This window comes from Prorops nasuta, unplaced genomic scaffold (assembly GCF_024137725.1).
Source record: "Prorops nasuta isolate Cenicafe-Biocafe unplaced genomic scaffold, Cenicafe_Pnas_1.2 PNAS00014, whole genome shotgun sequence".
In the NCBI taxonomy this organism is placed as follows: domain Eukaryota; kingdom Metazoa; phylum Arthropoda; class Insecta; order Hymenoptera; family Bethylidae; genus Prorops; species Prorops nasuta.
The window spans coordinates 6,518,351-6,590,439 of record NW_027116811.1 but is presented as its reverse complement, the minus strand read 5'-3'; the positions used below and the strand labels follow the sequence as shown (position 1 = coordinate 6,590,439).

The 72,089-nt window shown below is 38.8% G+C and overlaps 3 protein-coding genes across 8 annotated transcripts; 2 read left to right on the top strand and 1 right to left on the bottom strand.

Moving 5' to 3' along the window:
- The first annotated feature begins 1,190 nt into the window (after positions 1 to 1,190).
- Positions 1,191 to 11,989, top strand: krz (beta-arrestin protein kurtz). 3 transcript variants are annotated; one of them, XM_066735600.1, is made up of 8 exons: positions 1,191 to 1,430; positions 2,079 to 2,298; positions 3,023 to 3,392; positions 3,494 to 3,783; positions 4,887 to 5,019; positions 8,127 to 8,213; positions 8,298 to 8,441; positions 8,514 to 11,989. In XM_066735600.1, the coding sequence occupies exons 1-8, from the start codon at positions 1,422 to 1,424 to the stop codon at positions 8,584 to 8,586; spliced, it is 1,326 nt and encodes a 441-aa protein (XP_066591697.1). In that variant the 5' UTR covers positions 1,191 to 1,421; the 3' UTR covers positions 8,587 to 11,989. The 3 variants fall into 3 exon arrangements, with proteins under 3 accessions (XP_066591697.1, XP_066591696.1, XP_066591695.1); XM_066735599.1 differs by having other exon boundaries at positions 1,194 to 1,430; positions 3,494 to 3,787; positions 4,882 to 5,019; XM_066735598.1 differs by lacking the exon at positions 4,887 to 5,019 and adding an exon at positions 6,239 to 6,382 and having other exon boundaries at positions 1,202 to 1,430; positions 3,494 to 3,787.
- A 5,775-nt stretch (positions 11,990 to 17,764) lies between these two features.
- On the top strand, positions 17,765 to 63,055 carry 5-HT2A (5-hydroxytryptamine receptor 2A). 2 transcript variants are annotated; one of them, XM_066735294.1, is made up of 8 exons: positions 17,765 to 18,105; positions 33,699 to 35,368; positions 36,757 to 37,051; positions 55,340 to 55,564; positions 58,927 to 59,263; positions 60,034 to 60,261; positions 62,429 to 62,725; positions 62,813 to 63,055. In XM_066735294.1, exons 2-8 carry the CDS (start codon positions 34,970 to 34,972, stop codon positions 63,051 to 63,053), a joined length of 2,022 nt encoding a protein of 673 aa, XP_066591391.1. In that variant the 5' UTR covers positions 17,765 to 18,105; positions 33,699 to 34,969; the 3' UTR covers positions 63,054 to 63,055. The 2 variants fall into 2 exon arrangements, with proteins under 2 accessions (XP_066591391.1, XP_066591392.1); XM_066735295.1 differs by lacking the exon at positions 55,340 to 55,564.
- Positions 59,227 to 68,432, bottom strand: LOC136778456 (origin recognition complex subunit 1-like). Of its 3 annotated transcripts, none has more exons than XM_066735292.1 (6): positions 68,215 to 68,432; positions 67,703 to 67,860; positions 65,283 to 67,494; positions 64,906 to 65,214; positions 64,658 to 64,842; positions 59,227 to 59,281 (listed from the first exon to the last, which is right to left on the bottom strand). In XM_066735292.1, coding segments are annotated over exons 2-5 (2,670 nt in total). In that variant the 5' UTR covers positions 67,705 to 67,860; positions 68,215 to 68,432; the 3' UTR covers positions 59,227 to 59,281; positions 64,658 to 64,695. The 3 variants fall into 3 exon arrangements, with proteins under 3 accessions (XP_066591389.1, XP_066591388.1, XP_066591390.1); XM_066735291.1 differs by lacking the exon at positions 59,227 to 59,281 and adding an exon at positions 64,380 to 64,516; XM_066735293.1 differs by lacking the exon at positions 59,227 to 59,281 and having other exon boundaries at positions 64,692 to 64,787.
- Positions 68,433 to 72,089: the final 3,657 nt, after the last annotated feature.

Below are 72,089 nucleotides of genomic sequence, written 5' to 3'. Positions count from 1 at the left end.
TTATTTGCCACTATTGAAAAATTGGTCATTCTATTGTCAGTTGTTACACTGTTTCACTAAGTTCCTCGTGTGTTTTAAAACGTGTGCGTGGAGTATGAGTCAGAGATGGAATTTTCTAGGGATTCGTGCGAGCTTTCGTCGAACGTGTTTTTTTTTCTCAGGTGCACGAGCGAGATGAGTCGAGATAAGATTTGCGAATGACGCGAGAGAGTCGTTGTGGCTTTACGGGTCGTCAGGAGCAACAAAGTTCCGAGGTGGAACGTCGTTAATTCGACTGATCGAGAAACAGTTTGAAGGATCCGCGTGGAGTTTTTCTCAGGTGTGCACGAAACGAGCTGAGAATGACGCGAGAACGTCATTGTGGCTTTACGAGTCGTCAGGAGCAACAAAGTTACGAGGTAGAACCGTCATTAAATTCGACCGATCGAGAGACGTTTTGAAGGATTCGAGCAGAGTTTTTAGTCGAGAGTGTTTTCTCAGGTGTGCTACGTGCGTACGAGTTGAGATAAGATTCGCGAATGACGCGAAAAGTTTTCTTGTTTCTTGCTTAACGATTCCACAGGATCGCAACAAAGTTTCAATGGAGAATTCTTTGATTCGATTGATCAAGAAACGGTTCGAAGGACTCGTGTGCGGTATTTTCGTTGAATATTTTCTCGGGTGTGCACGCAACGAGTTAAAATAAGATTCGCGAATAACGCGATAAGTTTTCTCGTTTGTTGCTTGACGGTTCGTCAGGAGCAACAAAGTTTTTGAGCAACTAAATCTTGATTGGAGCGACGAAAAAACATTTCGAAGGACTCTCGCTGGATTTCGGTGCATTCAGTTTTTTTTCAGGTGCGCAACAAAGTTGAGTCTCGCGAATTAGGAGAAAATTATGTTGCTATACAATTAAAACGGTTCTTCGGGAACTCGCGGAGTGAGAGAGTCTCAAAGGAGCGGAGAACGTTTCTGATTGATCCGATCAAGAAACGTTTTGACCTGGCCTATCGCACACTCTTGCACTTCGTGCCTACCAACACAGTTGCGCATAAGATAACGCGCACGCACTCGACAAATTATTAAAGACACGCAGCATTATCGTGTTAAGAAATGTTGGAACGCTCGGAATTGACGTCCACTTGTCAGCCTCCGTTCGGTCCACATGAGAGACGTGCTTTCCAAACTTTCTTTCGCTTTCGCGGAGTTTCACCGCAGTTTTATCAGCTTGGAAAAACTTTTTCCTCGCACGCGCTCCGGCTTCCCGCGCTCTGCTCCGAAACACAATCATTGTGAACTCTTCAAAAGTGTATTTAACCTGAGGAAGACTCTATATATACTTCCTAATAGCATACAGTGTTACGATTCATTAATTTATGCGTTTTTTCAATCAAGCTTGATTATTATTCGAGTTCGCACCGAGCAGGAGCTTCAGTATAATTATGATCGAGGTTCTCATTTGTATATTCTTGTTGGAACATCGAGGAAAATCATGATCGAGACGTCGGGTCTCTAATGGAGGAGCGATATTTAAATATAACAAGGATAAAGTGCTTGATTTTGTTACGAAATCGTGAGCGGATTTTGAGAGCAGCAAATTAACCTTTCTTACATAAATATAGATAGAAAGATCCACGCAAAGATGATTTGGATCGACGAGAATCTATACGGATCGTGTTTCAAATCCCATTTTTTCACTATGGGAATCCTACAGCTTGCGATACGAGATTTTTACACTCGGATTTTATTGGAAATTTTTAATTCAAGAAACGCGTCTATCAGCAGCAAAGTGAATCGATGGAAATTGCAGAAATGTCTCTTTACCCCTTTAATATTCGCGACGCGTACTTAATTCCATGAATATGTTTATAAATATACATATATATATATATATATATATATACTGGGTTCGTCTCGAGAAACTTATTTGGTTATACGCAACTTATTATCAAACTTATTGTCTGTGACGTAAACTTTACGTCAATCCTTCAATGGTTGCGCAATGACGATCTATCAATAACAATCCGATAGGAATAATTTTTAATTCTTCGACATTCGTAATAAATTCAGAGACTAATGCTGTGCTTGATTTATTGCAGTGGGAAAGCTCGGAATCAGAATTTTCGGACACTGAGGACTCAAACGGATCGGGGGCCGTTTTAGGTCCCGAGATACCAACGATGGACAATACTGCTGTGGACAACAACAGTAAACGACAAGCAACGAGAGTCTTCAAGAAGTCCAGCGTCAATGGCAAAATTACGGTTTATATTGGAAAAAGGGACTTTGTCGATCACATAACGCACGTGGATCCCATAGGTAGGTTATTCGAGTGACGGAAATAAATATAGTCCAAAAGGTTGGATCTCCTGTAAATCAAGTGTGTAAAACGTCACAGAGATAGAGTCTCAAATTTTATTTGTCCCTTTCACTGCGAAAGGTATCAACGTTTTGCTCGTGAACATTTTGGATGAAAGCAACAAAGTTTCGGAAAAGGTCCTGTGCAAAAACTCGACTCTTCTCGTAGTTAACGAGATGAACATTTTCTTACGTCCAAGCTTCTATGTTCTGGAAGGTTTTAAGTGGTTCGTTCTGTGCAGCGACCTTTAAGTACGATCGAAACTTTACCGCAGGGTTTCAAAGATTTACTAAAGTGGTAGTCGATCATTCCAACATCGTTATTGGGTAATGGAGCCCAAGAACTCGAGCTAAGAATTCATTTGTCCGAGTAACTGTACGTTTACTTTTTAATGCTGATGGAAAAGGTGAGCTTTGGATAATAGTACCGTGCAAAAAATGAATATCTTTTATGGTTGAGAAGATTAACATATTCTTATATCCACATCTTCGCACTTTACGACGTTACGAGTACATAAACCTATATATGCACAGCGACCTTTAGGTGTACGACAGAAACATTAACACAGGGTTAGAAAGATTTACTCGAGCGATGGTCAATTACTCCACTCTCATAATTGGGCAACGAGGTCCCAAGGTCATTGAAGAGTGTGTTTTAACGATGACTTTTTTCTGTCCATTATAGATGGGGTCGTTCTGATTGACCCGGATTACATGAAGGAGCGAAAGGTCTTCGGTCATGTCCTAGCGGCGTTCAAATATGGCCGGGAGGACCTTGACGTTCTCGGGCTGACCTTTCGGAAGGACCTCTACCTCGCAGCGGAGCAAATCTATCCGGTGGAGCCGGGGAATCAAAAGGAATTGACGCGGTTGCAGGAAAGGCTGATTAGGAAATTGGGAAGCAACGCGTATCCCTTTTACTTCGAACTTCCGCCTCACTGTCCCGCTTCCGTAACGTTGCAGCCAGCACCTGGGGACACTGGCAAACCCTGTGGAGTCGACTACGAGCTCAAAGCGTTCGTCGCGGACACCCAGGACGAAAAACCACATAAACGGTACATCTCTGAAACGTCACAGAGAGAAAACCTTGAAATTTAGGCAAAACTTTGTTGCGAGGATTTAATATTTATATCATAAACAATGTTGCTATGTACAGAAACTCAGTGAGACTAGCCATACGAAAAATAATGTACGCTCCGTCGAAGCAAGGAGAACAGCCGTCCATAGAAGTCAGCAAAGACTTCATGATGTCGCCTAACAAGTTGTACTTGGAAGCCTCCCTCGACAAGGAGCTCTACCACCACGGTGAGAATATCGCCGTGAACGTCCACATAGCGAACAATAGTAAGCGAACCGTGAAAAAGATCAAAGTGTCCGTGAGGCAGTTCGCGGACATATGTCTCTTTTCGACGGCGCAGTACAAGTGTACCGTCGCAGAGGCTGAAAGTGAGTGAGTATCTTTCGATCATTTATCCTTATCACTATACTAATATGGTGCGATAGGATAGATCCGACGAGACACCGATTCATTATTCCGATCCGACGCGAGACGGTCGATTGGTCAGGCTCGCCGCAAACTCCCTCCATTTCCCGAAGAAAAAAAAGTCTGTAACGCGTTACACTCGCAGTGGAGAACGCCGTCGTTACGTCGTAACGAAGAAGCCTCGCTACTTTGTAGATCAATAACGATCATTGAGGAGAACGGCTGTATTTTGTGCAATTAACGCTGGAATAAATTATTATCGCTCCGGTAGTTTCAAAATATATATGAACGGATGTTTGATCGAGCTCGTGAAATATTCATGCATTTACGTGGATCGATTTCCCGTAGAAGATCAATGACTCTATTGAGATGTACGTGTATTTCATACACATATAGCCTTCCGGGAGGAAAATAGACCGCGCTTTCATACGGCTGTCGAACGTGTGGGCGTATCGTGAATATTCTTGTAGGTTGTGACTTATTAAACGATTCCCATTGCTTTTCCTGTAATAGTACCTCGAAAATAGCGTGTCCAGTCGCGCGCGTTTAACCCACTTTGATTGTAATCAGTAATTTTTTTGTATTCCCTTAACTATGTTGCTACCATTGCAAATCGGACTACAGCATTTTTTCATCGTATCTGAAAGTAGCCTTACGTTTTATCTCGGGTTGATGAGAATAGTGCGTAACTCTTGTCTGTGTGGAATTCGCAAAGTTGTGTCAACCGAGTGACTGCAATTGCGAGCAGAAAGGAGTATATATATATATATATATATATAGATAGAGGGGCCTGAGGCTCCTTCGAAGCGGATAGATTCATTGGGTTTGTCAATTTTCCCTCTTGATAATAACGATAATGGTAACGACGATGTAACACCGTAGAATCGTTTAGCATACGAGATGCTTTGCCTGGAGAGTAGCATGGAGTTAAAGGAAACGTACAAGACAAAATTACATGATTGTCCCGATTAGTATAACGCTAGGTGTACGCGATAGAATGCATAAATGCTGAAAGGAATTCTTACTTGACGAAAAGGAAAATAAGATGATTGCACTGGCAGTATAGGGGTAGCGCCAGGATTCACATTGAGCAAGGTCTTTTCTCTAAGGCCAACGCTTGCTGACAACAAAGACAAGCGAGGTCTTGCTCTAGATGGTCAACTTAAACACGAGGACACCAATCTCGCATCTAGCACCATGTGAGTGCTCCATTATTGCAGGGCACATGATTTTTTTGCAGTACCGCCAAAATAATGGAAACTGGAAACAAATTGCCTCTTCTTGAGATCCCATCGATGGATCATCGTTTGTCAGGGAGTGGTATTCAATCTTACGAGTACGATCATCGAGTCATCGCGATAAAGGAAGACTTTGCAATTGAATGGAACGAAGATTCAGCGTGGCGTTTCCAGTTTCTATTTTGCGATTATTCTTCACAAGAGTCTTAAGCCCGAAAGTGCCTTTTGAAACAATGGAATGTCAGTTATCTCTTTTGGTGGTTTTGCTCTGGAGAGGAATACAAGGGTGGCGTAGTCTTGTACTAAATCTAATTATGGATCTCAGTCGGTGATGGTTCCCATACACGAAAACTCATCTCCCCACCCCCTATTACTGACCAAACACTCCTTGGTTCAATCTCGATCATATCTCCCATGTCACACTATTTCTCCACTTGTACGTATAAAGCGATAAGAAAAAGCTTTACAAGCTCGTGTCTCGTTTCCTTCGTGTATTTTGTATCCGTAGTCTGTATTGCAATGTAAACAAACGCACAAAAACTCCTTATATACTTTTGTTACGTTACTGCGTGGACACACTAGATTGCCACAAAATTGATGTTTATGTAGCTACATATACCTGTGTTAAACCTCGTACTCTGTAGATAAATAAGTGTGTTACCTTTCTCTCTCTCTCTTTCTCTCTCTCTCTCTCTCTCTCTCTCTCTCTCTCTCTCTCTCTCACTCTCTCACTCTGGTAATTTGTATAAAACCGAAGTGAACTAATGGAAAGTAATGGAAGCTTCGACAAAAGTCAATAAAGTCGGCTCTAAATCTTTAATGACGCTTCGACGAAGACCTGCGACCTTAACCAGACGAGAATAGTATGCAAAAGCGTCGTTAAATAAAATACTCGATGGAAAGATAAAGGTTTGCATGGAAGAGTAAGAGGAAGAAAGAGCGTGGATGATGTCCCTTGACGAGGATGTCGATGGATTCGCATGGACCATGACGAGGACCGTTGATCTCCACGCGAGATACGCGTTGTTGGCGCGCGTGGACGTAAAACGAGGGCTCGGACCGAGTAGAATAATTAGTTTAGAGCGGTTCTGATCTATTTGGACTGCACACGCGCACCGCATAGTACGTTATTGTGCCTATATAGTTATAGCTTCACACGTTTCTGGTAAATGTTTGTTAGGGAAGGATGCCCGGTCGGGCCTGGTTGTACGCTGAGCAAAGTGTTCTTTGTGACACCTCTCCTCGCCAACAACAAAGATAAATGGGGGCTTGCCCTCGACGGCCAGCTCAAACACGAGGACACCAATCTGGCGTCCAGCACCCTGTAAGAATACCGCTCTACTGCTGCTGCTGCTGCTGCTTGTCGATTGACTCAGATACATATTGCATATAGATCTCTTGTACATTATACTCTATATATACATTATAAATTGTAATGCGCGGCACGCTCGATGGCTCATGGCATTTCGATTACGTTTCAACTTCTCTCTTTCCTTTTCATCTCACGTCTCTAGCGACTCAACAAGCTATTTTTCTTTCTGCGGCTCTCATACATTTATATATTTCTTGCATTGTCATTAGCGAGCGTCGAGAGATGGGTAGAATGATGTAATTGCAATTAAAAATAATCGGCTCAAATGTTTTTCCAGACGCACGCTATTGCTGGCAAATGGTACTGTGATATATGTGTACGCGCGCGTATTACAGTCCTTCAAATTTATGCCTTCTTCTTGTAAACTTTAACGCGTTTTACCCAACTCTGTTTATACGAGAGGATATTTCTAGAATTATGGTTAATCACAGTTTTCTCAAATTTTCCATGTTGTTGCACTGTGATAAACTTTGTTGCGAAATTACTATAATTCTGAAACATCTTAGACTATGAATATTTTCGACGCGCATCAACGTCGCTCGTTTGGTCATAGCGCTCTTCCGTTTTATTTGGTTATTTATTGGCTGGCAGTGTTCGCATAACAATACACAGCACTTGATATATCCAAAGGTGTTGTAGAGTAGGCTATGTACGTGTAGCAGTAGTTGCTAAAAGAGTCAGTGTTCGCTTCTAAGTTAGAGTACAATGCGATACTACTATAGAAAATAGTGAATCGCTCCTCTTCTTTGACCCACATTCGGAAACAGACTCGCGCTGATGCTCTTGAGACGAACGTTGCCAAACATTAAAATCTCTTTTACTCTATCGCGTTCTTCTTGCGTTTGCAAAATAATGACCACCGCTGTGATGCTGCTTTTCTCAACGGAGCAACGTTGACGAATGACTCAGTGCGAAAGAAGCAAAAGATTGATTAAAGTCAAACAGTGTCTTATTTGTCTATAGATTCCGAAATAGTGAAATATTGTTTGAAATCTTGCATTTGTCAGACGTAAATTATTTGCACGGAAATGTTAAAAGAAAAAATCTTTTTAGACGCGTCACGATACACGAAACCATTTCCTCGAATTTGTTTCCCTAGTAGTATTGAAGCTTAACATTATTTTCCTGCATGGCACTTTATATATACGTTTTTAACGAAATGCTTGCTAATTATGCTTTCGAAGTGAAAAAAGTTCACGGGATGTACGTGATTAACTTTTAAAGGGCTCGTGGGTCTAATCGCGCAGAGATGCAAATGAAAAGAGGACTTTATTGATATAAAGTATATCTGTAATTTATTCAATTGTTCTTTTTTTTTTTATCACATTTTGAACAGTCCTGCCAGCCCTGAAAAGGTTGAGAAATATTTATGTTTTTTCCATCCGGTAAAAGTTCAGATAGAAAATTTATTTAAATGATAGAATCGTTCGAACAAGCTCGTTTATACATTCAATAAAAATTACATACACCTTATCGGATTGGGCAGAATTGTATAAGGTTCGTTTAAATATTCTTTTCTATCGACCTTTGTACCAACGGCTTGATGCGACACATTTTTTTCCATGCTGTTCCGTTTGTATATCAAACAGTCTTACTGCATTTTTTGTGAGTATGTTGCAACTTTAACTGCATGTTTGGCTTTCATGGTTAAACTTTAGGCTTTGGGTTAAACAATAATGAGTTTATTATTATGCAGAGTGGTGGATCCATCGCAGCGTGAGAACCTTGGGATTATCGTTCAGTATAAAGTCAAAGTTAAGCTTTGTCTGGGTCCTCTTGGTGGGTGAGTATGAATAAGCATACGCATCAGTTTCGAAGCTAAATTTTAATGCTAAGCGATGTACAAATATTACTTTCAATTATGCAGAGAATTAGTAGCTGAACTGCCATTCATTTTAATGCATCCAAAGCCAGAGGAAGAGGAGTCGCAACCGTCTACGGTGCGGGCTAGTCCAACTCACAACAATGATGGCGAGTTACCGAATGACGGCAACCTAATACAATTAGACACGTAAGCTGATTAAATATTTTCTTGGCTCGATCGTATACCGTTGTACCTAACATTTCTTCATTTCTTTTACAGAGAGGCTGACGAGGACGACATTATATTCGAAGACTTTGCTCGTCTGAGGTTGAAAGGGGAATCAGATGCCTGACCGTGTCTCCTTGCCATCTCTACAAAGAGAAAAAAAAAAGTTTCATTTAATAAATATTGATGCGAATACGTCCATTAAGATATTTTTTCGTCTTAATGAATATTTATTTCATTTTCTTGAGTTTAATTCAATGGATTAAATTTCATTTGATTCCAATAAAGTTTTTGTTGATTCGCCATCGGTTACTTTTGCATTAAAGTCAAGTAGACACCACGATGGACCTACTCACAGCAATATTTATTTGCATCAAATAACTTTTTTCTCAGAATATACAAAATTTAGAAATTCAAAAGTATGCTAAATTAAACAATTACTCAGACAATGTGCGATTGGCTGGAAGGGTTGTAATCTGGTCACAAATCCATAAAGAATTGTTCGAACAACATTTTTCATGACTATATAAAAACTTGTCCAGCTCAAACCAAACTGAAATACTTGCAACTCGTCTCAAACAACAAACGTCCAAAGATCTGATGTATTACATAGTTTTCGAGTTATGTAACTAAGTAAACGAAGCCTAAAGTTGTACAAAATAGAAGAAGCTTACGAGTTATTCCCAAAAAGTTGATCGAATCGCTTAAAGCATTAAATTTTTTAAAGGTGCAAAATACTCTTCTCTATGCTGAAAGTAAACGGGTATTTTTTTGTCGTTGTAATTTTAACGTCTATACGAAGCCAGTCGGCTGTTCGGTAACGATGGTTGGCAACGAGTAAACTATGTTCAACAGTGATTATTATCCAAGCATTGTGTAAATTGTTGTTTGAATATTGCTGAAAAATGCTTTCCACTCTGTTCTTCGTAACACTGTGTTTTTTTATCTTTCTTTCAACCCATCACTTTTTTCAATAGCTACTTCTAACTATTCATATAAGTATATTTATTATTGTACATTGAAATATAAACTCAGTAAGAAATACGAAAGTTCAAGTCATTACGACTATAAAAAGAGACAATTTTTGAATAAAACTTTCCATACGAAATAATAGTTTTACACGGGATTTCTCTTTCAATTTTTTCTACACTTGTATTAAAAGATTTAAACCTTTGAAAAAAATATTGGTGCTACTAGCAAACAGGTAATATTTAAATTATCAAATTAAAAGTGAATGTACCATTGCTAAATGATGCAGCGTGGCTGTATAATTCGCATTGAAATGAATTTAACGAAACTCGACCTGTAATGATCAGAGAATTCAGAATCTAGACACGTAGCTAAGTTTTCTTTTACATTGTACGATAATTACGTCTTCATAATAATAATTTAATACTCACACCGAAAGTCAAGATTACAATGAAATACTCTACTATTATTTATATAATTGTAATACGAAATTCCTTTATTCCACTTACAAAGTATATAATGTCGAGCAATTTCTACTTTTTATACTTTTGCTAAAATACACAATTTTACGTTGACGAATGCTTTTATACAAATTAATTCTTCTTGGCACGCTATACAAAGCTTGTCCCTACCGATATTAATTTCCATTTATCTCGACGCTATTTCGAACATTTTATCTCGAAACAATGCAAGCTTCATTGTTCGATACAAATTATAGCCCATACGAAATTTTTGCCCGATATTGTATATCCAGTACTGCAGCACGTATCACGCGCGACGGACTGAAAAGTTTTGAAAATATATTTGAATTGAGTTTTATACTTAAAACATACTCACACGTTTCGAGTATGACGTGAAAGTCAGTCTGTTACAACTGTACATTACGCGTTCGTAACGCTTCCTGTCAGTATTGCGATATATTTAAGTATGATTCGCATTTGCTGCAAGAAGCTTTTGCATTGTCAACACTGGCTATAGTGTTAAATAAATTACCATTTATTATGTGTCAATAATAGTATGTAATTCAATATGACCGTACGAAACAAACACTTCGCTCAGCATATTTAACATGCACATGCATAGGGAAGAACGAAAACGAATATAATTTCTAATTATTTTAGCATTTAAAGAATGTGTTGGTGAAGAGGGATTCATGTAAGAGTCATACCAAAGGAAACATTTTTCTGCGATCGTCGATAAAAATGTTTTTAGAGAACAATGAGTATGAGACACACCTACGTGCATGTTGCGTGGCAACGAAGAAGCATATGCATATATATATATTTAGACGCCCGTGAAAGAGAAATAATTATTTGTAATTGTCAAAATACTAGGATATATGATAGAAATGAAAAGTGCATAAAAGAGAATGAATGCAATCTTGTATAATGTACATGAGAGTATATTTTATATTTTCCCGCATAAATGCACTCATATTTCTTGCACGTACGAAATTTTCCAACGTAAAACTAATTAATAACTAACTTGCGAATGTGGTGTCACATGAAAATTCAATCCTTCATTGTTATATCAAAATTAATGAACAAAATTCCACGAACAATAGTGCAATTTTTTCTTTCTTTTTATATCAAACGTATAGTCTCGCTCCATCTTCGTGAAAGACTGCGATTAAATTCATAAAGCGAGATTTCACAAGGGAAAATTCGCTTTATTCAATTTATGAAATTTTTTGATAAAACCTTCGAGGAAATTTCCATGTTTCTTTTTTCGGCCATGCGAATTTCGACTGGAGCCAATTATACTAATTAAATCATCCAGCGAGCGTCATATCCGTAAATCGCTGGTTAATTATATATACGTGCATGGTAAAATATGTGAATGTGGGAATAATTTTATGCCTTAAAAGAAGCATCGCGTCGATCGGACGAAGCAAGTCAATTCGAACGGACTGTACGATGAATATATCGACTGGAAGACTAAATCAAATTGAAACGTGTGCGCGTCCATACGATAAAAGATAGAATTTCCAGACTTGAAAAGCAGTTGTATAGTTAAATAAAAAATCTCATTCTTTGTAACTACATTAGTAAACATGATTTCCAGGAGACGGTGTTCGGACAGTAGTATAAATAGTAATGCAAATGGCGAGAGAGAAGTTTGTGTCCTCGTACGCTACCAATGTCTATGTAGTTTTTCTCAAGTGAATTTTACGTATGTACATGTTGCACTGGACGAGCGAAGACTCGAGTCTCGGATGGATGGTCGCGTTCCTGGTCAAGCGGGCATTTCCCGTATGCTTCGCGAGGACAGTCGTGCGAGGAGTCGGTGCATGCGATTCTTTGTAATTGTACATTGTATTCAAGCCCTTAATTTATTAATCACTTGCATCAGGTATAACAGTGTCGTTCCCAGTCGTCGATACATCTGAGAATCATTTTGTATGAGAGCGAATGCATGCGAGATGTATATAAAACGATGTGTATAAATTAAAAACTCGTACCTATACAGTGAAATGCATAATATATTATATTGTATATGTAAAAATGATGTATTCTCGTATGGTAATAGCTGTAATAACTTAATAAATGCTGTATATCGAAGAGGGAGGCTTTTCTTTCGAATAGTCGAGAGTGCTGGTGCAGATTTCTCGTATAATAATTCTTCCGTACTTTAAATGGGCTGAGAGCAACAAGTTAACTAACTGTTGCTTGTGCGTTGGTAGCTGCAAACGATGAACCGAATTGGCTGCAAATCTGGCAATCGCACTTTCCATATCATCCAAGTTTGATCGTTACACAGAATAGCACTCGAGAGAGCGACTCCTTGAACCGAAGCTGCCTGAGTGTTCACCATATATATATATATATACTACTTTAAATAAACGAACCGAGTGTTTCCTAGATTCATGCTATAAAGTGCAACTTCTATCTTTATCTTCATTTATTAAAATTATTCCTAGGTTTAGTAGCCGAGTTACTCGTGCAAATTTCCCTCTGCGCGTTTCAACACTTTGCCTCTGTAAATAAATGAGATAAAAGCCCATAGAGAGAGTTTATTCGAGAAGGATTAAACTTTCTTATTTATAAGATAAGGAGATGCTTTAATTAAAAATACGACGATACAATAAAGATATCGCAGCTCTTTTATAAATTCCACCTGATAAGAGTCGAAGCTTATTACTGTCCAAACCTGAGAGAACTTTATTCAAGACTGCAGGCTGCAATTAAACCAACCGTTCGGTCGTTGCACAAAGCAAAAGGCACAAGGAGCCTCGTGTTCTTAACGCTTATCGCTTATTCTTACCTATTCCGTCTCTCTGATTTATAATGAAATCTATATAGCGTTGATCACTCTGCTTCTCTCTCTCTCTCTCTCTCTCTCTCTCTCTCTCTCTTTCGTCTCCCCGTGACCTTTGACCGACGATAAAACGCCTATATAAATGTAAAATTGACGAGAAACAATTTATATATGGAGCAAAGTACTGGTGAAAAATAAAATCGACGCGACGAAATTGGAATAAATCAGAGTTTTTCAAAGTGGAAAAGTGGGTCGAGAAAAAATAGATTGAAAATAAAAACAGTTGCTCGTGTACTGCTTCGAGTGCAAGAAGATGGATTCGACGATGTTGATGGACGTTCCCAGAATTAACATACAGCGAATACTCATTTCTCCCGTTGGCAACCGTCGACGATTAGGAGTTATAGTTGCAGTGGGGATCAGCAGGAACGGGATCTCGGAAAATCATGAAAACAGGATGAAGAGACAAATCGATGTTGAGACGGGAGCAATTTCCCACTGGATATTTCTCGATGGCACTTAGCAGAGATTAATCTTTGCACGTGTTGCTCTTTTTTCCCACGTGACTCGGAAAGCACGAAATCTCGTGAAGTAGCTAGCGCAATTTGCATAATTAGTGAGCAACTTTTCTTTCAGTTTCCGCCTACCGAAACCACCACTGGAGGACCTCGCGCCATGGTCTCGTGACAAATGAGAGTGGGACCTTGGCGAGATCCTTGCCAGACCTCGGAGAAGATTGGATTCTTGGCCTCCTCCTCGTACAATGGACCAACAAACTTGCAGGAGCGAACATCGAATCGCTTATATTTTCAGGCATACCTGATCGCCTCTCTACATTTTCACAACCTTCTCCCACCAATAAAACAATGTACTGTTAATATATATTGATACAAAAATATAGAAACTAATTATAGTCGAGTTTTTTGTACACTCTTCAGCTTTTATTTCCTTACACATCTCCATGTGCACGAGAAAAACGAAGAGAGCAGCGTCGAGCTTTAATTGCATCGAAATTGAAATCAACGAATGTTACAATCGACGATTAAACGTACGCAGGAGGAAATATCGAATAGCTTTTCATGCGTGCCTAATAAAATTTCAATGTTCCATCGATAAAACAGTAATAGATATTATTCGCATGAATAAAACATCTTTCTCGATATCTCAGAGAAATTAATTATGTTGAGCTGTTCCACTGGTTGAGCCTTCTCATTTTCTTATATATATATATATATATATATATATATATATATACATTTCCAGGGGGAGAAAGGTCGTGCTTTAATTGCATCGAAATCAGGCCGTGTCGGATTGTTCTTTGAAATTAAACTCGCTGTCCCTGTAGTTACGAAATTTCTTTTCTTATAACTGATTTAACAATTTGCTGCCGAGCGAAGCAATTAAGGATCACTGACTGGATTAAGCAGATATCCCAGGATTAGCTGGAATTCCTTTCGTTACCCCAGGGGAGGACTCTTCGTCTCGATATAGTGTCCGGATGACACTGTGGTAGCTAGGTGAGATGCACTGCGAGCTTAAAATTGTTATCGATGAAAAATTTTGACAACCGAGACGCTGTACGAATGCAGAGTCCTGTCTTTGCTGAAACGTTTAGACGAGGGGATGGTGTAACGAAATTATGTAAAATAACAGAAGTTTGACAGCATTATGCAAATAGGTTTACCATACACTTCCTACTCATTATTCGTGCTACGAACAGTATCGAAGTACTCGGCCAGCTGCGACCGGTGCGGGGCACGTAAAGTTTCCAACTTTTATTGCAGTGTAAATTAAAAAAAGAAGAAGATTATATTTGACCTATATATATATATATATATATTTATATGGGGAAGGGTGTAAAACAATCTTTTTAGAATTATATCGCTATAAACGAGATGGGAGGCTAATGCAATTTCCCACGATTGTCGCTCTCTTATCTTTATGCGTTTCGTTCGAATTTCAGCTTGGAAAATACGTTCACTTCCCCCCACACCCCCCCCCCCCTCCCCTCCACCCTCTGGACTACGGTAGGTAAATGGAAGTAAAGGGAAACGACAGCGTAATAAGTCGTACTGATTCGCCTTTGAAATTTACGGTTTGCAGCGCGAGAAACTTGATAAAAATAGGGTGAGAATGATGAAGCTTCGCGTTGCTATGATAAATATTTCACTGGCAGCTGTATCATTTGTTTTATTTAGCGGACCAACACTCTCGTGCAAAAAGAAAGTCAAATGTGGAGCACACTGTACCGATTGATATCGTTCCGTGTATTACAGAATACAAAAAAATTCACTATTGTGAAATACGTCGAGTGTATATACTATAATGTGTAAGAATTTGAGATATTGGAATTGTGCAGAGTTTTACGCGTTGGTGATCCTCCAGCGAGCTGTACTGGAGCTGCAGTTTATTATCTATGAGCACTCTTCATCAGGAACGAGTATCCTGGCCTAAATTTATAACATGTAAAATTATAATTATCCCCTAAACTATCCTCGTGTGCACGGTTCTTTCGACTCTCGAGCTCTTTACGATTGCATCAGCTTTTACACCAGCATTTTTATCATCGTCTTTACGACGAAGATGAACATTCATCGGGCAATTTTTGCATTAGCATATCTCTCTGAAAGAAAATTTCAATAATTGGCACTTGGAATCACACGAATGACCCAAGCTCGAAATATAAATAATGTATTTTTCAGCATGCTCGAATATAATGCTGCATGTGTTTGGTCGAAGAAAGAGTCCTGTAATTCTTTAGCTTCCACCTTGCTGCAGCCTAATTAATCGTGCCCTCTGTTTCTTTAATTAAAGAACTTTTCGAAGCTCTCGCAATTAGGGGTTGTTAAGCACTTAGAAAAACGTTAAATGCACTACGGATAAGCTAGATGGATTGGAAAAAGAAACTTTCATATTTCTCGATGCTAAAAGTAATCTCGACTATTATCGCCTGATGAAATTCGTATATGGTGCACAAAAGGCAGCGTTTGCAACGATAATAAATATATGTTTTTCAGAGCGATAGGAATGAATTTGTAAGATCCTTCGCGCCACTCGTTTTCAACATTAAAGCCGCCTGATAATTTCCTGCACGTATATAATGACGAAGCTTGGAATAAATAGCTAATAATTACGGTTTTATGCGTCTGCTTTAATTAGTCGATTCGCCATTAATTAGAAAGTACCTTTGACCTTTTGATTCAGATTTTACACTCGGTTATCATGAAATCAGTAGTAAACAGACTTCAGTGGATTTTACTCAATTTTCCTAACGATCTACTCTTGCACTACTGTATATTCATCATTATATATTTATAATATATATTAGTAATTCAGTGAAAAGCTCGAAACGATAATTTTTGCCATTTGAAAAATCTCTCTTTAGTACCAACATTCCCTCGACTCTTTATTCCTATCGCAGCGCCTGATCCAAACTTCATTTCAGAACTCGTCTTAATTAATCTAACTTGCATCTCGAAACTCATTTATTTCAACCTGCTATATCCAGGAATAAAAATTTATCAGTTTCAATTACACCTGCATCCACTAAACTCATAAAATATTTACGTCGAGAATTATTTGGAAGGAAACCCGTTTGAGGAAAATGGTGGAAATTTTGAAAATCTCTGCAGAGTTTCACAAAGGAATTTATTGTGCAGATCCAGAGAGAGAGAGAGAGAGAGAGAGAGAGAGAGAGAGTGAAATAACGATTCAGGATGAAGAAGCATTGTATTTATATATTACAGTTACAGCGCTGCGTTGTAGGATTGATAATCGCTCGATATCATTTCCGTTTCCTCCGGAAGAGAGTGGAAAATATCGGGAAAAATGCATTTTGCATTTCGTCACGCGCATATCGCGGTGGAAAATATCGCTGTTAAGTGACACGTTCCCGACGTTCGTCGAGCGCGAGTGATAAGGGAAGCGCGTGATCTCACGCTCGCCTCTGCTACTGAATATTTGATAGATTCGATAAAAATATTTCTTTCTCCGTCCCGCTCGATTCCTTCATGAAGAATTTATATTTATGAATGAACGAACCGGCAGATCCCTCTTTCGATTTACTCGTTAAGCCCCGGGCCCGGAGCCTCTGCAGCATGCGAGAAGCATTAAGGCGAGGGATGAACGAGAAAAATACGAGAGGAGAAGAAACTGTGATTTTTTTGCACGTCCAGTGGTGGATAATTGTTATAAAAGTGTAATTAAGATCGTGCGAACGGAGGGCGTGTGTTATTGTGTTTGGTTCGATAATGTGAGTTTGGCATTTAGTAGGGAAAATTCAGTGTGCAGGAGGCTGCGGAGATTCTTTAATGAAAAAGATAAGAGGATCGCTAGTTCTGATTGTATGCAAACGAAGCAATGCTGGATTATTATAAGAATAATTCAAATTATACGAATAAAGCGTTTGATTCGGTGCCACGTTTGGGGTTTAATCTGGATAATTTTGTAAAAGCAGGTCACTGAAATTTTTTAATGAAAAAAATAAGAGGGTGAATAACTTTGATTGTATGCAAACGAAGCAATGTTGGAATATTTTAAGAATAATTCAAATTATACGAATGGGTGGTGCGTGTGTGTGTATAGTGTATGATTCGGTGCAAAGTTTAGGGTTTATAACGAGGAAAATTTTTTAGTTAAAAACATAAAAGAGGTTGAATAATTCTGATTAAAAATAAGAACAAAGCAAGGTGGAATATTTGAAGAATAATTAAGATTTAAAGAGCACAAAGAACGTGCATGTACAGCGTTCGATTGGATTGAAAGCAAAAAATTCTGTGAAAGGGCGAGGGAAGAAAAGACGAAGAGAGCAAGAGGATGAGAAAGAAGAAAGCTAATTATTTGCTGGATATAGGGGGCCAAGGGAATGAAATAACGAAGGGTACATTAAAGAGGGAGCGGGAGAGAGAGTGTCTTGGCGTGCGCCGCTCCCCCCCCCCCCTCTCTCTCTTTCTCTCTCTCTCTCTCTCTCTCCATCCTGTACGAAAGCTGCACGCAGCCTCTCGCAAGCTGTCGTCTCTCTAACGTTCTCACTGGTTCTCACTCTCCCTGTTCGTTCAGTGTTATCCACGCGGGCAAACCGCGCGGACCGTCTGCTCGATGTCACAAACAAACGTGCGCGAGTGACACGCGACTCCTCGCTTCCAACGAGAATAATCTCGCCAATTTCCAAAATTTCCCACACAGCCCCCCTCTTTCCCTTTATTTTCACCATTTTTCAATTTCCCACACCAGAAGTCGATCGGACAAATTTTAATAGTCCCCTAAAAATCACGTGTGTCGTGCAGATTCTCGATCAATCGTGTTTTCGGTGATCCTCTCTCCCTGGTGGTTCTCGTCCCGTTCTCCAATGTTACCATTCGATCTAATTGGAAACGTCACTTGTGATGAACGATCATGATTTCCGCGTCTGGATCTCGCAGTAAGTTTCCACTTATTTCATTACTCGGAACAAACAAACTCCGACTATAAATCTGAAAAGTTCGTAAACAATTTTGATTATTTACCACGAGCTCCGTTTCATTTTTCATAAAACTCCATTGTTATCAGTTATGAGGAAGCAGTGTGAGATAAGGGATAAGAATTATCTCACCATAGAGTCGAGTTCTTTGGGAAATTCTTATAGAATTTCTTTATCAGTGGTTTATAATCCTGGAACATATCGATTGCTGAAATATTTGATAAGGTGTTTCGCAAGAAGAGGTCGATTCGCACATCTATATATATATATATATGATTAATGCATCGCACAGTGTTTTCTCGCTAAGGTCGGAAAAACATTCGCTCCGGAAAGCCTCGGTTCGCATTGATCCAGGTCCGATGAGCAATTCTGAGAATAAATTTTACATGTAAGAGCGTATAATAGAAAAGGAATCGAGGAGTGTTTTCCCATCCGGATGATAATAATACGAAGCTCGGCATAAATGCTGTGACTGACATCAGCGATTTTACTCATGGTCCATTCGTGCAGGTATATATATATGTATATATATATACAAGAGAGTGACTGCATAGAAATTTTGTAGCTCGTTTGGCTGAGCTAATGATGAAACTCAATCCGAAGAGTCATCTGTATGCAAGATTTCTCAGTTTGTTAACGTTTGTTTCAATCCAATATATATCCTACGCTTCTAGTTAGCTTTTATTCGTTTGCGCAACATGTTAGAGCTTCCGTCGTATGCATACATAAAATTCCGATGAATCTTTAGCGATCCCTCGCGTGGCTCTGCAGCTCCGATGCTTTTAGACATTTCCAATGGAATGAAGCGACACTCGGAGAGATTCGTTAATTTTTCTTCAGGGTCGACGCTTAATTTCATTCATCCCTTTATCGTCGAGTCCTTTCGACATTAATCATAAAAATTCCACCTCGTTCCTTCGACCCCACCCCCTCGACCCTTGAATCCTGTGCACGACTATCGGAACTGCAAGAAATCCGGGGGGAAAATTGCAGGATGAAAGAGTTTTCGCAGCATAAACATACGAAATCTAAGAGCCGGTGGAGGCTATTACAAATATGTTACACGCGTTGCATTAACAGCTCGAAATGAGGGAAATAAAGTTTTGCCCGTTGGCACAAGAGGGAAAACGATGTTGGCGGTAAAAATTCTCGCTTGAATTTCTCCTTATTTCCTTTTTATTCGTTTCCCGGATAACGAACTGGATGGAGAAGAACGCATAAGTTTGAAACTGTGGCGGTTGTAATAAAAAATGAATAAACAAAAAATAAAAGAGTTTTCGCCGGGGGGAGGGGGAGGGCACACACACACACACACACACAAGTGGAAGGAATAACACACTGCGGTGAGACGTTGCATGTGTGTAGGTATACATACATGGAAGAGGGAAGTGCGAACGGGATTCGAGGTGTTCTTTGAAATCAACGAAACTCTTTTGGCCTCCGAAACGAACGTTGCATCAGTTTCAGTGTAAACTGTCGGTCGTTTCGTGCGTTTGATCTGACTCGACCGCCCATAGTGCATTTTCCGTCTGACGGATGCGTTTTCCTCCTGCTGCTGGCGCACACGCAACTGGATTGACGTGTCTGAATACGGATACTACGTAATTTACTGCAAACATCCAGTAAAACCTGTGTAAACCATTTCCATGAAGAGATCTTCCTTTCTTCCATCTCGTTTTACAAATTCATTCTTCTCTTCATTTTTCACGTTAACTCTCGTAATTTGCACCCACTTGCTAGAGTGTACAGTGTGCTATACATATATATACTCGGTGGATTAATTTTTATTCGAAATGAAAATTCTTGCCACGGTGAGGGGGAGGTTGAAAGGATGTTGTACTGGAAGAATCCTTTTGACGGGAGCTTGTAGTTTTGGTGTAGAAAAAAGTGTTACGCTCGAAATACTCAAGGTCGATATTAAATCCTGAAATTCCATCGATATCACAGAAAACATAAGCCTCGGTGAAACTTATGGTCGATGCTGCACATTCATCCGACGAAGCCAGCCTGCAGTTTCTTTGATCGAGCTTAAGAAAAGCCATGGTACCTCTCGCAGCAAATTGGAAGAGTCGAATCGTGAAACTTTCAATGTCCAACAATTCGAAAATCCTTTCAATCTTACTCTCGATTCAACCAATAGCTATGATTTCTTATTCTTATACGTTTCACCGAGAGCATGAGAGGAAAAGGAAGAAATATCTCTTATCAGGTATTATCGATTATCCTGCGTAATTACTCCAAGGCACCATTAATTTTGCAAAAATTATGGAATATGATATTCTTACAATTAAAATCTATTTTCTTAATACAAAGTTTAAAGGGACACGAATGGCAGCTTCGAAAAAGGATCAAGGTGTATCTCATACCTTTTCTCAAGAGCTTTTGATACAATTGCACAATTAGATTGTGGGTGACATTTAGTGGAAAAAAAATATTAAAAAAGGCAAACCTCTGAATACAACAATATTCATCGCAAAGCTACACATCCACCAATGATACGACGAATAGAAATTAACGAAGCGTCGATTTCGCATGACTCGTGTAATTTTCCCCCTCCTGCAGAAAAATGCTGACCCGCGCGTAAGGTAGATCGAGAATGATCGAATGGAGTGACGAGGTAAAAGAGATGATAAAGGACGGTATCATAAAATGTACGCGAGAAGCTGCATGGCTTGGAAGGCCTGGTTAATTCGCTTAGTGCATTTTTAAGTGGCCGGGTCATTTGTACAAAGGTAACGATCCATAAGCAGCTGTTCCAAGGGAGCTCGACTCGTATTATAATAATGTTGATCGTGACAGATGGATCCTTGCCCATCGTACATTTGTTTTTCTTCCCCTCGTAACTTCCACACGCGCACTACCCATTTTTTCTCAGCGCAATACTCTCGTGGAGGAATGGGAGATTCTCTGAAAAACGCTGTTTTTTTACGCGCCAAGATTATACCACCATTTTATGGCGGAATGCACGTTCGTGCTTTCTTCAATGGACCAAGCAGTTTCATATATGCATATAAAGACGAGTTATAAAAGAGCCAATGTGGATAAAGCTACGAGTTGCTATTAAAATTATGTAATTTTTCATATGATTAAATTTTTTCTCATTAAAAACTCTGTCGTTGATACGTTGGTGCATCGAGAATGGGACGAGTAACGTTATAACTTTGTGGCTATAGGCTGATCGAATATGGTAACTTATCACTTAAAAGTTTTGCAGCACGTGTGTGTATGGGAATTAATATTTTATCGGTTGTGTGTGGTAAATAATCGAGTCAAAATGTAAAATAATCGTGATGTATAGGGTTGAATCGAGCGTAGCAAGCTAAAAGTTATTTGTAGGTAATGTGGCTGCTATAGGTCGTATTGATAATACTGAAAGCTCGTGGATAATAAAGAAAAATGTGTGATTTCAGTTGGCTATCCAGCACAGACCTCCATTTAATATCGTATGGTTGAACTGTTCGTATTGCAATAATAAGAAACAAATTACTATACGCTTAAATTGACGTTGCCTGATTTATGGTACACATCTTATAAAGTAAATGATCCATACGTGCATAATCCTCGTCGTCGGTTAAATTTATCGCTCGTAAATATTAGTTTAATAATATCAGAGAGAGAGAGAGAGAGAGAGAGAGAGAGATTACTACAGAAATAAATAATAAAAATAAATTTTACTATAGTTTATGCAGCAATGGCACAATTGAGTATAAAACTAAGGGGGGGGGGGGTGGTACAAGAGAAAAGTAAAATTTAATTATTAAAGTAACAAAGTTAAAAATATTGAATAAATCTCATATATATCATAACTATTTATACATTTCCCATACTCGTATAAACATTTCAAAAAAATCTTCAACTCCCCCACCATCGACGTTTAACCTTTAACCCGCCAAAAAGCCTCGCATTACGATTGCAATTTTATCGCTTTATAAAATGTGGAAGGAATAGTAGAAAATTTTGGTGAATTTACGAGGGCAATAAATTTGATGAAAGCTCGTGGTCCAAGGGTTAATGTACAAAATAAAGTAAGGAAAAAAGAGAATGGAGCGTGCACGTTAATTTCCCGGATGTTTTTACTATCGGAACTGAAGTATAACCGGTTTATTGACAAAGCGAACTACGAGCAGTCTCCGCGTACAATCTCGCGGGAGTGCTTTGGCTCGATGACGACGTTGCTGCTGCCGCTGCCGGCGCTCTAACGTTTCACATTGAAACAGGACTCCCGTAGCTATCCCGTCAGTCGTGAAACTGACCTAATAGCATTTCCATTTTGCGTATCTGATGCTTGGCTCGATCGATAACTTATGGGCCATCAATCCTGCAGAATCTCGCACCTCCCATCCCGCCAATTCAAATCACTGCGCTCTCGCTTCTTTCCATCCAATTCCTCCACCCCCCTCCCCCTCCCAACTCTTATTCCTAAACCTCTCACTATTTTCTCCCGCTCATATTTCTCCTACCTCCACCTTTTTACACTCGTTTAAAGTACCCTCGCGTAAGACTCTTATTCCATATCCAATGCCTTATTTCCTTTATGGAATATTATAACTTTTCAATTAATTGCGTTATCAATGTCCCCTTCGACCCATATACTTTGATCAAGGATAATTCGGTTAGACTGAAATTCAATCATCGCCTGCTTAATAAAGTTTTCTAAAAAAGAAGACTCGCTTTCCGATTTCTGCTCCTTACACATCGATGTGTTCCTTCGTTTATTCCTTCCTCGCTTTTTCGCATCGTCACTTATGGACTCTTTTAATCTTTCAAATTGATTTCCTGGCTCTTCTTACTTTTGCACATTAGCTCGATGAATAAATATACATTTGCCAATATAGTTTATATGGTTTATGATATTTTGAATAATTAAACTATAATGCACGATAGATCGTACGTCGATTGTTATTTTGTTTCAAATATTTAGCTATTCATGAGTATTCCACTTGGACAACTGATAACAGCATTAATATTGATAATCAATTTGCGAGATGATTAATAGCATTTACTGTATATCTGTTATCTATATTTATATTAAAAATGGGGGGGGGGGGGTCGTGTTTTAGTGTCAGGCAGACGAAATTTTCCTTCGCATTTGATGGAAAAGTGGATTCCTCTGGTGTATAGATATTGGGTTAAAGCAATGAATAACTTTGGTCGATTTTTAAAAAGAATTGATCATCCGATGAAATATTTTTAGATTTTTCCTTCATAAAGGGGATTCTTTCGTACGAAAATTTACGAAACAGTTGTGCAATGAAACAAATCTTGAGTTGTTTGAAATAGTATAAATTATCAATCTGCGAATAAATGTATTTCGTTTCTATATTCATTTTATATCGAAGAGTGGACGCCCAGGTGATTTAATGTCATGTGGGAAATCGGATGAAAAGCCTTCAGCGCGTCTACTTTGTTACAGTTTTTTGTATGTCAGCTTTTTATCTTGACTTTTAACCTTTATTCGGTTTGCACATGGGAAATGCACAATTTTAGCCAGCGACCAGTGCATATGTTACTGGCAAAAAGTTTTGAGTTACATTTATAACCGGGGGGAGGAGCATTTTAATTGATCAAAATATCCAAGGTAACCTCTTATCATTTTAAAGCACTTTTCTCTAAATTTTAAATTGTACATTTACAAAGATATTATATGAAGCAGCTCTCCACAGGAAAATAAAAGGGCAAAATTGCTTCCAGCTCGTGCTGCAAAAATTCTTACCCTTTGGAGCAAATTTTAATGAAATCGAATCACCCTTAGAGCAATAAAATAATCATCCTTTTAATTAATCAAGAATATTCAAGGTAACGTCATATCACACTAAAGCACCACCACCAATTTTCAACGCTACATTTACAAAGACTTTGCATTATACACCTTTTCACAGAAAAGTCAAAATGAAAAAAAAAATAACTTGTAACTCGTGCTACAAAAATTGTTTCCTCCACAGAAGAGTTTCGAGTGAAATCAAGCCATGCACTTTTGGAGCAATAAAATAACAATTTTTAAGAGAAAGCCAGACTTGACGCGAGAGGCTCAATTATTTGCACCGTATCATCTCGTTGATCAACAAGGAGAAAGAGGGGGGGGGGGGGGAGAAGATTTTCTTAATTAAAAGGTACAAATTACGGGAAGAAGAAATAAAATTAAGCGGGGTCGAGTTTTTGAGAATAAAAAGGAAATTAAAGTAACTCGCAAAAATACGCTGAAAGATGGAGTAGCATTATACCACACATATATATATATATATATATATACATCTAGCAATTGAGAGCGGAATGGGACAAAAGGTAGTACGAGCTGAGAATAAGTAATTGATCCAAAGTAGAGAATTGCTTTGCTGAATTATTATACCTATACTATTTGTCTCAATGATTAGCTCCCTATAGCTTTGTCGAAAAATAATAAGTTGGCATTGACGAGCTAAATGATCCTCTTAACTTTCGTAGATTTCCTGGGAGAATTGGCTGATGCAATTAAGAGGTGTGCTGTATATACTATATATATATATATATAAAAGCGTAGGCGAAACTTGGTCCAGCGTTAATGATATTTGTATAAGTGAGGAAAATTCTGTGGAAAACGTAGAGAAGCTGCAAAGTTGCATGCAGAACGAATTGTTACACGGAGAACGCTGTCATTGGCCTAACGGCATTATTTTCTGTAGCGCACTAGCCGCTAACGAATTACTTCCGTATCTCGTTCCCATCGGTCGATCTCCGTCAAGTTAAATCTCAGCTGCACCCTACCGGTTGCATCCCATTTGGCAACGCTCTAACTAAAATCCTACACTTATTGTGTACATATATGCTTATATCTACACAATGTACATGTGCTATATATATATATATATATGGCATACGCTTGTTTCAATCTAGCCCAATAGAGTTTCCGCGAGAAAGAAGCAATGAATTACCGAGGAGAATTTTTACCCTCCGTCTCTGTAGTAGGGGGAATAAAAAAAGATTCCTCAAAACTTTTACAACCAATTTTACGACCGTAGCATGATATTTTCTGATTTATATACAGGAAAACGCGTTTATACACTATAACGAGTTTCTTGCAGTTTTCCCTATATTGATCAATCAAGGGAAAATTACTTCCAGGAATTCCGTGCGAGAAGTTTTATGCAAGCCAGTTGGATTATCCGGAAAATAATCGCCAACGATTTTATTGAAGTTTTTACTTGGTCAATGAAGAAGTAGAGGGGGGGGGGGGGTGATAAAGACATTGGATAATCTTTGATTTTATTTTTCTGTCGTTTTTCTAATTAGAGGCTCTATTATATTTATAGAGGAATATTAACGAGTTTAAGATCATTTATAATGTATATACTGCTGGAGAAAATTTAAATTACACTTTATCCACTATCCGAATGAAAAATATAAATATATTCTTGGTAATACTTTGAAAACAATTGTCAATGCTCGAGAGCTGTTCTCTTCGCAGTCGTATTTCCTAAACATATAGCTCTTACCATTTGGAGCCAAGATAATATTTATTTTCAATCTCGATTATGAAATTAGAATATCCCAATAGTTGGGGCATTTCCTATTTTCCAGCTATTTCATTAAGTTGCTAAGCAAGTGCTCTTTCGCATATATCGAATATTGGTAAATTTCAAAATATATATTATATATATATATATATATATAGCAGAGAGTTGCAGAGTTTTATGAAGGAAACTCTCGAGTCCTCGCGATAACTTTCATACTCGGTCACGCCAGTTGCCTTTGCAACACTATACCGCATTGTAGTCGTGTTATTGCTATAGACTTAAATACAGAGCGGTTGCATTACGTTAAATGGAGAAGCGAATATAATAACTCTGTATATTAAATCACAATTCGTCCAAAATACATGAATCTTCCTCGACTTTCAGCTTTATAGATTTGCCTTGGAGAGTAGGGCGATAAAGAAACAGAAATTACTTAGCAAATCGAAGCGAAAATGTTTACAAAAGCTTTGCCAAGTATTTACTCGTTTCGCGTACTTGCAGCGAATTTCACTCTTCCATTTGGGAAACTTGATTACATTGGGGGATGTTTATTAATTCAAGATTATATTAAAAGTATACGAGCGTACACTCCCCCCCCCTCTAGGGAAAGCGAGGCTTAAACACAGGCCAACTGCAATTGCTGTCCCTATAACGCGCGACATATTTTTAATTATAGAAAACGATTTCGCGCGATGAACGAAGGAAAATTTTTGTACAACGCACGCACGTGATCGAAGGATTTTGAAACGAAGCGTCGCGCAAATATTATCGCTTTGCGAGTGGCACTCGAGATGTTCTCAAACTATATACCCACATTTATTATTATCATTATTTGTCACGATTAATTATAATAACTACGAGCAATTATTTCATCAAAATGTCCACGCTGTAGAACATTGTGCTGGCGCGTATAATGGCCGATCAAACTTGTTTTCTCGTACTCGTGGCTTGTGCACGCTGGTTGAATTTTGAATAGAAATTATATAGATACGTGCACAAACGCCCCTCGCTATATTTTATCGCTTATCGAATGAGGGAAACTCTTCAGCAAACACCACGATCCGTCAAAATGGTTCATTTGCAACGAATTAGCGATCTGGGCTCGTGCTTAATTAGCGCGTTAATTACTGTAACGACGAAGACAGATAGCTTGCAAATGCGGGAATATCTCTTGGCTAGAAAATTAAGCCAAATCAGCTGGTACAGAACTGAATTATCCGCTTGACTGAATGTGCACTTGATTTTAGAATTCCTTTATAACGGGTTATAGCCACGAATGAGCCTGTGCTTCATTTCCAGCGAGGAGGAGATAGCCCAGATTCGTTTGAAAGACGACTCTCTTTCGAATCTCATATATATATATATATATATATATATATATGTGTGTGTGTGCATAATAACGAATTTATCACGTTACTAATTTATCTGCATAGGCTGCACACATGTACAAACGCACGCTCATTTATATATACAGAGATGTATATAGTTATAGGGTAGATTTGTTGTCTCTTTAAACTTTAATGAAAGATGTTCCATGACAAAATGACATTCCAGAAGTCATTCCTCGGGCCTTAATAGACATATATCCGTTTGATATTTGTTAGTCACCATAGCTGAAATAACGACCATTGCTAACATAATGACGTCATTCCAGTCTAGGCCAAAGCGCATTTTCGAGGTAAGAATTCGAATGTGCATTGTACCATTAATATATCATGGGATGATGCATCCTTTTCAACCGCTTCATCCTTGAGAGCTCGAGAGAATATCCTGACGTGCAAAAATTATAAGGGATCACCATGTCCCAACACCACTACCAACACCACGCTTCTGTGCACTCTATCACAGTTTTCAAGGAAAAGCTCCTGGATTATACCGCTACCACCTACATAATCCAGAACACATTATCAAATTAATATAAATAATTAAATTAAAATGTCGATAATTATATATGCTGTAATTCGCTATTACTAATTATAATATATAATTATCCTTTGCAACGAAATTTCTTTTACACCAAAATCTAGTCTATTTATCCTTATATACCATTCGGTTGTTGAGAAAGAAAATATCCTAGATTTAAGCCACTCTTGAACACGTATTATCAAAATTAACAAAAACAGTTAAATTAAATTATAGATAATTGCACTATAATTTATCATCAGCAATTATCATAAATAATTATCCTTTATACAATGAAATTTCTTTCATACCAAGTTTCAGTTCACGTATCCTTGTACCATTCGGTTGTTGAGAAAGAAAATATTTTGGAAAATTCGCGTCGAGTCCCGTTATAGGCCATCAAGTGTATACATTAGCTGATGGTTCTTACGCGTATCGTCCTTTTTGTTAATAGAGATGGAGACTAAGTGATGGACAGTGCATTTAATTGCCGGCTTACCGCACAGACACACGTGAAAGCACGCTGGGAAATATCCTGTTGGCAGTGGAAGTTGCGGCACTTTGAATATTCCATGACATCGGACCGCGATCTACGGATTAACCAATGCTCCTCCTTTCAAAACTTCACTGCCAGATCCCGCGGGACTCGCGCGGGCTTAATTCGCTCCTGTTTCCGCCGTTTGTCCCTCCCAGAAAGGTCGTGTAAGCCAATCTGCTTGACTCCTAATAAATTTCACGATATACTCCTGCGAGACCAATAACAAGCCAGATCGACTTTTTTACTCGTTATAGACAGAAATCGAAAACGACCGAGTATCCAACATAGTCTTCTTCTTCTTCTTCTTCTTCTTCTTTCGTTATATACTTATATCTCTCAAAATAGTTGATTTATCTTATTCCCTCAAGAGGATGAATTTCTTTCAAAAGGATTTCGTTGATTCGAATAAAAATTACGAAAAGACATTTCTTTCTTTCAAAAATAAAAGTAACAAGACATTCTAAAGTTGATTTCGAGAGAGAGAGAGAGAGAGAGAGAGAGAGACTATTATTTCACTCGTGTCTATAATCTCTTTGAAAATATTTCGTTGAATCAATCCGATTAAAAAATCATATTTTTTATCAAAAAATAATAGAATATCGTACATTTAACTCCAAAAGAGTCGACTCTTTCACTCGTCAGGTCGAGTCTCTTTGAAAAAAAAAAATTCATTGAATCAACTCGAATAAACAATTCGAAAGAAACATTTCTCTTTCGAAAACAATAAAATAAATGAAATATAGAAAGAATTGATTAAAATAACAATACACACTAATACCATCGAAATTTATCGCAAAATTGTAGTGTGTGTACAGAGGTTATTTCTTTCTTTTTTATACACGAAAGACGAGGCACATAATTGATAAATGTGTCGATAGTGCCAAGTTTATGTAGCTATATATGATCGAGGTGGCGTGCTATCGGATTATTTTCCGGTAGTACACACATTGAAAGCGTGGCGTATAATTTGAAATGATCGAGTCGACTTTATCGCGCGAATCATTGATCTGACAGGCCCATGCTACTCGTGCCACGTGATAAGTCGTTCAGCTGACAAAGAGATAAGCGAATCGCTCTTGTATCTCGAGTGAAACCTCGGAGAGCCCATCGTCGATCTATCGAAATCGAACATTATCCCTGATGTTCGTTTGCTCTGGAGCTTTACTCCTTTATCGCTCGCTAATAACGATAATGCGCTAAGGACGAGCTGAGATAAGAGAAAGAGAGAGAGAGAGAGAGAGAGTGTAAAGAGCGTATGCTTTTATAGATTTTCAAGCTGTACTTTGGCTCTTCGTCATAAAATTTCAGCACACTTCTCCACTTCTATCTAACTATCCCTCTCTTGCTCACTCTCCAGCTAAATCTATGAAAAAAATCTTGGGTACCTACGTGCATTACGATAAACTTGATAAAGAGCTTCATGGACCAGGTTAACGTCATCCAAATCAATTTTTAAAATATTTTGTCGAGTGAAATTTGAATATGTATATATCCGATAATTATTAGGGTTTTAAAATTTGTCTAAAAAGTGTTTAGTGCTAATTTTCCATTCCTCTAAACATATATATGTATATAACAATCGATGAAAGCGTCAAACAGGATGTAATTACAATGAGACACAACTGGGAGGCGAAGGTTGCATGTATGCTCGAGGGGACGAAGAAAAAGGTTAATAGGAAAAACTAAGAGAGCCACCACCAGGATGGAGGAAATCACACTGGTAAAAGCAAGAGTTTCACGAAAAAAACAAAAGAGAATGAGTATTAAGCCTGCAGAAGTAGCTTCTAAATCTAATCAAGAAAGGGAGAAGATTAATAAAGAAACGATTATTGCAGAGAGTAAATCTTTGGTAATCATTGTCTCTACGACTTGGACTTGTAGCGACGCACCACAGTCCTCGTTGGAAGAATAAAAGCCAGAACGATGAGGTAGGGAAAAGCTTGGGGTTGCGGAGAAGCAGAGGATATTTATTTATTTTCATGGGAAAGTCGAGCATCCTGCGCCATTGTCGTATAACCGAAATTCCCTTTTAACTCAATACAAATCGTTTGTTGTCCCATGGAAAAGTCGACGAGTTTTTAAGCAGCTGCCTTAACAAGGGAAAGTTCTCTGATGAAATCACAAGAGTTCTTTGGAGAAACATGACGAATTATAGGGCGAGAGAGGGAAAGCGGGATGAAAAGTTTTTTCCTCACAGGGAGGAATATAAATGCTTTTCTTTTGACGAACCATTGCTCGACAGATCTGTCGGTAAAATTTCAATTCGTACTACTAAAATGCTGCCGCAAATATTTCCTGCCAAGTTTTTCATTGATCAAAGACCATCTTGTATACAGTTCTGTCGGACTTCGATTCTGCCATATTTTTGTTACTTCCATTTCACGGCTATATATTGAAAGTCAAAGTCGAGAAAAATAGGGGGGAATAATAAATGAGGCGCGACACATTCAACCGAGCTACATTGAAAAATGCATGAAAAGGATTATGCGCGTGGTGTAATGAAAGGAGCACGTGTGTCTAAAAAAAAAAAAAACACGAGGGAACCTTCTTTTTTGCGTTGATCGTTACGAGGGTATCGTTGCGAGACGTGGCATTCCGTGGCATATAAATTTCTCTATTGCCCGCAGAAAATCAAGAAGTGCCATAATTTTCCGAAATTTCTGCTTGGATATAGCGTATGTATATCCGATTCGTCAGATATATCCAGTATATATCGTTCAAGCCTCTTTATTATCCTCTCGCCTAATATGATCGACGACTCGTAAAATTTTCATCCAGTATCTCTTTTCCGTATTCCATCGGAGAATCGTAAAATTGTCCACGTACTCGTTTCTTACCTCCCTCGACTGCTGTAGCTTCTCGCTGGATGTCGCATAAAGGGGCTTTACGAAACTTGTTTAAAAACAAAATTAAAAGCTCCGACCGTAAAGATTATTATATGCTTTCGCAGCGTTTACGGTTGGAAAAGGAATAATGTTGAATGATCTAGGTGCACGTGTATATATATAGGTATATGTCATTTGGACGTGTGGAACAAACTAGTTTTCAAAGTTGACCGAGTGGTGACTCGTCAAATCTAATACGCTTGATCAAAAGTAATCGGGGGATCTATCATTATTCCTTTCTCTCTCTCTCTCTCTCTCTCTCTCTCCATTGCTTTTTCAATTTTAGAATCCATATACAGAGTGTGACACTGCACGAGAGCGTATAAACGTAAAAAGCCACCGATCCTCTTAATTTGACGAGGACATAAATTTTTACTCGAAAAAACCGTTCAAGGACCCTCGAAATCTGCATTTCTGAAGGTTCGAAGCAAACGGTTTATATCTATCATATATATATATATATGTATATAGTGTTTCCAAGATAAACGAGGTTTTACGTGTATATATATGCGCACGCCTTGGTGCACCTGCACTGGAACACCCAGTATACACAGAGCGAACACCGGAGCCCCACCATCAGCAGGAATATCGGGATTCATGCGTTTCTTGTTGGACCCAAACTCTAATTCCGTGCCACGACGACGACGACGACGACGACGACGACGACGGCGTTTCCTCACTCCGCTGAAACTCATTCGCCATCCAAATGTTGCACGCGTACACACTGCACATACACACACAGACCCACAACCATAGTGGAAAATTTATTATCCCAGGACGAATCGCGTTGACATGCCTGACGACTTTTACGGATCATTTCGCGTAATCCAAGATATCTGTACGTGTCTACACGTCTCATTGCGCAATGATCATCCACGACTGTTTTCCTTGGGCCGCGGAGAGCGAGGGCGCTGGAAAATCGCTCGATTTTCGCTCCATTTTAGCAGATTTAGCTTATGTTCTCTGCAGCAACGACAAACATTTTTAAGAAACATAAAAATATCGGGAACGTTTGCTCTCGTGATATAACACTCGAGCAACCAACTATACATTTATACATCGTTCTCCACGACTCTTATCCCGAGTATACTTTTGAAATATTGCGAGCTGTAGCGCGTATTATAGAGGATTATGGAATTTATTCGCAAATACAACAGGCAAAGCAGTTGCCACTTTTCCGTACGTATAGCATATAGGGACTGGTCTTCGCACTCACCGAGAGGGATGATTCTCTCTTCTGTGATTTATGTAACACAGCCGGAGTTTCAGCACACGTGTGTATGCCACCTTGCATAGATCACTTTACGGAAGCCCTTTTATCCCTGAGCCATGTAGAAAGATCTTTTTAATGGCGAAAAAAAAGGGGGTCAACTGCATCAAAAATTAAAGGCAAGAATTTCTACCAACTATGCTCGTTGTTTCTCTCTCTCTCTATATATATATATATATATACGTTTTCCTCGACTTTCTATTTTTTTCCTTCTCTATTATTATCGATTGCTGCTTTTCCAACTGGAGCACATATTTCTTCGTCCACCGGAATTACTCCTGATAACGCGTAAATCACAAACGCTTCCTCGTCCAACTCGACGTTTCTCCACCGCCAACGAGAGAAATAAAAGGATAGAGAAGGAATTTTAAGAGACGCGAAGCTTTGCGAGTAATAATTATGCTTCCGGCAAACTAATTTGGCAAGCTCAGGTATGCCCTATTTTCCAAAACTCGTGTGTATACACATTCACATGGATTACATAAGTATGTATATATATATATATATATAGGAGGAGCGTCGTAATCCCTGCAGAGGACTGGGATTTTATTTACGAGTGCTCCTCAAGGTCGTCCAAGACTCGTTATTATTTTATCGCTTTATCGATGTCATCTCGGTCCGCTGGCTTCGGGACACGAGCGAGGAACGTCGAAAAAACCTAACGTTTTTGGTTTTGGACTGTGAAAAGTTGAAATGGGTCGCGCGTTCGCTGAAATATCTCGTTCTTGGCGCCAAAATACTCGTGTCAGGCGCACCTGCGGCTGATACGCGTATCACTCGGCAGTTCCACTCGAATTATTGGAATCTGCCAGTGCGTGGACGTGGGACTACTCGACGGTCGCGCACGATCGATCAATTATACAGCAATCAAAGGCACCGTGCAGCGGCCAACTCACTACCGGCGGCAGCTAAACGCTTCGCGGACATTGCAAATTGCTCAGGAATCTCTTATCCACGTATCGCGCACGTGTGCACCTTGTTTACTTGTATATATTTTTCACTCTTATTCCATGCAGGATCATTTCGCGTGGACTTTTACACGGAGTTTCTTATTAAAAGTATAATATTTATGCAGAGATGAAGGATGATTTATCTCATCCAATTTGCAGTTTTATGCGATGTACAGGGTGTAACGTTAGGAACGACCCAAATCTCCACGTAAAACTCTTGTTTATCCTCGTGCAACTACGAGGGATATCAATTTTTTGCGCACGCGAGATCTCTTTTAGAAGCTTTTTCGACTCGCGCCGAAAGAGGACTATAAGCTAAAAAATTGGTTGACTCTTACGGTTGATACGAGGATGAAGAGAGTCTTGTTTCTGTTCTTTCGTACACCCGGTATACACACATGTATAAAGGTGAAAAATAAGCTTTAATAACATAGCAACATTGCTCGCTTGTCGCGGGACCGCACGCGAGAGCCGCGACCCTGCAAGGAATCGACGTTATTGTTCCGCTGTGTGTTTCAGGAATCAGGACGCGACAACAGGATGAGGACAGTTGCGGGAAAAAATTCTGAGGGAGGGAAACGCGAGTTTTCCATGGAAGCTACGGGGACCTTAAAGCGGAGCTTAAAAGCAGCCATAAAAAATGTCCTGAAAAGGTCGGACAACGCTGTAAATTTGCATGACGAATGCAGCCAACTTTTTGGAAGTCCCTCCTCGTGCTTCCGGGAAGAAGGATCAAGACGCTGCTCTCTCGCAGGACGAATTGAATCAAGTGGGAAGAGTGCTCGGAATTGAAGATATTACCCGGCGACAATGCGCTCCGAGAGGGAGGACAATCGAGTTTCGACAAATTTACGGGAGCTTGTTTATTCCGCGTCCATCAGGGACCTTCGATTTCCCTCCATTAAGATGCTGCGGTGGAATAGGCTTTTATCGGTGGACAAAGTAACTTAGCTTCGATTATTGATTCGGCCGCATTGTTGGACGGATATGAATTACCAATTTCAAACAAAGTTACCCCCTCGCGATGCCCGCAAATAAAGGGACGATAAAGATTTATCGACAGATTTGCCTCTCGAGGCCGAGGCGTTCATTGTGCACCCGCCGACAAGGCACTTTGAGATTTATGCGTAATACACTCTCTACGACGTAATGATTTCAATTACGCCAAACTGCTAGTATATATATTTATATATATACGTATCAATGATCTTCGCGTTGAAGGACAGTATTATCAATATATAACAATAATAATCTTGTTGACGAAGGCATAATCAACGCGCGTTGTAATATATATATATATATATATATATATATATTCTCCACGTCTGTATCACGTCAGTTCTATCGAGCACAAGCTTCATCCTTCGCAACTCGTACCTGGCTTTGGGAATTCCGAACGAAAGCTCCAACCTCCCTCGCGAATCACTGCTGTAAAACCGTCTATTTGCTACACACACACACACACACACACACACATAATATATCAATATCCATTTAACAGTATCCAAGAGTACCTGGTCGTAACGTAGCGCGATCCTTTTTGCAATCTTTCACGAGTGGACCCAGCCGTACCTGACTGTCAAAAAGAATAAGTTAGAAAAAGAAAGGGCCGAACATTCCTCCGACACGCACAGTCTTTCCTACACACCGACCAACTTTTGTAGATATTAATGCAGCACCGTTGGGAGATACGCTATATATAGAATAATTCAGTCGGGGCAGGATATAGAGGATATTCGGTCTGCGGAGGGATCGCGAGTTTCTTCCTCGTCGAGTGTATAATGTAGGAGATGAGAGAGGGGGAGAGAGGGGGAAGGAAACGTGCAAGTGTATTCGCGGTGCGCAAAAGAGTACACGGGTGGAAGGTAGACATGCTAAGCGTGGAAAGCGGCAATTTGACGTCCTGGACGAGCGATGTGACGGCCATACTTCGTCAGGTGTCCTGCAATGCCACCGGCTACCTCGGCTGCTTCGATGGATGCGCCGCCGAAGAGTTTGACCATTTTTGCACCACCGAGCACAACAGCGTTACCTCCTCGATGGCCTTGCTCTGCAAGCCCTGCGATTACGGAGCCTGCGACGCCAACGTCTCCCTCATCCTGAGTGGCCTTGAAAGCATCGAGGGCTTCTTCCTCTCCAGGATACCCAGCTTTCGGGACTGCAACTCCACTTCGACCCTCGAAGATCAGGCGAGTACAAAGGATATCGTTTTGAGTGTGTGTGTGTGTGTGTGTGTGTGTGCATGTGTAATTCCAAAGCTTTGATCCTTACCATTTTTATCCACGCCAGCTTCAGTCCCAAACCGAATCAAATTTGCTCTTGAGTCGACCAACCGAATACCGGTACTCGTCGGTTGAACCAAGTTTAACTTTCAGACCGCATCACAGGGCTTCCTTGTCCAAGTCCAGCTGACTAGACGAACCTTTGTTTTCCACCTGCCACCACCCCATCCGCAAATCCAATTTTCCGTGTTTGCGACAATCGACAGTGATTTTTATGTCAACTTTACTCGCGTTTACTGCACGTTTTGTTTGCGATCCTCCTGATTCGACCGGATATCTGTGGCCGCTATGCAAACCGAGAGATCGAGGTTGCACCTCTGCATGCACATTTATTTGTTTTACCTACTCGAAGCTTTCGGGATCGGTCACTCGTTGTGATTGATGCGTTGCTGGACTCGTTCGTGGTTCGAGGACATGTGCTTTTTCGAATTAGGGTTTTAGGCTTTTGATGTTGAGGACCGTGGGACAAATTCGGGCAAATGTGGGCTTTTCAATGGGTGCAATGGTTTCAAGTATTTCGCGTGTGAAGAAATACAAATGTTTCTAACGAGTCGTGTTATTCGTTACGTCGCGATAAAAGTTTTAGCTTGACGCAAACACTCGTAGTGACTATGTGGAAATTGTATGTTTCACACTCGTTCGAAACTTTCATGTTTGGTCTGTCGTTGTGATTGATACGTCAGTGTAGTCGTTTGAATTAGAAAGACGCGTACTCTCTCTCTCTCTCTCTCTAATTAGTTACTGTTTTAGCTTTAAAATACAGAGAGACATGGGAGAATTGAGGTAAATGTACTTTTTCGAAAAAGGTAGAATAATTTGATGCAATTATCATGTAAACAAAATATCAATCTCTGCAACGAGTGATATCATGTCTTAAACTGTAAATTGATCTTTTTATTAACACATAAAAACTTGTAGTCTTTTTACCGTACAAATTATGCTGTACCTTGTTTATACATTAAAACTTTGTTGCAATTATAAACGTTACAAAGAATATGCAGCTAAAGGAATGAAACTCCCAACCCCACATGATGCAGTATTATAATTACACAAAAATGCATAATAAAAAAAACAAATCTCATACTTGTACAAACCAACTACATAAGCATCTCCATTAAATTAAAACTTAAAATTTGCACAATGTGGACATGTATATCTCATGAAAATTAAATCATCGTATTATCTACTGTACTACGCGAGAAATATCAATGATCAATCGTGACCCAGTTTGGTGCACGTGTTCCCCCAAACAAACTCGAAAATCAATGGTCGATGGAAATGTTTGGTTCTTTCAGTTTTTGGAGTGTTCGTTGGCATCGGAGAGCTCGATGGGAGATGATTTGACTGTGAGCTGTTCCCATCGGTCACGAATGTCGCCGACGGCGAAGAGTCGTCGATTGGACTGGAGTTTTCTCTTCGTTGCTGTATTCATCGCGGCTGGCGGTTTGGGCAATATCCTAGTGTGTCTCGCTGTTGCACTGGACAGACGACTGCACAACGTGACCAACTACTTTCTACTCTCCCTGGCGGTGGCCGACCTCCTCGTGAGTCTCTTCGTCATGCCCCTCGGCGCCATTCCTGGTTTCTTAGGTAAGTCGTCGTTGTGTTAGCCCCTGCACCCTGAAAACGCCTTGAAACATGGTTAAAAATCGCTCTTGATATCTCACCCAACCTTCTCGATCGATCAACCTGGATCCATTTGAGAAAATAATGAGAAAGCCGAATAAAAGCTGAAGAGATTTAAAGCGATGAATCGCAGGGTCGAGTGCAGTCTTCCTGATCCCAATATCGTACTTACAGGGTGATTCCAAAAAAAAAGCCCTCGAGTTCTCCGAGGCTTCGGATGATGAAACAATTCGGAGCTCGTATACGTATTGGGATTTGACCTACTTTGCACATGCCAGGGTCTTCCAAGCTGTCAATAAAAGCCACGCGTATTTTGGTCCTTGAGCACCGAGAAGTCGCATCGGGAGAGCTTCCTGCTACGTCTGATGTTTGTCTTTGTTCCGCTCTAAATGTCTTAATAGTGCTGGCATCAGAGATTACAGTAAGATTTCAAAGCAAACAAATCATTGTCAAAGTTCCGAAAGAAGCAAGCGCGTAAGGGGCTTTTGTGAGATTTCGGTGAGAACAATCGGAATTTTTGTGCAGGGATCCATCCGCGTGTGGGTAGGGTCGTCTCATCGGACAACTTGGAATTTTATTGGACGAATGTAGCAGCTTGATTACAGCTTCGGTCTCGTTTCAAAGGTTCCTTAATCAGAGACCGAAGAAGTGGTATATATATAGTTGTGGAATTGGGGGAGGGAAAAAAAGGGGAAATGGTCGAAGGAATAATGAGCAAAGACCGCATCAGCAGATGCCAAGGGTTTCGGGTCAAAGAAGGATGCACTGCCTAGTGCACTTTGATTAATGAGATACGACGACGTGGTTTCTGACTCTACATATATATATTAGTTGGAAATACCGTGCTCTCCAAAACACTTGTTTTTTTCTTCACCCACTCCGCCCTCTTACCATTGGATTTTGGAGAACCCACTCTCGAACCGTATGTATGATGCTTGACGACTTTTGGTCCTCCATCCCTTTGTCCTATTAACAGGCTCGTTGCCACACACACAGTACCTATCCCACCCCCGATAATATCTCGCTTCTACCTTGTGCATCGACCCATTTTTGGCCGAGACACCCGCACCACCCCCGGAAACCATAGACCTTGGCAAGATGACACTCCTGAGAGCCAGCACTGCGTAGAATCCCGTAAGACATCCTGGTGTGACAATAATTAATATATACACACTGTAGTGAGATATATATATATCCTTCGTGTTAAACGAAGGACTCTTCGTGTACGATATACTATCGCTACGACCGATAAAAGTGGTCCGCACGCTTGACCAATCCCCGCAACTTTTGCTTTTAATTAAGCAGTGGAAAAATATTCCCCAAAGAGCCTTCCCGTTTTAAGAGGATTAAAGTACAAGTTCCAGTGAAATTCAAGAAGTTAATTCTTGCAGAAGGTACGGGAGAAAATCTGTGGACCGAGGTTTTAATGCCCGTTGCACCGGTGGGGTCTGAATTGTGCAAGGGCGGTTTATGCTGTTTAAATTCAACACCGATGATAAGGATAAGGAATGGAATTATAAGATACTGGGAAAGGATGTTGGGCTTTGGTGGCGAGCGATAAAACTTGGGGCTAGTTCGGGATGAAGACATCGATGCCTGGGAAACTTCTCACTTTCAGACCGGTTCTTTGTGGATCGTGGAATAGTTTGAGAAAGAACCTCGCGAACCTTGTCGCTCCAAAGGTGCGGAGAATCGGACCGTAAAACGGTCAGACTCAACTTTTCGTACCTGTCCAGCTGGCCAATTCTCCCAGCGATGTTTCGGGGTTACAAGGCATCTCGGCAGGTCTCCAAAGATAACGAGGAGAGTTACGTGCGAAGAAAGTAACAGCAGTGGCTGACAACGAAATAGGAGAGAAATAAAAGAGGCTGTGATGGAAGGGGGGGGGGGGAGACGAGCTTCGATAAACTTGTGTTTTATGGTCTTTGTTATAATCTTGTATGATCGTTGGGATGGGATTTAACTGTCCATTTTAAGGCGTAATTAGCTTGTGGGTATAAATTGATCGAGATGCTGAATGGAATAATGGATGCATCGTGTTATAATAGATATGCATGGATTGATGCATTTTTGATGTGGTTACTTTGTGCAAGGTATTTCAGCAGGTTTCCAAAAATAACGAGGAGAGTCACGTGTGATGAAAGTAACAGTAATGAACGAGGAGAAAATGGGAAAGAAATGAGAGAATAGAAATGGGAGGGATGAGAGGTTCGATAAAGTTGTGTTTTATGATATCTTTGTTGCAGTCTTATATGATTTTCAGGATGGGATTTAACTGTTCATCTGAAGGTGTAATTAGTCTGTGTATAAATTGATCGAGATGCTGAATGAAATAATGGATGCATCGTGTTATAATAGATATGCAGGGATTGATGCATTTTTGATGATGTTCCTATATATACTGGCCATTTTACCAGTTTTCCAAAAACAATGAAGAGATTAACGTGCAACTATGTTGCTATTCTCATTCATAAACCTGAATACGTTAGATATATCGAAATAAAGGCTGTAGCCTACGTACAATGAAACTAAAACCAGTGAGTGACAATAAAATAATAGGAATAATATAAAAGGAACGAAGGAAAGGACTATTAAAAAAATGAGATTGGATAAACTTTGTTGCTTCATTATTTTCCTGATAATCTTATACGATTTTCGAATTGGAATTAATCCATTGATTTAATGTATAATGATCTGTTGTATAAACTGATTGAAATGGAGATTGAAATAATACATGCAGTGCATTATAATAAATATGCAGACTCAGGGGGAAAAAAATAATTTGATTTAAGTAGCTATATTCACTTGGTATCAATAAAATTTAATTAAACAGATCGAAATCGATTTAGATCAAACAATATTTCATTAATTGATTTAGCACTTTTAAAATCAAGATTTATATGAATCAAAGGATTCTCTTCTTCATATATATAGATACTGCATTTCGGAGTTGCTACAAGGAACCTCGGCAGCTCTCCAAAAATAACAAAGAGAATTACGTGTAGCTTAAGTAACAGCAACAGTGACGAGAAAACGTTTAAAAAATAAAAGAAGCTTGAAGGAGAACGAGAAGAAAAATAAAATTCGATAATGTACTTGTGTATGGTCTCTGCCACTAATCTTATGACGTCGGATCGGAATAGAAGCGTCGATTGACGGCTTAATTAGTTCGTGTATAACCCGATAGAGATGCTGAATGAAATAATGGACGCACCGCGTTATAATAGATATGCATAGGTTACTGTGCAACACATACACCTATATATAGTGCACCAAGGCCAGGTGTAGCAACAATCCAGGCATGCAAACTCTATGAGCACAATTTGTCAGTGTAGACAGCGTAGCCTCGTACTAACGAATCACTGTGAATTACTGACCGGATAAACACTAGCGGCATCTATTAAATCAAATACCTTCGCCTTGCACCTCCTCACTTTTCACTTTCCTCCAGCATTAACGCCATGTTGAATAATAAATTTAATCCCGTTATTAAATTTACCATAATGAAACTTTCGTGACATAGCGTTAATTTGATTTTTCTGCCAGATGCAGCTTTGCCAATTTTCCTCATGAAAATACATACACACACATATATATATATATATATATATATATATATATGAAATTTTATTAAAAGCCTAAAATATATGTGTAGCTGAAAGGCTTGATATTACCTACTGGCATAGAAGGGTAGTCGAATGGATTTTATAAGCGGATACAGCACATATTATATAAGAGTTTCCTTTTAAAGCCACGTTGTGTGCATTTCCTCCAACTCTTCACACATATATATAATACAACGATAAACATTTATCATAACAGTATACACCACTGTATACAACGATGTTGATAATAACAGTTGAAACAATAAGGGAAATATACATATACATATAGCTGTACAGCAAGATTGTCTCGAAGAGCCTCAAGAACAAGATACTTGAGTCCTTTCAGAAAGCTAATGGCTTCTGCCATTCCAACAGAAGCGTAACTCCACGGGTTAAATGGGCGCATCGAATATTATAGCCGTAGAGCTCGATTATGGCCAGGTTAATCGCAATTGAATTTCGTGGCAGAACGCGATCCAGGAAGAAGATTGGATGGCTAGATATATACGGGACTGGCTAACATTGATTAGCGACTAATCGGACTTAGTCGATAAGCGGAAATCTGACCAAGTACGATAAGCACGAAGAACAGAATGCTGCGGCAGAACTAGCAGCGACTAGCTTGCTCCTTTCGATCTGTTTTCCAACTGCATGATTAATGCCTGCTAGGATTTATCGTTCTGCCTGTGTACCACTCTCTGCTCCGGTGTACGGACCAAGGTGGGGAAAGGGCTAACGGAAATCACCCTCCTACTCCCCCCCCCCCCCCCCACCTCCACCACTCTCTTCACCCTCTTTCACCCATCACGTACACCGTAAACGCTCTCATGAGACTTCTTCCTATTAAGCCGTGAGCTTAAGCTCAACGTCGATTGCTTCGAACCGCTGATAAACGACTTAGTCGAGAGATGCAATCGCCGAGAAATCTCTCAAATCCTCCGGCACGACTCTCTGTTAACGATTACGCTTTTTCCAAGATTACCCGAAAAGGGATCGTCACGCCTCTGGAACGATATTTTGCAGAAAAAAAGAACGTTCTAATTTGCAATCTTTCTGCTGGAAGAAAATCAATAGATCAACATGCTTTTCTCCAAGATTTTTTGCCAGTCGTTATAAATGTCATTTTTTATATTTCTAGATGGCTGATATAGATATACGGAGAAAAAATTTATTTAATTAAATGTTTGTTTTGTGACAGTGCGAATGAAATTTGTGCAATGACGATTAAGAAATTTAATATAATGCATTAAATTGTGATTTTGACTCGTATTTATATTTTTCTAATTCAACGAGCTATTTATTAATATCAAACGTTTGTCTAATTGGCAATTATATTCGAATAAAAAATTTTGTTTGAATCAAATGTTATTTTTTTGCAGTATAAAAGTAGAATAAAGCGTACACGGTGGGACAAGACAGAGAATCGTGTGAAATATGAAGAGTATAATATTTTTTATTCCTCCCATCCAAGATTACCGAGGTAATTCAAGACTTTGACAGAAATTTCAGTAGATTCGCGTTGTGTCGAAACTACAGGCGCGCGCGCGCGCGCGTGTATACACCAGGATAGTTTATACCCTTGACGAGACGAATGAATTACAAGACCAGTTTGACGAGCGGACGACGGGGCGGCGTCGCCTCGAGTGAATCGCGAATTTTATCCGTCAACAAGCGGAAACGCGCGACTTTAATGCTCGAGGAGCTCGTCGTCCGCGAACTACCCCCCTCCTCCTCCCCCCCCCCCCCCCCCACCCTCTTCGACGATTCAACGAGGGCTACGAGACACGAGCTCGCGCGTTCCTCGCGAGTGTGCGAAGAAAATATTTTTCTCTTCTCGTTGTCGGCGTATAAAACAACTCGCACACACGTCCACGGGACTTTATCTAATTAACAAGTTAAATAGCAAAGGCACTTTAATTTCCTAGCTAAGATTAAGAGTGTTGTATACTCTCGTGTGCACTCTTGGGATTTACGTGAAAATTTGATTTGCCTGTTTTGCAAAACAGTGAATTAAACCTCCCAGCCAAGTGTATATACCCGCTTCAAAATGAAACCTTTGTTTTACGAGACATTTTCAAATTGGAGAAACTCCAAGACAGTTGTATATTTTTTTTAATTGGACTTGGAGAACTCTCGCGAAGAGGAATTGATCATTTGCACTGTAATGTTCCTAGTGTTAAAGTTTAATACTCGTATACTGTTTACCATGTAGCGAGAAAGATGTAAATTTTATTCCACTCAATGTCACTTGTAAGAGTTAATTAAACCTCTTAGCCAATTAACTGGCTGGTTCAAGACGAGACGTTTGTTTTATACGAGAGATTTTCTTCAAATTGGAGAAATTCTGAAAGAGTTGTAATTTTTTTATAGGAGTTGCACAACTCGCGAAAAGGAATTTATTCATTTGCATTTTAATGGTTTAATCGTTGAGATTTATTAATCGTATGCTGTTTATTAAATATCGCGAAAGGTGTAGGTGGACCGGAATAAAATGTTTTGTAGTTTTGGACAGTTGTGAAAAGTGTAATGCAAAAGTACATTGGCCTACAGCTTTAAATTGTTTCGTCAAGCTTTGTCTAGTTACTGCGAACAAACAGAATTTACTCATTTTCAAATCACAGTGAATTCATTTCGAATAAAGAGCAAATAAGTGGCTCTATTGTTTTCAAACAAGTAATAAGATTTTTATTATTGCAACTTTGGAAAGTAAGTTTACAGAAATAGGATTAGCCATGGTACATTTATTAAACAAAGTTTGAAATGAGTTTATTTTATTATTTTTAAATTTTTGAACGAGAGTTGCTTAAAGTCGAGCCACCGTGTACCTTATTCCTAAATTGGCTCGTGCCATATGACGTTTAGTAACAAGAACTTGAAAACCTGGATGGTCAGGCTGTAAAAGTAAGCAAATAGCTGAGAAAGCTGCTATCGTTACATGCTTTTCTTGTAAAAAATCATTAGAGCAAGCAAAGGGAGGAGCAATAATAAAATAAAATCCAGTTTACTTGGTTATGTTTAATGTGTGAATTAACAAGATAAGATGGGATGATCCAGCTTTCAAATGTGGCACATGGTCCCACATAAAAGTGGCTGTGAAAAGAAACGAATATAATTACATGAATTGTGCTTCTTATACAATTAATAGTCTATTTCAGGATGACGTAGATCTAGTTTATATAGGAGACAGGCTTTTTTAAATAAAAATGTTGCATCTTCCACTCATCACCATCAGCAAATTTATTTTCTAGCTTTGAGTAAATAGCTTAATAACCTCTACTTTGTTCTTATTTAAATTATTCCTGTTTCTCTCTTTTCCATAAATTGCTTAAGTGGTCCAAATTTGGCTACCTTCCCCTACATATTGCAAGCAATGTAGCTCGTAACTGAGGATTAAACCTCTTAATCAGCCATCTAGCCTAGTTAGTTGAAAGCGAAATGTGCATTTCACGAGAGATTTTCAAATTGGAAAAATTAAAAGATAATTGTAATTTTTTAATTAAAGTGATAAAACTCTTAAAAAAGAATTCTTTATTTACAATGATAATGGTCCAATTGTTAAGATTTATAACTCGTTAACAATTTTCCATATATCGTGAAAAGTATGTAAAAATGATTGCATGCAACGCGTCGCTCATTACGGTAATAACAGGATTTTAAACTGGAGAGATCGAGGAGGAATTTGCAAAAGAGTAGAGTGGGATATAATATTGAACAGCGTATATTCCATAAAAGCAGCTGATGAGCACGAGACCATTTGTCCAGTGCAATTGGAACTCGCACGATATACCGTGTGAATTTTCGATAGTATATATATATATATATATAAATGCGTTTAACTTGTTCAAGCACGCCAAAGCAGCAAAAAGTTTTAGCACAGCTTGCCAATATACATTGCGACAAATAGTTGCTCTGTTATTATTGACTTACGATGTTTTGGAATATCCAACCAGAAATTTAATCATCCCCCCCCCCCCTCCCCCTTTCACCCGACAACCGCGCCTCTAATTCTAATCTAAAACTCAACCGCAAAACCGATCCAATGATTCTCTCCCGCTAAAATTTACCAGTCTGTGGGATGAATTATTCCCACCCCTCCCCCCTCCACATTCAGTCCATTTTTTACCGATGAACGCCATTTAATCCGAAGCAATCCGCAAAGTTTAATTTAATTTTTGGGTAAACACCGAGACTCCAAAAGTACTCGGTCCAAGTTTACTCGATAAATTATTGTGAAACGCTTGTTAGGTAATTTTTACTCGTATTATAAATCGTCCTTAGCGACGTTTATGCTTTCCACGATGCGGAATCGCAAGGAGGGATAAGTAAATAACCGGCGAGTTATAAAGATTGAAAATTTCGTACGCTCCTTTTTCTTCAGTCCTCCAAATGTGCGAACGAATGCCCGTTTTTGGAGCTTCTGCTGTTTCGAGCGTTCAGCCATTCTCAGACAATTAAATCTACCGCTGCTATTTTAGTTTTATTATATATACTACAGTGCGTATGAATTTATTTTTAAAGTCCAGCAACAAAGTGGACAGTGATGCTGGATGTTAACCGATTGATCAAACGTGGAACACGGGTCAATGAAAACATTTTACTACTCCGGCGCGCGAAATTTAGCACCTGACAGAATGAATTGCTTTCGACGAATTTTCAGAGAGCCACGCGGCTTTTTCGACTGCCAGCCCCATAAACCAACTTGCAAAAAACCTGACCCGACCTGACCTGACCCGCTAGCAGCGTCAGCTGTTCCAATCGCGATATGAAATTTTTGTCAATCAAACGACGTTCGAACGTCAGCCCAGCTCTCGACACCTTTACCCTTTTTCCTCGAGCTGAAGAAGAAGAAGAAAAAAAGCTTCCGCATCTTTCTCCTCCCTCCCCTTATCAGTCCATTTCTTTGTTTTTACACCACTTGGATCTCGTACTTTGGCTTAACGAGAGTTTAATGAAATCTTCACCGTAATAAAGTTTTTAACGAAGCGATTTACGTATGAAGGTCCATTAAAAGGACAAAATGAAGGTCCTTATCAGGCAGAATGGGAGGACCTCTCTCTGAATTGCGAGGAAGGGGTGTCGATTGACGACGCTTTTTCTAGCTTTGTCGGAGACAAAAAGCTTTTTCACACACACACACACACTGGTTAGGTAGTCGTCTAGCAAAGAACCGAATGCGAAATCTCAGTGCTCGTCTGATCCCTCCATTTATTCTTTCCTTTCCATCTCATGCATTTCATCATCCTCTACCTATTTCGACCCTCTCCTATTAGTACCAGTGAACCTTATTACGTTACTGACACTCTTGCACTTTTGCTTCGTGTAATTCCTTTGCGTTCTTTTTTCCTCGAACCTCCAGCCCGCCCCCTCCATCTTTTTTAACCTGACTGTACAATGAAAACCCAGACGAGTTCATCTTCTCGCTTTTCCTTCATGGTCAAACTACAAACCACTGTAATATCATCCGCTATATCGCGCAGTCCCAATATACTATAAAGTCTACGCACGAAACATATTACCTAAAAGTATATTTTTCCTGTCTTCGCCACTCCTCCCCCCCCCCCCCCCACACCCACCTCGTATTCGTCCTCTTTCGTTTCTTGAATTTAAAAGCTATAAACTGCTGTTTTTCGTCATTTTAGCAAGGAATAAAATATTTTTACGTATGTAGGGTGCGTAAGTTAAACTCTCAGCAGTAAAAGTGGATATAAAGACACGTATTTCTGTAATTATCAGAGTTATCACAAAGTTGCGTAAGACCTTTCTCAATGAAAGTAGCGAGTCTCCAAAAAGCCCCTATGGAAAATTGTAATACTCGTCAAAGTTATCAAAAGAGAACTACGCGATTTCTCAAATCTCGTTGCGAGACGTTTCTCGAGCCTCTCGAAGCCTGTATTATATATACACATACCATAACTACACGTATATATATATATATATATAATCCTTTGACGTATCTTTATTCCATCAGCGATAGATTCCCTGATCAAAAGCGTAAAAATTTTTTCACTTTGCATTTTCACCTCACGGAAGATGCACACGGTGGAATGCGTGGCATACATTGTTGCACCTGTGCACAGATATTAAAATTTATATTTCCTTGCACGTTCTTCTATTTACACGTGAAAACAAGCGAAAGAGAGATAAGCAACAAGATTTTTTCTTGCTGACCACGAATATCCGTTCGCCTCCATTTCGATATATAGCATTGAAAATTGAAATTTGCGCTAAGATAAAACGCTAGTGTAAAATCATTTATAGTATCTGTATTCGAAGGATAACAGTTTTCTCTGAAATTCAGCTTTATCAAACGAGAGAGGAGCATGTGCAGGCTGGAAACATGAAGTTAAAGAGGATGGAAGTATTTAACAGGGGTGCGCGGATAAAACATTTTGTCAGGGCAAATATAGTTGCACGTCCGCTTGAAACAAAACTAATTAGAAATATACTTCGGTATAGGGGTTGTAACGAATGCAATTGCAATTAAGTTCTTTATTTTTCGTGCCATTCGACATTTCAATGCTTTTCAGAATAGAGTGGATGAGTAAGGATAATGCCAATTATTATATTAATTATTTCCAATGCACCAGTTCAATCCCCATTATTATATATGCAAAAGAAATTTATATACATACCGAGCGAAAGTAATGACTTTAATACAGTCTATTTTTAATTATCGTTTTATTAGGATAAGCGCTGCTCCGATTTTTTACCTACTTCATTACAGTGGATATAGATTTAACGTGGGTAATTTTCAAAATGAATGTAATGAATCAAAAGCTAAGTGAATTTACGCAACGTATATAGTACAAAGTGCTCATCGTAATTGAATGGACAAATTCTTTGTGCACCTCGCGTAATTTCTTTTTGTGTATTATAAAAAAGACAATGGAAAAAGTAAATATCATTTTCTCCTCTGCACAATTTGCAGATAACCAACGAATCTGGCCACTTTGCTGAATTTAGGTTTTAATTAATAAATGGATTTAAAGAGAGAGAGAGAGAGAGAGGCAGTTTTTTCGTATATAATATGTTCGAAACGTTTGATAGAAGAGGATTATTTTTTCGATTTAACGTCGGAGCAACGGGACAATAATACGATTAACAGAGAGCAAAAAAGCAAAGGTGACGAGCCGATATATCGCTGGTACTCCTACAGGGAATGGAAACTCCATTTCTACATCTTAAGGAGTCGGCAAACCTTGTTGAATCATCCAACCATCTTTTCCGGACACCGGACTCTTACATCGGAATCTTCATTAAATTCCAAGTGCTAGCACGTTTGTGGCATGTATACATAACCCTGGTTACTCCCACCTTCGAGGAAGTTCAATCAGTTCGAGTATTAATCGAAGCTTCAAATCTTTAAAGCTTTACACACACACACACACACACACACACACACACACTAACATTGTAGCAAGAAAACTAGAATTTGGAACTATCGACATGATCCCTATCCACTGACCGAACAGATGTAAGTGAGATGGATTCGAAATGTTGATCCCAAAATCAGAGTTTTTTGTTACAATATTGTTCACTCGAAATAAATATTGTTGCCAAGAAATTCTCCATTGAAAAGTCTGAATTAAATTCTTAATATCAATTAATATTTAAGATACCTGCATAAATTTTGAACAACAACAGTCGATAATTTTGCAAGGTACTGGTGAAACTTAATAACTTGCATTGTGCATGTTAAGAATTTTTGTTGCAAGAACAAGAATAAGCGAAAGAAAGTTTTTGATGAAAGAAGAATGAAAATGGAAAGAATAGCAGGAAAAGACGTTAGAGATGTTTCTGATGAAAATTTCGAGTAGGTGGGAAGGACGTTTCTTCAAGTGCGGAATTTCACCTGTCGAGTTTGCGTGAGATTAATGAGCCACTACGAATGTCGATGTTTGTCTATATGTTGCCATTGCGAGGTATCGCTCCATTCATACACCAGCTAAACAAAGGACTATGTCTGAAAGCTTGATGATGATGATTCTTCGGGAGACGATGAGCCCTGTTGGAGGAATTTTATTTAAGCTAATAAATAAAAACATAAAGAGCAGCCTTGAATCTTGTTTTAACGCCCATTTTAGAGCCGTTAGAGCGCAGCTTTAATAAACTTTGCGCAAGTTTGCGAAAACTGTCTAGCTTTACACGCAGACATTTTGCGAGGACGCAGCTTTTGCAACAAGAGGTCGACGTCGAAAAGTTAAAATATTTAAAGTAATCCATAAAATAAAGTAACGAGCACTTTGTTGCTCAAGAGATAGACCTTTGTCCTGTGGTATTTATAAGCCCAGCACTTCTAGCAACCCACAAAGCTTGTTTGTATAATATTCTTTGGTTAAAGAAACTTTTGGCTCCACCTGTGATTTGCAGAACATTGAAAAAATGTCCACCTTGCTACGTATACTCAAATTCTCAACTAAATTCCTTGGTATAAACACTTGGTTGCAATATTCCCTCTTTTTATTACATAATAATTTTCTTCCTGCACCACATTGGTGGAAAATTGGAAATTTCAGAAAAAATCTTAAGACAAAGTCGACAGGAACATGCATTCTCAATGGATCCTATCCTGATAAAAGCTGTTCAATCAAGATTAAGATGGTGGAAAATTACCGAGTTAATTAATGAGATGGAAAAAAATGAGGGTGGAACAAAAGGACACAAAGTTGCTAAAATACTGCAGTCGAACAGCTTTTTATAAGTTTATAGGGAAGACGTAGTAAAAATAATCCTTTGTGCCAGAAGCTTTATATCGTCGGAAAGCATAGGGCCATAAATTACTGCCTTTGTACTAGCAGTTCATCGTGCTAGTCTTAACAGTTGGAACAAATCTTCACTGCTTCTCAGTTTATGCTCTTTTTTCTCTCAAAACGATCCGAAGGACTCGCTGCGTGGTCGTAAAGAGCAAGAAATATATATAGGCTTGCGAAATGGAAGATAAGGGGAAATTGTGTTGAGGAGTTTTGCGTTTAAAGAGAAATTAGTGCAGTGGCGCAGGCACGCTTTATGCGAGAGCCCTGCTGATAGTTTATAATTGCGAGCATTCGTGCTTTCCAAAGACGACAAATGAAAGCGACATGTAGCAGTGCGGCAGTATCACGTACGGTTAGCATGACTGACCCCCCAAAGGGTGTTCAATCGAAAGCCTCTCATAGGTCCGGTAATTGGCCCTCGATCGACGTTCTGCATCATTCGATTCTCCATTGCCCGCTATTTCTCCTAACCCACTTTTCACATCGTTCTAAAGTATACTACAAAATGATTCATCATATCGCCAATTACATATATATAGCAAAATCAGTCAGCACTTTGTTCATCCAACAGTGATTTACACTCATGTTTTTACTGATACATGGCGTGCATCATTGGGTTAATTGTGTATTTTGTTCGCTGAAATTAGGAATGAAATATTGCAAATGTTGTTTTGAGAAGAAAACTCGAAGATTTAATGATATTTCGTCATTGAGAGTAGAGTAGTGCACTTGAAAATCATTCACGATATTGCGAATTACACAGGAAAATCGATCCAACAGCGAATTACACGCATGTTTTTACTGGTACCTGCGTGCATCATTGTGTATTTTATTCGCTGAAATTAGGAATAAAATATTGCAAATGTTTTCAGAAGAAAACTCGAAGATTTAATGATACTTTGTCACGTAGACTAAATTATACTCTGAAATGATTCATGTTATCGTGAATCACGAGAGAAAATTAGTTTCGTTAATTCCACAGCGAATTCCACAGAAATTTTTATTAATTTATGTTCAGAGGTCAAATCGCGTGTTATTCATTGAAAACAAGAACGAGATATGCAATCGTCTTAAGGCTATAAAATTTAGAAATTTAATGACATTTTGTCGTTGAGAATTCGACTGACGCAGGAGGTCGGAAGGCACGTCTTCGCCAAAGGAAATTAAAAGAGGAACGCGACGAAACAAGTACTTACCAACAGGAAGGTCAAAAAGCGATGAAGAATCGCCCCGGGAATCTTCTGGTATCCCGGATTCATCACGCGGTCATTATTTATCTCTCCAACCGAATTAAATATCCGTGAAAATAGCTATATAATCTTATACACCACTGCATTAAATTTATAGGTATATCTCTCCAATACTATAATTAGCTCTCGTTTAAGAGATTTAATCGTGCTGATTTTTCTCCCTCGACCCATACAAATTTCAATAAACGTTCGGTTATCCATCCATTCAATTTAACTGATAATACGCAATATTAATGAGGAAGAAAAAAGTGCAACTCTGCTTTACAGAGGGCTTTTGTCGAGATAAAATCAATCTGCATTCTTTAATCAGCATGGTTGGTTAAATCGTACGACCGAATATCATTGGGGTTTGAAATATTGCTAGATTCTCGTTTATATGCTCCCTGGGTCCTGGTAAAGGCCAAATATTGTTCATCGAGGGAGAGAGGGCTAAACTCCCTTTGCTTGAAATTCTGAAATATTTGGCCCAGCATTTCCACGCAAATATCATATTAACCAGCTATAAACCCATACAGAACGAACCAGCTTTTACAAAAGATAATTAATCTATACTCTACATCAGACTATTGGGTTATAAAACGTTGAAGAATTCTACCTAGGAATTTAACTCGTACTTTGGATTCGCGTAGAAGCTGAAACAAATATTTTGTAGAATATGAAAAAGAGAACCGAGACGTATCCGACTGTCACTGAGACAAATATTTCGAGGTAAAGAAATGGAGCCAGAGTCTAAAAGAGACGATTAATCCATATAATGCCACATTCAACTATCGAATTAAAAAAACCTTGAAGAGTCCCCTAGGAATTGAACGTGTGCTCCAGCTTCCTATAGAATAAAAAAAAAAAAAAAAAAAAAAAAAAAAAATACTATCCATCGTGAAGAGCAGAATAGTGACGTATCCATCCAACTGTCACGTATAAGAAGGTAAATAAGATGGAGATTTTAAGAGAGGAAATAAAGTCGTAAAAGTTATGAATTTTGATTAATGGCAATTCTTATCAGTGGAGAGGAAACAAGCGAAACCGCCAAGTAAAAGTTATGTAATCGCTATGTATACATCATCCTGGAGGCATGTCTCTTCGACTTACCCTATTTTTATCACTAGTGTTTTCTCTTTTGCGGAGCACCGAGAATCTCATTTATTTGTAAGAAAATTTATTTATGTACAGCTATTACAGCAGTCCTCCGGGTGACACTATGGAGAATAGTTTGCATTATTCATACAGCAGTGGCACGTCTCCCATCAGGGCAGAGAACTGCATCAGCCTAAAAATGTAGCGAGTGGCTTTGCGGGAAACCTGACGATGTAAGATTAAAAAATCTCGCCGAGTATTCTCATCAAGGATTTTCGAGGGAACGGACGGTGGCGAGTGAAGAATTTATCAGGGACATGTATATACATCCATAGACCGTGTATAATAGCTCTGAATATTTCACTCGTTCGTTCGCTCCGATATCGATGCTCCGGATGGCTTATAAAACTCTGTAGTTTACGTAATAAGTGATAAGCCAGCAGTTGGGAGGACGTGCATCGATTTTTAAAATGTCACAGACGTACAAAATCGTCGTAGGCGTGTTTATGTTTGGCTGCTGCTGGGTATTGTATATTAAGCACCGACTCCTTTGTACAGCTACTCGAACGAGGCTATATATATATATATATATATATATATATAGATAGATAATTCGGAAAAATCGAATATTCAAATGGAAATTCTTCTGTCCCACTGCAATCTTTACGTGACCACATCGATTATCGGAATTCCGGAAATGGCTTAGTTTATCCTGCAGCCCAATTGGGATTCCTCTCACGTCGTTGTACTTCTATATCGAGTGCTATACTCCTTTACAGTACAGTAGCGCGAGGTAAAAATTTTCCGCGAGAAGGATTCGCAGAAACGAAACGGATTCCACGATAAGATTGAAAACTCTCGCGAGATAAATTTGCAGCAAAGGGAAAGACCGAGGAGATTCGCTCCGGAAGAATTAATTAACCCTCGCGAGTCGACGATTCTGAACAAACCGAGTGTGAAAAGCTTGGAAATTGATCTAATTGGACTGTGCTGGCCGAGAGTCCTCGTCGGAGTGCAGCTTTTTCGGCGCAGCTGAATTTCATAGATTCGCCGCAACCGCGTCCAATTATATCGATACACAAATTGTTATGAATAAAAATCAAAAGGTATATGTATATGGATAGCTATGTGCTTGTTATTCGTATATTTGTTTAGCGTTTCCAGCTATCCTTTGAAAAAATTCCACAGTGGTGCATGAAATATAAAGTTTCGCGTTGCTATAGCGCGTTCGAGCAAATGCTATTTCGCCACTTCGTTTGCCAAGGCATTTCTCCAGAAATTGCATTCACTTTGTCACCGATTGGCTCACGCTCCGACCCTCTACATTACGAATAAGATTGAGACACTTTGAAACTAGTCACGTGACGAACAAATGAAAATATATACAATTATGTGTGAGATTTAGAAATTGTTATATCTACATATATATATATATGGGGAAAATGTAAATAAATAAATGTTTACTTTGCAAGAATGTTGATAGTCGATAAAGGACTGCTGCTGCTCTGCAAATTCAAAAGTTAAATTTGTACATCGATACTTGTAGTTATTTTGTAAACAGTATCAAATGTTTTGTTTCCATTATAAATTTGCTTAATTATAAACCGTTATTGTTCGACTATTTTATTTCTTTAATGATCGCACTTGGTAATTTATTATAATTACCTAAATTTATGACGAAGAAATGTCTCATAATGTGTACAAAGCGACTAGAAGTTTTTGTATTGAAATAAAACTTTATTTCGAATTTGCCAACTTGTCCACGATTAGCTCAAACTCGGTCCGAAGCTTCGAAATGGCGATTAAGATCGAGATCCGTTAAAATTGGTTACGTGAGCATAAAAAAAAAAGAAAATATAAATATGAAAGCTGCACAAATAAAAGGGCGTATATTTTACAAGAAATGTTGATAGTCAATAAACGATTGCAGGTGCACTGCAAATCCAAACGTTATGTTTGCACATAAATACTTTTTATAGTCATTTTGCACACATTACGAAGCGTGTTGTTTCCATTATAAATTTGGACAATTACAAAACGTTATTGTTCGAGTTTGATTTCCTTAACAAAAAAAAAGCTGAACACATATTTCGATGTGTTGCAAATAAACAAGTTTACAATGCAAACAACACATCTCGTAATACGTGTACAAAGTGGCTATACAATACGATTCTGCGTTAATAAAATAAAACTTTTAGATTTACAGCGTACACGTAGCTACAAAGTTACTGGCGCACTCTCCGAAATCTGTAGGGATAGCAGCGAAGGTATTAGCAAGGATCTGAAAATAACGATTATTCCGACGTTAAAGTTTAAGGTCGATCAACGTGACTAAAAGTGGCTGGGCACTCGTAAATGTATCGGTATATATTAGAAGATCGATAAAAATACGGAGCCCTGTAAAATAAAGTCCCTCGATCGATCTTTCTTTTCCTTACACCAAAGTGGCGACAGATTCGAGCGAGCCTATTGACTTTTACGAGGCCATGAAATGACATTTTATTCCAGGACTGTACTTCTGGTGCAAATTATACCAGGACAAAGGTCTACGCTCTTAATTTGCATATATATATATATATATATAGCACAAGCAAATAGACATATCATAAACCTAATTCCCTGCTATCAAAAGATGCCTACCTCGCGTGCTTTCTAATATCGAGTTACACACAACACACACACATGAGAATAATAAATATATGTACATATACGAGAAACTTGGAAAAGCCTTACAAAGAGATAAAGATCAGAGAAATTTTATCTTATATACATACTTAAAGCACAAAGAGATCGAGCTTGGGTCACGTTTGGAAAATGGCACACACATCGTTTCCACATCAAAGAAATTCGTGGAGCTTTACGTGTATGCCACCGGGGAATCCTCTCTGGCTCCCTCTCACATATTTACCATAACTTATAATTACAGGCCTGCCTCTCTCGTTACGATAGAAAAATTACCGATTCTTCAATCCCCCCCCCCCCCCTCCTTTCTATATAACTCATGATTATAACCACGCAGGACAAAAATCCACAACGAATAAAAACAAAAATGATTGAACAAAAGTTGCCAAGCTTATCGCGTATTAAATATAACTTTTCGCTTAACTGCGGAATAATGAAGGATAAAATCGAAAAGCAGCTTTTTAATGGAGATCGCAAAAGCGAATCGTGGTATCCATTAGGGTGTCAAAATCGATGAGACAAGGGAGGGTGGTGGTAGGTGGTCGAGGAGGGAAACTGCATAAAATTAATATTTATGCAGGGAATTGGTCGAAATAGTTTCGCGCGATTAAAGGGAGTCTTGGCAACTTTTCCCGTTCGGTCGTTGAGAAGCAAAATAATTGCAAGACGCTGGTAAAGTTTCCTTTGTTCGAAAAAGAAGTTTTCAGGTTTCAAGGGAGTAAAGAGTCGTTTACAGGCAGCTAGGCATTTGGGTTAACGCGTTACTCGTACCTGGATGTCTCGCTAAATTATAATCCCAGCTGTTTATTTAAATTTTCCAAGTGCACACGCGTGTGTGGTGCGTTCGCCTGCAGATTGACACACGAGTGAAGAATTTTCTTCTTTCAGGGTACTGGCCCTTCGGCGTAGCCTGGTGCAACGTTTACGTGACGTGCGACGTCCTGGCGTGTTCGGCAAGTATAATGCACATGTGCTTCATCTCCCTGGGACGTTACCTAGGCATCCGGAACCCGCTGAAGACGCGACATACCTCGACGAAACGACTGGTCGGCTTCAAGATCGCCGCTGTGTGGTTGTTAGCCATGCTGGTCTCCAGTTCCATTACAGTATTAGGTAAACCGAGAGTCCTCCGGATATTCGGATTATTCCAACATTGTCCTCCACCACAGCTTCCCTGGATCAACACCAAAATTCTATATACCTTCTCCTCATCTTCTTTTTTCTTTTGTCCAAATCCACCAACACACTCGCAATCCTAGGACGCAACATAATTTATGAAAATTAATCGCGAGGCTTCTAATGAAACTATAGCACCGCTTTATCTTAAATTCCAATTAAAATTTCACAGATATTAATTAACGCGTGTTAATCAAAACGTGGATTTAAAGGCCAGAGAAAGAGACTGAAAATTTACGATGAAACTTTACTGATAACTTTGGCCTCTATACGAGTTTGACTGCTCTGTTCTAGCGTGATATATCTATAGCTATATATTTCCGCCTACAGGATTCATTATGGTTTGCCAACTTTTCGAAGGCTGTAAACGAATTATAATTCATTCTAGCGAATATGGCTGGTCGTACTCGAGTATTTTTGCAGATTTTGCATTCGGAACGGTTTATACATTGAATATAGTTGTATACTTGACAGGAGGTTTAACCAATGGGAGATAAGCATAGAGATTGCGATATTGGCAATAATCCATGTTTTTTTCATCCTCTTATATTCGATGTCGGGCAACACTGGAGAAAAAGAGTAATCGCTTATTGATCCACTTTCCGTATCTCCGATGCTCCGAATAACGGAGAAGGTCTACTTATCGACGAGGAGAGACGATGAAGAATCGTTTAGCCAGCTTCCTTCTTCTTCTTCTTCTTCTTCTGCCATCACATATACTTATATATATATATATATATATATATATGGTACTGAACAGAGAAACTTGACGATAAAACTTGGACTCGCGTACTTTGCCACGAATCTTAAACTCCAGCCTCGATCTTCACTCTTGTTCGCAGCTTTTAGAGTCGAAGAGTAATTTCACTTGAAACACACACACACTCCCTGAGATACGACCAATGGAGTACCATCGTGTGTGGACGTATACGTATATGTATGTAGAGATATAGAGCGTCGGCCAACTAATTAAGGACACTGTTTTTTAACGTAACATCCACAATTAAAACGTGAAAATAAAATAGAAAGAAGGTTTGTTTAGAGGGATGAATTTCCTAGTTTACGTATTTCAGCGTGTTTTAATAATTTAACGACTTAAAAAATCGTCATTTTTCAAAGCGAAAAGCAAATGTTTTTATGAAAAAATCAAGGTACACGTTTTACAGAAGGTAATTAACTTAGTATTTACCGAGAAGTGTTCCATTAAAATCGGTTATATATTTTAGAAGATACTCTGGTTCAATGTTCCTGAGAAACAATGATTTTGAACCACTGTACCTTTCAAGATATAAAACTGATTTTAATGGAACTTTTTGGAAGATACTCGGTAAACTACCCTCTAGAAAACGTGTATCTTGATATTTTTATAAAAAAATTATCTTTTCCTCTAATTCATTAATTTTCACAAAAACACTCTGAAATACGTAAACTGGCAAATTCATCGTTCGAAAATCACATTATTCTACATTGTTTTTGCACATTAATTATGAATGTTACGTTGAAAAACAAGGTGTTCTTAATTAGTTCCCTTGTATGCACAGTAGCGAACAGAATAACTCGAGGACAAAGTTGAACCGGCGTCTTCGCTACGAATCTTAAGCTCGAGCTTCGATTTTGACTCTCGCCCGCAGTTGATAGAGTAGAAAAGTAATTTCGTTGGAAACACGCTCTGAGAAACGACGAACGAATGCAGCACTATATCGCGCGTGCGCGTGTGTGTGTGTGTGTGTGTGGTACTCTTGCACCGGTATTCTAAATAAAAGCAGACGTTGAAATGTCTCGACCCTGTGCATATATACATGTATATAAATATACACACGTATATGTATAAGAGGAGCAGAACGTTTTCTACGAAATTTCATGCCAAGCACGCCTGAATATCGCTTCATCGTTTAATTACAACCGAAACTACGACTACCATCCAAATCCGTAATTAATGCTTTGCTTATACACGGTCATAAATGAAATTTCACACAATTTCCGGTGTACTTTCCAATGTTCCACGTTTAAGTGTCAGTGGCTGATAAAATTGATAACATTGCTTGCTCGTTACATATATACATATATAAACACACGTACAAACATAATAACATTAAAGCAATTCTGGATTAGACTGCGAGTTTTATACGTTCGAACAAATATAGGTCAAGCGTGAATAGGAGTGCCACGTTCGTCGAAAACAAGTAGACATTCACACACACATATATATATATATAATACTATAACGTACGAAGTCGACAAATTAAGCGATCTCGCGATTGAAAACGTGAAAGCTTCAATGCTGCGCTCTCGTTCGCCCAACTTGTTTGAAACTTACGGGAGAGGCAAATTGATTGGAATTTTATTCAAAAATTTCGATGGTGGCACGAACCGATTGATCATCCAGTCGCGTTGACCAATTATTTTACGCCAATTTGTTATTTTAATTGAGAAGAATTTACATCCTCGACTGGGAGACTCGCGTCTTCCAGTTTCGGACTCTGCGTAATAATGACAAAGGAGGAGGGGGGGGGGGGGGGAATTAAAAGGAGAAATTAGAGTAGTCCTCAGCCACAGAATGCAGAGAATCGTCGGTGCAGTGGATCGAGGTAGTAGCCATCGGCAATGGAATAGAAACGGATAGCCAGCGCGCCAAATTCCTAGTATCCATATACACAGAATAATTGGATAGCTATAGCATGAATGCGAAACCGATATAGCGCACTGTGCATTCGACAAAGCCGCTGATGCAGTCCTTCAAATCTCAGCACTAACCTGTGTATATACGTGGGCTATTTCAATCACGCATAAATCAATGCCCCAAGTGCTCTTTCCCCCCCCCCCCCCCCCATTCCACCTCCTCTTTTATATTTATCAAAATACTCCAATAACGAACCACCAGCTTCTTTCGTATCCATGAATTTCTCTCTCTCTTTCTCTCTCTCAGCAATAATAACAAAGTGGTAGGATCCATTAAAATCGTGCCTATTAAATCAGCGATTCCCAAGTTTAAGCCGGACGAACGCAGTTCTTATAATCGGCTCAGAGTGATAAGTTAACTTTAGGAATATTGATGAAACCTTAAGAAGAGCTTTAGCTCTTGGTGGTATACTTATGTATATAGGTGCTATGTATAAGTATAAAGTTCCGTGTGTAGCGCGAATCGAGCGAAGGATGCTGCGAAAGATGAGCGTATTGTGTGTGATATAGCTCGTTTCTTTTGTCATGAGGAAATTTGCTTAATCGACTCTTTGTTGTTGTATATATATTTAGAAGAATGATGGGCTGTAACTGGTTACGTAACGAGACATTGGTTGCAGGTATAATCAACCCACTGAACATAATGCCACAGCCAGGGCTTTGCGTGATTAATAACAGGGCCTTCTTCGTGTTTGGATCCTTAATCGCCTTTTACATCCCCATGATCGTTATGGTGGCCACTTATGTCCTGACCGTACAGCTCCTCCGGAAAAAGGCTCGTTTCGTAGCCGAGCATCCGGAGAGCGATCAATTTCGGAGACTGGGGGGTAGGTACTCCTCGACGAAGGCATCTTCGTCCTCGAATACGGCCACTGGGGTATCCACGGTTTCAAGGTCGTCGGCTCCGTCCAACCGTCAAGGGTGGAGAACTTCTGGCGGAGCAGCGAACAATGACAAGTAAGTTGTTGTTCTAACCTGAAAAAATTTAGTTTGTTAATAAGGTGATTTTGTTGGGATTATACACAGCATAGATACAGGTGGACCTGTATTTTCTTTAACTATTATAGTTGTAAAAATTTTGCAGAAGAACTTATTCCTCGATGCGAATAGCAAAAGGTTTCGAAAAGGTTCTGTATGCAATATTTTAATATATCTTTTAAAGTTACGGAGAGGTACCCTTTGCATCTATGCTCCGAGGAGTTTTAGCCCGCGGGCTCTGTGTATATATAGGTTCTACCTCTCAAAATGATCCATATAGATGTAAAATTCTCTTTACTTGGTAATTACATAAGAGATATCAATTTTTGTCACAAAACCTTTTTAAAATACTTTTAGATTTAAACTCTGAAAGAGGTCTTGTAGAAAAATTGATATCTCCTATGTCTTTACGGAGATTAACGGAATTTTACTTCTATATGGTCTGGATTGTTTTATTCAATAGACTATACAGGGTGTACTATTAAAATTGCACACAAACCATTGATGTAAAATTGTGTTACTATTTTTAAACCATCTTTTTATTCAAATTTTCCAAGTGTCTCGTGCAAAATATTAACAATTCTTGCATTAAGAAAATAAACAAAATTTCACGCCGATGCTCTGGTTGATTTTAATCGACACACCCTGTATACACAGCAATCCTCCAGATCCTCCTATATTATAAACGACTACATCTTCAAATACACAGCTCGTTAATGATATAATTCCTTCATCCCCCCCCCCCCCAGCCCACTCAGTAGGTGTACAGGAATCAGAACGATTTCGTCGCAGCCACAACTGAACTTTGGCTTAAATGGGGCTGGGAATCCCAGCGGGAATACAAGTGGAGCATCACCGGGATCGAAAATGGATCAGACCACACAGACACCGGACAACATAGTGCGCGAGACGAGAAACTTCAACCTGAGGTCACTGAAGTTGCAATTGAACGTTACGCCCACGACGTTAAATCTTAGGTAAATTATGCAAATCTAACAGGGGTTATCCCAACGTCTGATCGCGCGTCGCTATCGTCAGCGGAACGCGCGCCTCTGCTGGGAAAATATTGGCTTTCAGCGAGATTATCCGCACTGTGGAGAAGTTTGCCCTGCGAACTTCGCGTACCGCACTCCTGTTTCAATGATCAACGCTGTTATTTGCGAAAGGCGAATTTCCAGCGGAAAATTCTAACCTTCCGCGTGTTTTTGAATAACTGGTTGAAACGCGAGAACTTTGGAATTAGGTAAGGTCGTCTTCCGGTATCCGTTTCGCGTTGCGTTGCGTATATTGGCGGAAATCGATCATTCGATCGGTGGGAACGTCTCGTTTATGTTCCATCTTCGTGTTTCCCTCGTCCCACGATGTTGCAAGCCGTGAAATTATGCTAATCGAGTGCGCCGGTGATCAACGATCGGGGGTTTTGCGAACAAGAGAGCCAATCATTGGATTTATATATATATGTTATTGATAACAGGAGGTACATCCGGCACGAGATAGCAGCAATATTACAAACGATTAATCGATCCGATCAATCAAGCGTGGCTCGTTACTCGCCAGCTGTTATTCGCTACGGATATTTTGATTGTCGCTGGGATGAATGGAGGGTCACTCTGGGATAGGTAAATTTTCATATAACGCTCCGCTTTTCTAAGCTCTCGCTGGCTGCTGTACGTGCGAGCGGACCTTCAAGATAAGGAGTACCCTGACAGATTTATCGCGGTGCACCCGGAGTGTAATAATTGCCAGCTTTGAAAAATTGCAGCTTTCCAGACGTAGCTGGGATAATAGTCACGATTGTCTGTGATATTTCCATACAGATAAATGACGTACGAGAGAGGCTAAATTATCATTCGAACGTTACACTTTGGATGACGTTGGAAACCTGCGTTTGTCGATGGCCGTGAAACGCTTGACTCGTATCACTTGCGTCCTCGATCGTGGTTGTTAAAAAGATACTTGCGAACGTGTAATAGGAATGATCGTAGTTCACTCGGAGTGTAATAATTGTCACATTTGAAAAATTGTCGCTTTCTGTATTTGTAAGAATAGTATTAGTCTCGATTCTACATGATATACAAGGATCTAAATTATTTTTCAAAGATTCCTTCGAATAACACTCGAAACCTGCGTTTGTCGATGGCCGTGAAATGCTTGACTCGTATCACTTGCGTCCTCGATCGTGGTTGTTAAAAAGATACTTGCGAACGTGTAATAGGAATGATCGTAGTTCACTCGGGGTATAATAATTGTCTCCTTTGAAAAACTGTCGCTTTCAGTATTTTTAAAAATAATAGTCTCGATTCTACATGATATACAAAGATCTAAATTATTTTTCAAAGTTTCCTTCGAATAACACTCGAGACCTACGTTTGCTCATGACCGTGAAATGCTTGACTCGTATCACTTGCATCTTCGATCATCGCGAAAACTGATGCTGCGAACGACCTTGGTTATAAAAATGAAACTTTTATACAAGCTTGTATATAAATAATACTTATATAGATGCATTACCATTACAAATGTACAAAGAAATGAAGTAAAAAAAGAAGTCGTCCGGTTAATTTAACTCAGTCGTGTTTTCGCGAGATATTTTAGGATCATTCGATAATTCCTTTAAAGGCAGAAACGAAAAAAAGACTTTCCAAGAAAGCAATGCTTATATATAGGAACGTTGGGACGCAAGAGCTTAATCCGGCTGCAGACGTATAATTCGATTTCCCGTTATATATATATATATGTATAGGTAAACAGTTTCTCCTATGGTATCGAGCAACGGAACTTGCAAAGCTGCTAATAATGTTCCACAAAGCTGCTTGCGATCAATTCCAGTTGATCGGAACTCGTTGAACAAACAGATTGTTAGTGTCAAGGATTTCTATCATTAATCACCGAGTGTAACGATCAACGGTGGGAGGGGGGGGGGGGGGGGGGGGGAATATACAATAATCTTTCGCAATAAATTACTTATGCTCTATAGATATACATATAAAAAAATAGAGAAAAAAAGGTGGATTTATTGACGGAGAAGAAGGCAAACCGTAAATGAGGTAAACGAGTTAGCAGAGCATACATACAAGTATAATAGTGCTTTTCATTCGCACGGACGCAAAAAACTGGTGAGTTTTGTAAATATTTACCTTGCAGGTTTTTAGCCGGGAAAACGAAGAGAGCGTCATTAGCGGCGAATGCCGTGGCAACCGAGCAGAAAGCCAGCAAGGTTTTGGGACTGGTATTTTTTACTTTCGTTCTCTGCTGGTCACCATTCTTCATACTGAACATTTTTTTCGCTGCTTGTCCACGGTGCGCCGTACCAGGACACGTCGTGGACACGTGCCTGTGGCTGGGATACGTCTCGTCGACGATAAATCCGATAATCTACACAATTTTTAATAGGACCTTCCGAGCAGCGTTCATACGTCTGTTGAAGTGTCGATGTAGCAGGTAAGGGTAGATTTATCGGGATCGATACCGCGGGTGTCCGGAGAGAAGTCGATCGAGCAACGTATCGTAATTTGAGTGATCTCTTAGATCAGCCAGAGCACCCAGGTACCAATCGGTTACCGAAGGCGGACGCGGTGCGATGGGACTCTGCACGCCTGGTGCTCTTCCCTTGGCCATCAGTCTTCAAGGTACCCCGTTACTCACACCAACGCCAAATCCCACTACAACTCCGGCATCTGGGAGCTCCTACGCCACTATAATGCGCCTCACGCCAAGTTCTTCCTACCGTGAAAGCTTCCTGCCGCACGAGCACGATCACTACTGCTAGGAAAGATGGACTTCTTCTCTCTTCATGGACTCTCCTTTAATCCCGAACCATCGGTAAATTGGAATCTTATCGCCAATAAGCTAGCTGGTTGTATGTACATACGTAATAGCTCGGCTGATGTATATCGATATACGCTGGACGAACTTTTCCCTCGTCCACCAATCATGAGCTTTGTAATTTATTAGGGTAGCTCGTTGGTGTATTGCAAAATGCATCGACGATACAAATATTCCAACGCTGATCGCGATACTCCACGGATAAAGAACGTTAATACTCGTACTGTACAAGGCAACGTTATTCCAAGAATAATCTGCAAATGTTTTAATGATTTTCATGAATCTCGACCGATCACGCATTTTTGTAGTGCTATAAGGATAAGGGCATGGACTAATGAGTAATATACGTATTCTTTGTAATATTATTTATAGAATAACGTTGAAAACTCTATACATAGCACTCAGGTACGCCGCATAACTTAATATAAAAATGTATATTATTTAGTTTTATTATAGAAAAAGTTTACTCGCTGTAAAGCAACAAATAAGAATAATACTATACATAATATATATTTTCAATTTCAAACAAGTAAATATTATATATATATATATATATATATATAAATATATATATATAGGACCCTTAGAGACAATCCAAATAACCATTTGATCACAAATATGTGATGATAACTGCTGGGGATATATCAAATTCTATATTTTTCCTTTTCTATTCAGTCGTTGTGTTATGAACGTAACGATATAAATATTTCCAACAATGCGTCTAAACAAGAGTTTAAAGTTTTGTTTTAAAAAAGCTAGTAGCTCTAATATAAATTTCAATACAAAATCTGATGTTAGATGTACAATGTGAAATAAAGCAATACTAATGTTTCTCTATGAAAGTGATTCATTTTAAATTCTTTTAATTTTATCGTTAGATACTTTCTTTAAAAATAAAAATTTACTCAATGTGGGCACTCCCTTTTTGATGTACGTTAAAGAAAGCAACGAAAGATTGCGGAGAGAAATACCTTACCGAAGACTGTTAAGAGTATGACAAATTACATCATACACATCTCTCTAAACTTCCTATTACGTCTTACTAACATCTCTTAATTCGTACACTCTCATAAGAGTGTTGTAATCATTATAATTCAATATATTAAACTTTGCATTACAACAATATAACTGTATTAATAAATACAGTACGTTCAATGAAAAAACAACGCGATATAATATATATAAATATATATATTATCTAATAATATGATAATATATCTTTCGTTGTTTCGTTTTATGGTTCTCTTAACTTGTTCGTTAAATAAAATAACCAACTTTTACAATTCTGTGTTTCATTTTATAACAGCTTTTACAGGTAAGCAGACATTTTTAAAATTATCCTGCATGTTTATCTTTTACTGAATTAGTTTGCAACCGATTCTTTTGTCACCGGTTCTTTCATTTTTCCTAGAAACATATCCAGCGCTATTAAGTTCACTCTCTTACCTTTTTTCTCCGTGCAGTAATGAAGCATTTGAAAATTAATCAAGCGTTAATAGAAAAATACAGGTACTATTATTTAATATTAATATGACACCGCTGACCGACCTTATCGCACGAAGCAACGACGGTGCAGTTTTCTGCCGCTAGTGTTTCCGCAGAGACCTTCTAATTGCGTTATTTACTTCTAGGCTGCTCTCCGATGATTTTATTCTTTTTACACTTTCGTTCGTGTCAGCTATACTCATTGAGAGAAGGGGCACCGTGTTTCGAGGCAGAGGTAAGCTACCAGTCTGCAATTGCTCTTCATAAATATCATTGTTAAGTCTAATAATTTTCCATTTCTGTTTGCTTACCCTTGAACGAGTAACTGGCGATGAGTATTGTCTGGGCTTTGCTTCGGAAGGCAAAGCTTTATTCAAGGCATCCTCTTTAATGGCTCTTCGTAAATGAATTCGAGCTATACAGGTAGGTTTTAGGTGATCAACTTTTGGTTTTTCATTATCCTCCTTGCAAGAAGATTTGCTTGTGCTATTTGTGCGTCTACGTTTCCTGGACAAATATGTGCCCTTTGATTTCCTCTTCTTCTTTACCACAGGTTCTGAAGAATCCAATCGCTCGAATAAAGAATCAACGGCCAATTTCATTCGAATGTTAGAAGCAGTCTAAAAAATAATAAATATTGTTTATTTCTTTTCTATACTGAATATTTCATTTGTACGTTTCTACTTACTCTGGAGCGAGTGACATACTTTAAAAGGCGTTTTCGGGGTCGCTTATTTACTTTATCTTTTACTCTAATGTTTACCTTCTTTACACGAATCGCTTCAATACTATCTTCAATAATATTGTTCTTGACCTTAATCTTTTCGCAGTTATTTGTGTTTTTGCCAAAATTACTGAATTTACTTTTCTTCCTTCTTAAAAATAACTTGGAGCTTCTAATGATAGGCTTCTCACGGAAATGCTTACAGGATATATTTAAATTAAGAAAGAGTTGGTCCAAAATGGTAGCGGGACAAGTGCATTTTTTCTTTATACTTCGATTTTGATTCTTAAACAAAGAATGCACGCCACAGTCAGCATCTGCATCAAATTCGTTGCTCGATTCATCCGTGGATTCTTCCAGTCCTATATCCCTATAAGATTGCGAACAACTAGGAGTCGGTTGCTCAGAACGAGGCTCGCTCTGTTGAGTTTCAGTGTTTTGTGTTATCGCTAAACTATCATTATCCGCTAAAAGGAAATTAGAATACAGATTTCCTGTATAAGCGACTGTGGGCGTTTCATCGATAGATCTTTGTAGTCGATCAGTGTCAATGAATAATGTAAGACGGCCTTTCCTATCATCTATCAAGTCTTTCTCGTAAGAGCTAGTGACAAATAGCATCTCTGAAGATACTATCTCTTCTGCTTTAGACACCAAACATACCATATAATTGGAAGGTACCATAACGCAAGGAATCACTTTGTTCTGTGTCTCTATAAAATTCACTGGGAATGATATCTCTTTAATATCACTTTCGTGCTTCGAGTCGTTTTCATTTAATTCTTCATTCTCGAAAGAAATTTTACATGCGTTCTCTAGAATATCATAGGATTCTAACATCTCTTCGTTCCCAACACTTATAGTGGTAGCTATTTTCGCTTCGTCACGAGAATTTGGTGCAGAATCCAGTCTCAGAATCTTGTAATTCAATTTGACATTTTCTATTCTTGTAATCTTTGGCAAATTTCTCGGCTTTTTTAACCCATTACACGTTTTAACCTTTTCATTCTCTTCGTTGTTTCTAGAAGTGGCATCAATTTTTTTACAGCTTCTCGAATTGCAGGACTCCAATGGTAAATTTTGGACCGATTTATTTACTATTGAATGTAAACTCGAGGTATTACCATTGTTGTTATCATCCAACAGAGGCATATCAAAGGTGCTATTATGTTTATCTTGCTTTGCATCATCATCATTATTGATACTTTTCATTGAAATTGATTCATCACGCAAGTCATCTTTGCCCTCTTCTATCGGTACATCGAACGTAGGAAGCTTCGACAATAAATTCTTGTCATTATCCTTATTAATCGCGCCAACACTGAATTTATCCAATGTTGATTCAATTTTATCATTACAAGGATTGACACTGTTATTTTTGCTAGACTTCTCTGTTAAGCCATTTTGAAGATGATGCGATGCTCCCCCCTTCCCAGAAGCTTCCAACTTAAAGATATCATCATCATTCAAGTCCTCGATATCTTGGAACAGCGGGATAGAGCTCAATGCGTGCTGCCAGAATTCTTTGCTGTCTTTTTTAAATTCATCCTCCTCAGTGCATTCATTTTTGTAAAATTTCAAATTGCCTTCTGAATCGATTACATTGCTGTTATGCTTCAAGAAAACGTCCGAGTTTCCGTTCTTAAACGGCGATTCGAGTGTGGTGACGTTAGAAATGTGTATCACATTTGTAGTGGTGGAAGTTTCGCAACGACTGGGAACAAAGCAGGAATTGAACGCTTTCGTCATTGGAGTGAACGTTGATGAATCATTAGCATTATTGTCCCTTTTGATTATGTTGTAGCAACTGGGTGATATTTTTGTGTGCGAAATGGGAGGTTTTATCTCCAACGAATTTGTCGATATCCTATTATTCCTATATGTTTGTATGTTTACATATTTGGACTGTCGCGATGAGCCCTTTAGAGGCGTCGACGTATAGTTAAAAGATAATTCGTTGAAGGGCTCCCTGGGTACAAAGGCATCTTCGATATAATGATTAATAAACTGATTACTCTCCCATAAATAATCGTCCGATGTGGCCGAACAGTTTGTGCTCGAGAGAGTCGAAGGTTTGGATGGTAACATGTTCAAAAACTTGTCTGTGTAACTGCTGGATATGTTATTGAGCTCCCACATTTTACTTTTGTACACTTTTCTGCTGCGTAGATTAGGCCTAGATCAATGGGGAGAAAAGTGTTTGGTTATGAAAGTAGTTTTTTTTTAATTTATAAAAGTTACTAGGAGTCAACGAACTAATCCAATTATACGAGATGTTACATATGCTAAAAGTTCTTGTCACAGCTCAACGTATGAAAATAATGAAAATTTTTTATGGATTATAATTCTATACAAGTTTTTTATGTAATGGTGTATATACTTGCATTTATATTTTTTGAACGCTTCTCCCACGTTATTAGCCAGTGCACTAAATAAAAATGGCTACCAAATATCCCAATGAAATTGTTATAGGCACGATCTTCGCATAATACATCGAGGAAATCAGTTTTTCGTTTCGTCTATTTTCGTTTGCCCTGATAATCTACAAATAAATACATAAAAGTCACCTAGATCAGGAGATTTTAGTTTGTAATATACATAAAATACTTGGAGTCAGTTAATAAGAAAGGTAAATACAGCATTAGATGTCAATAAAAAGCTGCATAAAAACATCGACAAACGCCAGCTTCTTGCATTAGCGTGTAGCTACAAGCTAGGATATATACTCATAAAAACTAATTTCTTAATCCTTTGCCAATGAATAGAAAAACAAACGTACTTTAGTATATGCTTTACTAAAATTTTAATCTGCAGTCTACCAATAATTACTTTGCGAAATTAGTACCGGATAATTTAAGAAAACTAATTAATGCCTAATAAACGAAGTGATACTCACAAGTGTCGAACTCGAACGTGATTCATGGTCGGTGAAAAACGAATGTATGAAGAAAAGAGACCAAGCACCAAACAAAACGATCGCAATTGCGTATGCCGTACACCCTAAAAAGTCACTGTTATCCTAAAAAACTATGAAACTATATAGAAGCAGCACTTAATTGTAACTTTTCAAACCGGGCTACATTGACACACACCAATCACTTACAGATAAGGAAAGCAAATGTAGATGGGAAAGGGTTCATGGGAGTGGGAGAGACGACGGGATTCGCCGTGTATCAGAGGACGTTCGCTTACAGCGCCATTTACAAGGAACTAATATTTCCCGTTGTTTTTATTAGCTTGCAAAGGAAAGGAGGGTTGTTTATGTAAAAAACCCAAGTAAAAAATCTTGGATAAAACTCTTGTATTTATTTATTTTGTTTGGCCGGACAAAAACTCAGTACTTTTTTATATGCAGACGCAAAAAAGATATTCTAGGGGAAAGCAGGTCGGTAAATAGGATCCGATGGTAAAACAGATTCCTAAGTTGGTAACGCTGTGCTAGCGGTCGATAAGGAAGTATTCTGCCTAACTCGATAAGTTAGGATCGAGCAATATAATTAATGAATATATTAAATTATTATTTAAATAAATCTTTTTAAACAAATTTACACTAATAATTTTACATAAAATTCATTACACGATGCAATTAATTCGACAGTATAACATTATAGATAAACTAATTAACTTAAAAAGAGACATTATTTTAATTAATTATATTAAATATTACACTTACAAGTGTATTTCACACAAAACGCATAAAGAGTACATTAATTTATTTCAAAACATATCACAACAATAAGGAAGGCACGAAAATAATTCATCAAATTTAACGAAACCATCTACTTTCTTTTTATTTCATAGCAAAAAATAAATCGCAGACAAGAAAATCACAAGGATACTATAAAAAATAATAAACCTAGACAGATATAATCATATACACAGAGATCTAATGAATTTCCATTAACCTTTAAGGAATTAACGAGTGCTCGCATAGGTTCTCCCTCGTTCCTCCGTCGTTTCGCAATTGAATTCGAAATTGAATAGGTCGCTTCCTACGTATAGTATAATAAGAGAGGGCAGAAAATGCGATGTGAGAATAGCTGCGCTTGCGACGGCATGAAAACACGGCGGAGAGCCAAAGTCTCTTTGATGATGACTCCCCCCCCCCCCCCCCCTACAAGAGCCAATTCTTATTGTGCCTACGTGGATTCTAAACTCCGACAATTTCCATTTTCCCACGTATCGGAGGCCATTCCAAGCTGAATTCTTTCCAGTCCCCAATGCGGCGATACGCTTCGGGGAAATGGGTTTACTTAGTTTTCTCAACTTCTCGCATTACCAAGGTGATAGCGGCTTTTCAGGGAATCAATCAAGCTCTGGTACCAGTAATGCATATACTATATATACGCACATGGTATTATAAAGGCAATAGCAAGGAATACAATCTTAACTCTGAAATTCCTTTATTCGCACTGCGACACTTCTACTTTGTTGCAATAACGAAACGTCGGACAACACGCTCGACAATTGATCCGGAAAAGATCTTCCGTTTTCGAATGATCCACGTACCAAAATACAATATAAATTCGTACTCTTATCTTTCATAGCGAGAAACAGGAGAATTTTTGCGAGTACGAAAAACATAATTGGCATCTAAAATCGGTATAGAACATTGGTTTGAGCATCGAATAGAGTCTAAAGAGTTTTTCAACACAATCCTGCAGGCACACGAGAGATTGGACTTTGAACTCTGTTCGATTCTTAAAGCGAGTTTGTGGCGCGTCGGACACCATATATATATATATATATATATATATATAAAGTTTAAAGCGGAGGATTTGCCGGATCTCCGACACGACAGTCAATTCTGAATTATAGTAAATATTACAGCTTGAACGTGTCTTTCGACATTATATTGTTACCGGCAGTTCCAGTCGGGGTGTTGAAACTGGAAGCTGCTCTGTACCATAGTTGGTAATGGAGATACCGTGTTCACGTTATATCGTCTCCACGAGAAAGCGTTAAACTTATTTACGAGCATTAGGTTCCCGTCGTCGAAACTCGATGAATTTCGCACGAAGCTTCTCAAAGACGGGGTCGAGGTCTTGACACTGAATAACCTTGTTTCATCCTCTCTCTCTCTCTCTGCTAAATATTTTCATAATTTTTCAATTTCCCCGGACGAACCACCGTATCATCAATTCTTGAGTATACACTCGCGCGCAACTTCAGCACGTTATTATGTGTAACGGATCGTACTTTGCGATGTATCGCAACGATTATGCAAAGTTTCATCTCGGGCCAACTTTTAATTAGATGGGACGTCCAGATATGAATTTATATATATATATATATATATATATATATAGGTTATGCAGAACAATATAGTTTATCGAGATACGAGAATTTCAATTTTTGCCTCTTGAGGGAAATCTTCGTAGAACCATTAAAGCTTCAACGAGAAATCTGCGCTTCGATTTTCTGTCTATATGACAAAACTTGAAAATTTTTCCAGTAAAGAGAGAAACTCGAGGGAAGACCATTCTTCTTCTTCCTAAAGTGTTAAGTGGGATTATTAAAACGGTCGTGTCGTCGAGTGGCATAACGACTTTCCGGAAACTTCAATCCCTCCACCCCCACCCCTCATACCTCTCAGCGTCAATGATTCATCGTTCTGTACTACGTAGAGAGAGAGAGAGAGAGAGAGAGAGAGAGAGAGAGATAGTTGCGTATAGCACAACTAATTAATTGTGTTGACTGTTCGGAACAATTTCTATTCGATTCTCTCTCGCGACTCACTCGAGCCAAGTTAATATGATTGAGCCATTATAATCTTAGGAGAAATACCTTCTTGTATACTATATATATATATATATATAAAGACTGAAAAAATCCCTTTTTATATTTGTACTTTGAAGTGCTTTCGACATTCCAATTAGCATAGCAAATGGCCAGAAATACAAGGATTCTCTCCTCATCGTCTACTAGCTTATAATTATTATTCATTGAAACGCCAATTGTGACAGCAATTATAAATAATTGTTAATTATCCAGCCAAGATACTCCATCAGGGGGCAAAACTTTCTTCTCAAAACGCGTAAGCAGCTTTCGTATTTCGCGTTTGGATCCGACGAATGGTTATGCAAGGCCTTTGTATCGGCACAGTCGGTGATGTGATACACTTTCCTATTTTCCAGGAGGAGCGAGACGTATCGGGATACGCCATCCGACTTGGACGGATGTAATGCGACGTATACATCAGCGTGCTTCGTGTTTTCTTGCGTAGGCAAGTCAAAAGGCAACTCATTTATATTTTCTTGCGCTTTATGCCTCTGCGTATACTTGGTATTTTCAAAGGCGAGCTTTTCTTGCTCTTCCGTCACGAGCCTCTCGGAAAAACGAGCTTTCTCCGGTGAAAAGATTCGAAAAGTGCAATGGAAAATTGTACTTTTCCTGGAAAATCGTGCTAATTAACGATAACTCGAGTCTTCGGCGATCGGGAAACTTTCAGCTTCTCTATAAATTAATTAAAACAAAAAATCTTTGGTAAATATATAACAGGATCTTCTTCCTTATTGACTCAGTCCATAATTATTAGACAAAATTTAATGGATGCTCGTGGGAATTATTCTTCTGTAAAGAAAAATTTGAAAAATGCATTTGAAAATTTTATTTTTCCTGGAAAATCATCCTAATTGATAACTCGAGTTTTCGCCAATTACTATATTTTCGGTTTCTCGAAATTTCCTGAAATAAAAAAACCTTTGGTAAATATATATATATATATATATATATATATATATAACAAAGTTCTCTTGGTTATTGACTTAG

Bases quoted from the DNA above. Each gene is read 5' to 3' on its own strand.
- krz (XM_066735598.1), top strand. The intron at 3,393-3,493 runs GTACATCTCTGA...TGCTATGTACAG, and splicing joins GACGAAAAACCACATAAACG to AAACTCAGTGAGACTAGCCA. The intron at 3,788-6,238 runs GTGAGTATCTTT...AATGTTTGTTAG, and splicing joins GTCGCAGAGGCTGAAAGTGA to GGAAGGATGCCCGGTCGGGC.
- 5-HT2A (XM_066735294.1), top strand. From the start codon at position 34,970: ATGAGAGAGGGGGAGAGAGGGGGAAGGAAACGTGCAAGTGTATTCGCG. The intron at 35,369-36,756 runs GCGAGTACAAAG...TGGTTCTTTCAG, and splicing joins CTTCGACCCTCGAAGATCAG to TTTTTGGAGTGTTCGTTGGC. The intron at 59,264-60,033 runs GTAAGTTGTTGT...CCCCCCCCCCAG, and splicing joins GGAGCAGCGAACAATGACAA to CCCACTCAGTAGGTGTACAG.
- LOC136778456 (XM_066735292.1), bottom strand. The intron at 65,215-65,282 runs GTAAGTAGAAAC...ATTATTTTTTAG, and splicing joins AGTATGTCACTCGCTCCAGA to ACTGCTTCTAACATTCGAAT. The intron at 64,843-64,905 runs GTAAGCAAACAG...GAGCAATTGCAG, and splicing joins CGCCAGTTACTCGTTCAAGG to ACTGGTAGCTTACCTCTGCC.